Genomic DNA, 59990 nt, shown 5'->3' with positions numbered 1-59990 from the left:
CCTTCCTTCTCACTTGTATTTTTCCTATGGACACCTTTGGCATGGTTTCTGTCTGCCACAGTGTTTTTCCCCTCCAGCTGATAATAGTTCTGCATTCCATGGCTGTATAAAGGTGACTTTGGCTGCCTGGTTATGTGGTGACTCCTCTCCCCTGTGCTCCAGCAAATTCATCAGGCACTGTCTTCTCTGGCCAAATCCATCATTCCTAATGTAATCAGAGATCAAGAGTATGGAACTCCTATGAATGTGTGGTGTAGCAGATGACCTCTGTGCCTTCAGGATTTGAATGTGGGGAAACTGTTTCATCTAATAGGACCAGTCATTTCAATCCTCTGCAGTGTTTTGTTACTACTTATCTTAAATACTTTTTAAACTTCTTTTGACCCACTGCAGAAAATGTCTCAGTGCTTAACTGACTGCATCTCCACTATTCACTTCCTGGCTTTTGATCCAGAACCCTTTTTCTCTGCAGACCCCTCACCTTCCAGCTCCACCCCAGCCAGGCCTGCTGTCATCCAAATCAACCTCGCTGCAGCTCCAGGTCTCTTGAGTCTGCAGATGGTGAGGAAAACCTGTCCCTGCCAGAGCATGATCCAGACTTCTAGAGTGGCATTTTACTCATCAGGTCTCTGCTTCAAAGCCATTCTCCTTATGCTGCCTTTAGAGGTAATAGAGGTACTTCTACACCTGTAGGTCTGTATTTCACCTTTTCTTCTTAGAGCAGATGCCCAAAACAGAATGGATGAGCAGATAAGGCAAATCATTGCCTTGGCATCACCAAGAATTTTTTTTAAAGCACTGTATGAGTCAAGTAAGTCACTGTTCTATATCTTTTTCCAGGTAAGGTTGAGGAAAACAATTGTTTGGGGGAGATGTAATAATATGCATGGTAAAATTTGTCTATGATAACTTTTTGGGTTTTAAGGCCATTGGTTTGGCTCTGGTCAGGAGAGATGAACTCTGCTTCTTGAACCATGTCTTCCAAGATGCTGAAGGGCCCTTGGAATTATTAACCTGTCAAACATACCAAGGCTTTTCTGAAAGGTAATGCTGTTTGGTCTAAGACAAAATGGTGTCAAGGATTAAGATTATAAAGGCAAAGAAACCTTTTCAGTACTCAGACCTGTGTTCTGACTCTGTGTAGCCTGTCACTACAGACAGACTTGAAAAAAAGAATGGATGGAAAGATTTAAGAGGAAAATCTATTTTAAAATGCCTGAAATTAAGAATTGATTCAGGTCATGCAGTGGAGAAAGGATTTACTTGTCCTGCTGTAGAATGCCATCAGTGATGTACCAACAGTGTGTAGGTATCCTCTGGAATACACAGGGAAGGTGTTAGACTGCAATGGACACATGATTCATCTTCTCATCAGAGTGTTCCCTTTGGAGCCTGTTTGATGGTATCTCCACAGGGTCTGCAGGAATGATTAAAATGGGCTGTGTTTCCTCTGTGAGAAGCAATGCAAAATCACATCTCTCCACTTCTTCAGCTCTTAACTACTCACAGCTCCCTCATGCACATGTGCAGACTTGTGTACACACAACTCCCATTCCTGCCTGGATCTCAGGGCTGTTTTTGAGTGTGCACTGCTGTGTCGATGTGTTTCCAGGTCATGAAGAGGGACAATAGTGCACACACCATATGTATTCCATATATGTAGAATATTCAGGCATGCTGCACACACCATGTATGTTCCATATATGTGGAATATTCACGCATGCTCCACAATTGCTGTTTTATCTTTGAAACACGCCTACTGCTTCCCCAGAAATGTGTGGAGACACTCATTCATTTTGATATTCCTGAGGTTTTCATGGGCAAACTCATTTGCTTTGTTGAACCCAGCAGCTGTGTGGTCCATCTTGGCTAAGCAGAGCCTTCAGTGCTCAACCTGTACAATCTTGTTTCATTCTTGTTAAGTGGTAATGGGTGGGCTAGCTAGTTATTATGGTTTAGCCTAAATGGCCTTGTTATTTGCTGCTATTTCCTTAAACTGAGCAGAAAGGTATCCTATGCATTGTGTATCACCTCCTGGCAGGATGAGCCTCTTGCTCCCACCCACTTCCTGCAAAGCAGGTCTGATGCTGCAGTTCATGAAGTGAACAAAGACAGCAGGGGCTCAGGGGAGATGCTTTATGCAGAGGATAAGATCAGGCTCAGACACCGAGCTGCTTGGGGCGATGCATTATTAAATGCTATCTACTGATACACTCCTTCTGCAGAAGCCGATTAATGACATCCCACTTTATTATTCCTTATCTTTCATCTCCACCTTGTTTCACAGATGTAGCCAGCAGTACACAGCACTAACCAGAGACCCGTGGCACTCATTAGATGGTGGCTGCTCCTCACAAGTGCCATCAGACATGCAATTCCCATCTCCGATTTTGCTAACGATGCTGGTTAATGCTTTGCTGCGTCGCTGTTCAGGCAACCTAGACAACATGGTCTTGTCAGTCTCAAACTAGCTTATCTTTTACTTATTGTTTCCTTTGACACCCTCCTCTGATAAAATGGGAGATAAACACATGACAGAGCCTGCAATGTATTCCTCTGGCACTAAAATCTTAGCAGTAGCTCTGTAGAGGGGCTTCATCTAACGAGTGCTTTTTTGACCTGTTTTCTCTTTTGTTCGAGCATTGCAGCTGCAGACCTTAAGGCACGTTTCAACCAGAAACACAATCTTGTTTAGCTGCTACCTGTACCTCAGGAAGTGTTGTGTCTTTGTGTGAATGTGGGTGTTTAATTCCAGCAGCTACATGGTACAGGGAAGCCAAGCACATCCAGTTGCCTAAGGTCCTGCTTTTAGTTTTGATGCTGTGATTAGAGGACAGCAGTTACTCCCTCTAAGAGGAAACTAACCAGAGGAATATTTTTCTGTTGGGTTAGTGTCCTGGTTTATGTCAGCAAGAGTTAATCAGGCACAAGGACACTTTTCTTGAAGACAGATAAAACTGCCTTGGTTACTTATCCCAACCAGATATGGATTTGGTGAGGGGGGAGAAAAGGGGTGGATTAGGGAAAGGTAGCATCTTCTTAGTGTTGGTGGCAATGGTGTGAGTCTTGTGTGACCAAAGACTCAAGGTCTGTCCCTCATTCCAAGGCTGCACCTGCTTCTGGGAGCTCTATGTTCACCACCAAACCATGGCCCTAAGCACCACATCTTCACATTTTTTGTGATTTCATAATTTCCCTGGGTAGTTTGTTCCAATGCTTGATCATTCTTTCAGTTAATAAATTTTTGCCAATATCTAATCTAAACCTACCCTGGCAAAACTTGACATTTCCTCTTGTCCTGAATAGTCCTGCATTATTTCTTTCTGTGGCTGGCTGTGTCAGTACCAGCCAGGCTGTGGATCATTTTCTGCCAGGTTAAGAAGTGAGATCAGTTCAGTAAGGAGGAAATTTGGTGGCACTGGGGATGGTCTTCCTCTTCCAACCTGTGTAACCCACCTCAGGTAACTTCACTTCTGTGGTGAGCATTAACAGCAAAACTTATGGGAAAATTGAGACCAATTTTTTGATACTAAATGATAATCCCAGCAAACTATGGGCAAATGCATTATTGGCAGAGTAATAAACAGGCAGTGCTTGACACTTTAAGCTGAGAAAGTAAGAAGTTTTTTATTAACATATTACAGCAATAGCTGGTTTGTGGACAGGCTGAGACTGAGATTAAAGGATCCCTACAGACAGCTCAGGGAGAAATACAGCTGCTTAAATCCAAATGTGTGGTCCTAACTGCCTCTGATAGCACTCTGCCATGCCTAGGGAATCTTTAACCCTTGTGTATACCCCAGCATGGAGGGAGGAGAAGGATTAAAACTTTGATTCTTATTAAATTGAAATAGGTCACTTCTTGCTCAGTCATTTGTTGCAATTAGCATCTAATTTGGAGATTCTTTCCTCTTGTGTAAATCACTGTGTGGGCAGCCTGGGTGCCAAACAGAGGATTTCAGGGTGCAAACCATCAGATTCTGGAGCATTTCTTAAATCAGCTGGGGCACAGATGTTCTCAGGCCCCTCTATGATCTCAAAATGCTTCTCCTGAGAAACCTGACAATTTCTTTTCCAGCTACAAAATGATAAAATTATAAGCTACAAACATATAAAACTATCTATAGATTATTTCTGTTTTTTTTTTTTTTTTAATTTTATCTTTCTTACATGTTCAGCAATCTGATACAGCAGAGCAGATGGACAGTGACATAGAGTCAGAAAATCCATCTGAAAATGGCCCAGTTAGAATTAGTACAATGTTAATTTCTTAACTGTATAACACTTGTCTAAAAAGCTTATCTGTGGCTAAATGTTGCAGAGAAAATCAATAAGGATTATCTCCATACAAGGAGAAAAGGCAGCACCTTTCTGCTCAGATGATTAATATTTCAAGTGCAACAGTCCCATTTTTTTAAGGTCATTATAAAGGACATCAAATCTAGAGGAAGAAGAAATTCAGTTCTGCTTGCCACAAAAATTTTCCAGCTGCTATTAAGAGACATTCTCTTTGTAATGGCAGGAAACAGGACACTGCCTTGGCTGAATTGTCCACATCAACATGTTCCTCTTAAACCACTGCACAAGTGAGATGATTCTTGCACTCAGAGCAGAACTTATTCCAAATTAATCCTTGGTCAGGAAGTTGCACAAGGTAGGTCCCCTCTAACTGAATTTGTCCTATCCTATCCTATCCTATCCTATCCTATCCTATCCTATCCTATCCTATCCTATCCTATCATCTTATGTACTTTTCCACGGTGAACCAGGAAGTCCATCATGTGGGACATAATTCAGGCCCTATCCCAGAGCAGCCAGCTCTCTGCAAGGAACTCCCTCAGGAATAGGTGAGAAGGGGGAATGGGAAATAATCCCTTTCCACAGGCCTTTTAATGGAATCTCCTTGTTTGCTCTGGATCCTTGCTAAAGGTAGGCAGAGTGTCGAGGGTATCTCCTTGAAAGGTGGAAGGAAGCAGGAACAGGATGTGCGGGAGGAAAGCTGCTCTGCTGTGGGGATCTCAGTGATGACAGGAGCTGTCAGGGGCAAGGCAAACTGCCTTGCAATATGTTAGCCATATTATAGTGACTTTTAAGTCTTTTACCAGCACTGATTGCAACATGGCACTTTGGTATCATAGTCAGTCACTAAATATTTCTCATGCTCTAGAAACATCGATAGCTGGGCCTCACATAAAGTAGTGGTCTTAGAGCACACAGCACAAGACTGTGTTTCCATACATTTCTGGAATATCTCTAGTGAGGGAGACTCTACCCCTCTCTGGTCTCTGTTCAGTGCTTGGTCACTGCACAGGAAAGAAGTTCTTCCTCCTGTCCAGGTGGAACTCACTGGGATCAGTCCCTGCCCGTTCCTCTGGTGCCATTGCTGGGCCCTGGAGCAGAGCCTGGGCCCTGCTCGGAGCCCTCCCTGCACACAGGGACACCCAGGGCTGAGGGCCCCTCTCAGCTGTGTCTCCTCTCCAGGCTGAACAGCCCCAGCTCCCTCAGCCTTTCCCTGTCAGGAATAGGCTCCAGTCCCTTCATCACCCTCCACCAAACCCACTCCAGGAGCTCCATGTCTGTCTTGTCCTGAGGAGCCCAGAACTGGACACAGCACTCCAGATGTGTTTCATCAGGTCTTCTTGTTCACAGGGCTCACTCCTGAGTTATGGACATCTTGTCATCCACCAGGACCCTGAGATGCCAGAGGTCTCTGTCTCCTCCCCAGCTCAGAAGCATCCATGGTTGTGTGTGTTCAGCTGCATGGATGTGGCTTGTTTTAGTACTTTCATCTGAACCACCAAGTTTGTTACTTAAACCATCACAACATCTCATCTGAGTGACTCACTGAAGAGAGTTTGTTTTGGCAAGATCAGTACATGAAGGTTCCATGCTGATACTCTACTGGTTACAAAATAACAGGTAAAAAATTTGTTCCATTGTCTTCCTGGAGATCTGAATTAGGCTTATGGACTTTTATGCCCTGGGTCAGATGTGTGATGATTAATTTTTACCTTATTACACTACTTTTTTCCTCCTATCAGTGACTGAGAAATGAATTCTTGTGGCTTGGCTTGCAGAAATCACTACAGCAAAGACATTGAGGGGCTGGAGTGTATCCAGAGGAGGGAACAGAGCTGGGGAAGGGTCTGGAGCACAGGTCTGACGAGGAGCAGCTGAGGGAGCTGGGGAGGCTCAGCCTGGAGAAAAGGAGGCTCAGGGGTGATTTTCTGGCTCTCCACAACTTCCTATAAAGAGGTTGTAGCCATGTGGAGGTCAGTCTTTGCTTCTAGATAACAAACAGGACAAGAGGAAATGGCTTCAAGCCATGCCAAGAGAGGTTTAGATTGGACATTGGCAACAAATTTCTTCACAGAAGGGGTTGTCAAGCATTGGAACAGGCTACTCAGGGAAGTGTTGGAGTCACCACCCCTGGAAGTGCTCAAGAAATATGCAGTTCTGATTCTTAGGGACATGGTTTAGTGATGGTTTAGTGACAGGTAAACATCTGGACTCGATGCTCTTAAGAGTTCTTTTCCAGCCTTAATGATGCTATGACTTCTTGACCCATTATTCATGGTAAAGGAGGTTTTGTGAGTGAGGGTAATAGCTCTGCCCACTTTCTTATTGATAACAACACTGGATTAATTATTGCAACATAATCATTCTTATTTGGACTTGTGCTAGTTATTTCAGAGTGTATTAAGTCATGTTCGAGCACTCACACCTCTGCCCTGGCATTTCTTAATTTACTTTTAGAGCTGTCTCCAGCTGAGAGGGCAGTGTGACATGGAGGGGAAAAGTGGTGGAGATGAATGAGGAAAAATCCCAACCCAAATAATAAGCACTTTGAGTTGTGAAATTCAACTTTTAACTTAATACTTGTCTTTCACACTAGAAGAAATGCCACTGGAATGAAAGAGTCAAATATGTGATGAAATTATTCTGTGCCAAGGGCTCTGGGACTTGCAATCTTAATTATGACAGCAGCTTCCTTACTAAAAGGGGATTGGAATGTGCAATCTCTTTAAGGTGAGACTGAAATAATATTTAACCCCATTGTTAACTGCACAGAAAAACACCTGTATCCCAAAGGTCACCAAGTGGGGATTGCAGGTTATTTATGAAAATTGTTATTTCTCTCTGAAGGGGAGTCTGATGGAGGTTTGCTTGCCTGACTTCTGCTTTTGCTTAGGAAATCTTCTCACATAACCTGATTCTGCTCATGCTGCTAAATATTTAGGCTCCCTTCAACACCTAATGCTAATAAAGTCACAACTTTGGTGAAGTTTAGAAAATTTTATTTCATGGTAATAAGAATGAAAATTATGATGAACTGGTCAGTGAAGAATGAGTAATTTAATGACTGATACAGCGAAAGAACATATTAAAAAAATTGAAACACATGTCTACTTGTTATGAAAAATAAATTTTCCAAATCCAGGGACCTTTGCCTTTTGACTATATGTTATTGTGAATTAAGCCCTTTTCTCAGACAGTCTTTTTCTTTACAAGACAAGTTTGGTTACCTGTATTTAAATGCAATCTTACACTATAAACAGGATTTTTAATTTAAATTAACTATATTTGGTGTGGCTTTTTGGGGGTATTTTTTGTGTTTTTTCACAACTGAGCATTTTACAGTAGAACATATGTCAGCAACAGATTCTAAACCAGAATAGATCTACAGGAAACTGCTCTGCTCTCCTAATTTCTTTTAAGAATTACATATTTCAAGCAATCCTGTTTATCTTCTGGTCCTGTTAACAGTACAATAGTTTAAAATTTCAATCAAGTTAAAAGTAGTTACATGACCAAGCACTATCCATCTATGCCAAGAACATAATAAACATATGGAACCACAGACCTTTAAAAAAATGTTTATTTGATAACATTTTGGGAAAAGAAAGATGAGAAAAGCTAATAATTAAATATATCTGGCAAACAAACAACAAATTTAAATTAAGATTTCTACCATGCTCTAGACCATTATATAAATAGAATATGTACATCATCCTACAGATCTTTCTGGTGTGAGTCACTGTACTGAAGCCAGTCCTTCTGCATATGTTGGAGAGGCAGGATGGAATCAGTGTTGGTGGAAGAATTCATTAAGGAGATGGATGTCCAGGAAGGTAAAAATTGAGCCTGTTCTTTTATCCCAGTTTTGCATTGACAGGAGCAGAGCAGTGGACTTCACGAAGCTCTGGGCACATCCTGGACACTGTGCCAGGAATGTGGGAAAAAAGCATCTTCAAACTTTCAAGGCTTGGCTGAAAATGATTTGAAACACAAAATTAATCATGAGTGGGAAGTGAAAACCCACATCATGTCCTTTCAGAATAATTTCTGAACAATATTTTCTCTGTAATGTTTTCTTCTCTGTTGCCATTTACTCCCCAGCAGCATCCAAACCACTAATATGACCACATGTAGAAAATAAATGGCTTTCTCAAGGAGAATTCTTACATATCCAAAAAAGTGTTTTAAAGCTTTCTTTATCCTACAGCCTGTGATGAGAATTTGGTTGATTCAATAACAGAAGATATGAATTAAATCTTGCATTGTGAGACTTAGCCCATATGTTTTTATTTCCTATCAGAATTCTAAAAAGTCAGGTTTGCCACTTGCTCTTATCAAGAGTGTTGCTACTTCCATTTGATCTGCCACCGTTGTTTAAAGGATGAAGAAGAGAAAAAAAAAAGTAAAGAAGTCCCCTCCTTCCCTAGGATTTCTTAGGTTCAAGGATGAGATTTATCTCTCCTGGGCATGGAAAAGTGTTATTTCACCTAGGTAAAGCAGACAGCATGGTGAAATGTGATTCTTTGTTAGTGCTTCTGGCCTAGTATTTCAGGAAATAATTTTAAAAATCAGTATGCATAAATTAATTGTTGTTTAGGGCTTTTTTAAGTGTCAACTTTACCCATGTCACAATTAAAATGCTTGGAACTTACTGCATAATCCATCCTCACAAGCATTGGGGCAATCCCCACAGGGCTCTCCTTCCTTGTAGGGTGTCTTCATTGATCTTATTAGGTTTCCCCTGAAACATCAATGTTACCAACATCAGCTATGAAGTCACTACACCACATCTGAGAGGAAAATTAAATTATAAAGATGTTTAGATTTACACTCAGTTACCTATGTTACTCAAGGTTACATTTATGCTTGGTCCTTGGTTATATGTAAATTTTTTCATGTGTGCTGGGTTTATTTGGAAATGCTTTGGCAATGGGCAGAGAGGGGGAGGAATTTTCAAGGGTGGCTTTTGTGGGAAGACACCAGAGGCTGTCTCTGCTCCAGACAGGGCCAGAGTTGGCCAGCTCCAAGCTGGACCCATGTGATGGTGATTGTGGCTCTGTGGTAACACATTCAGTGGAGGGTAAATTCTGCATGCAACAGCAACCAGAAGAAAGGAGTGAGAATACATGAGAGCAATCACTCTGCAGACACCCAGGCCAGTCCACAAGGAGAGGCAGGAGGTGCCCCAGGCACCTGAGCTGAGGTTCCCTGGTGCAGCCCATGGAGAGGCAGCTGTGCCCCTGCAGCCCATGGATGCCCATGGGGATGCAAAGATCCACCTGCAACCTGTGGAGGATGCCTGAAGGAGGCTGTGATCCCATGGGAAGCCATCACTGGATCAGGCTCCTGACTGGACTTGTGACCCTGTGGGGGACACACATTGCAGCAGTCCAGTCCTGAGGGAATGGAAGCATGGAAGGAATCCATGCTGGAGCAGTTTAGGAGGAACTGCAGCCTGTGGGAAGGACCCACACTGAAGTTCATGGAGGTCTCTCTCCAGTGAGAAGGACCCACAATGGAGAGGGGGAAGAGCAAGGGGAGGAAGGAGTGGCAGAAATGGCATGTGATGAACTGACCAGAGCCCCCAGTCCCATCCCATTGTGCTGCTGAGGGGGAGGAGGCAGAGAAAATCAGGAGTCCAGCTGAGCTTGGGAAGAAGGTCATGGCTGGTAGAAGGCACTTAAGGTTTGGTTTTACTTATTATTATCCTAGTCTGATTTGATTAGTCACAAATGAAGTTAATTTTCCCAAGATGAGTCTCTTTTTTCCATGACAGTATTTGGTAATGAAATCCCCTGACCTCATCCTCACTCATGAACTTTTTGCCATATTTTTTAATTACTCCATCCTGTTGAGAAGAGTCAGAGAGGCTGAGTGAGCTACTGAGGATCAGTCAAGTTCAACCCACAACAAGGTATTGTGAATGTAGAAATTAATTTTAGGCACTATTTGAAATCATCATTTTACCTTAACATTCCTGTTAAAGTATTTTGGTATTAAATATAGTCTTCACTATACTGTACTGTACATATTGGTATGCCTTTCTGAACTGACATTTCAAGTAGAATGTGCAAAATATTTATTTCTAATTAACTATTGTGAAAATTAAGATTTTTAGGCAAGTGACATTTAATCTGAAAATTGGTGTCCCTTTTATATATTTTATGCCTTTCCTTGTTCGACAACTCTTTTCATGAGTGTGTTTCTGTCCTTTCATATTCCTAATACAGTCTTCCAACCTGTTTCTCAGTTATTGGTGATGTGCCCTGATACAAATTTCACCAACTCCTGACTAATTTTGATAATGTAACAAGTACCAAAATCAGAATCAATACGTACGCGGGGCAGTACTGGCAGACATAAAAGTAACTGTACGTTGTGTTGCTGCAGAAGGAGAAACCACATCCAACCTTGTAAGAATTGTGCCAAACCATCTGTAGGTATAAGAATAAATATCATGGGAGTATGAAAAATATGCATTTAAAAGTCATTTAAATACAATATGCATCACAGAAATGTGCAATGATGTTAAGTCACTTTATTTACATTTTATGGTAAAAATATGAGCCCCACGTTACTGAAAATCTGCTTTCACCCCTATTCAACCAAAGAATATTGGGAATATAACAATAATAATTCAAGACACATGTTTATAAAACTTTTAATTTTGTCTTTATGCCTGCATTCAATTGAGACTGTTAATGTAGGAATGATGATGTAAAATTCTGTATCCTGTGTTTTATGCAGGTACTGGAGAAGTTTAGGATAAGCCATTTTCCAGCTCCTCTGAGTCAAAAGAACTCTGTTGACTGCAACAAACCTATTTATATTTCCTTGCTGACACCTTAATAACCCTGTTATTCCAGCATCTAGGCAATTCTCAGGTGCTAAACATATAAGTTGTTGCTTCCTGAAGTCTTGAAATACCAGTATTTTTACTCTTTACTCCTGCATACACTTAGACCATTATTTTCATTTTAATTTTGTGACTTTACCTATTATTTTCTTTCTAATTCTGTTCCTTTGAAAGTTTTCATCTTGTTTTGTCAGAATAACTCTCATGTCTCCATTGTATTTGATTCCTTTAAAGATGAGAGGGTAAAACTTGCTTAGCTAACATTTATTTGTTCAGCCCGAAATATATATATATATTTTTTTTTTTAATGCATCTACCTGAGTGTAGTGGCCAAACATAGCACCTTTTGGTTTTGCCCCAGTTCCATATTCAAAATTTTTCTCCTCATTGTACCAGGCCTGAAGAACATCTGACCATGAGAACAGGGCAGAGGACATGAAGAGATTTTCACCACATAGTACATCTGAAAAGAGAATGGTGCTGAGAAATGCATAGATAATATACACATGAGAAAAAAAAAAAAAAAAAACAAAACCAAAAACCCAACAAAAACCAACAAAACAAACAAGCAAAAGGCAGGATGATTCCCATAGAAATTCTCATTCTAAATGGGGCAGCAGGATGTTGGGGTTTTTTTCCAGTTGAGTGACATGACCCTTGGTAAAGACTAAGGTGTCACTTGGCCAGTTTGCAGCATGGCCTGTTTGGCTGGTGGTTGGTTGTTGCAGACATTCTGCATGACTGCAGGAACACCTGCACAGGTGCATTACAGATTCATGGCTGTAATTTTGCTATTTGGAAGTTGCCAACACAATCATTACCCAGGTCACAGCCCAGTAATCTTGGGAATATCCCAATAACCCAAATTTTGCTCCTGGCACACAAGAAAATGCCTATACTGCTCTTATCTACTGCTTTTATTCAGGTCTAACCCCACTGCATTGGTCCTCAAATGGGATTCACCCTGGCAAAAAACAGAGGATTTGGATTTTAGGAAAATATATTGACAAGACTGTCCACATCTTAGATATGGTGTGGGTAGAAGTCATCAACAACACACTGGAATGTTAACATGGTACAGCTCTAAATTCAATATCCAGTGACTGACTGAAGTGTTAATCTGAACCTCAAAGACAGTTTTAGGTTGCAATTTGCCCGGGGATTTAAAAATTCTAAGTCTGGTCTGAGAAACTATGCTTAGCACCAGCAGCTAGTTTTACACCTTTGCCTTTTGCCCCTTTCTTCCCAGACATTTCAAACCAGCACATGTTAGTTGGTTTCTGCACTTAGCTGGCGCTAGATCTCTAGATTTGCTTTTTTTTCTGATGGATATTTTAGGAGAATATTCTTTATCAGTATGATTTAATTTTTTCATCTGCTGTAGAAATGGGATATACCTATGTAAAACTGGGATGGGAATGGGAACTTTTCTCACTCGCTGGTAGATTTCTACCTAGAAATTTCCCTTTGTTACACAAAAAACCAGTCAATATGGAATTAAAATTTCATCTCATTTTCCCCCAACAAGCAAAACCCCAAAGTGGCCACATCAATAATGTGTGATATTGTTCAGTTCCACTCACGCTGTACCTACTAGTTCTCCTCAGATTAGGAGGACTGTGCCTTAAAGTACATTGATTGGCCCAATTTTGGGCATTCTCTGCAGCTGCAGGACACCATTCCTTAAGAAAAGAAGAAAATGTCTGTCACATACTCGTGAATAACCCCTCACAAAGGAGCAGCATACAAAAATTACATTTAAATAAGAAAAATGTCAAACGCAAAACTCTTTTCATCCCATTTTTTGAGGGGAGAGGGAGGTAGGAGCAAAGTTACTGTGCACCAAGGGAAGAAAAGCCTGATGAAGAATGCATCAGAAAGAAATTAATTATGCTATGGATATTTCTTCTCCTTTTAATTTTACTTCACAAGAAACATTACTGTTGATACACCACCAAATTTTCAATTTTTTTTCCCCTTCCACCTGCCCAGCCTTATATTTCTCTTGGTGTTGGCTGTGCTCAATCCTTAGGAAAGGTCTGAAGAAGGAATTTGTGGCTAAGTAAAATAATGTGACCCTGCATACAGTCCTGTATCTCTCACAGAGTCCACCACTCATTAAAAATAGATTTACAGCACACAACTTACCATCTTCATCATGTTGCTGGCAGTTGGTTTTACTCCTCTCCTGAGGGCATTATGTCTGTCAACAATCAACTTTTGCTGCTCTGCTCTGCTGCTTGACAGAGCACTGAGAGCTGCAGATTCCTAAAATGAAAAAAAAAATGAAAAGAAGAAGAAAAAAAAAAAGCTGTATTTCTGTTTGATTTGAATGTTATTAAATCCTGCATCCTGTGTAGGAAATATTAAAATAGCAAAATTTTATTATCAACCAAGGAGATAATCTCAGTGAGGGAGGAAGGACTTTGGTCCTCTTTGTCTCCTAAGTGTGTCCAGGGATGCTGCCATGTGGAGCAACATTTCACTGGTTCCACAGTGTAGAGCTCAGCAGTAATAACCCAGATTCCTGGATTGTATCTCCCAATCCTCTGTGGAGGACTGAGATATCCTGGAATGCCTCTGTGCCTGTAGACTCGTACATTTAGGCAACAGAACCAGAGTTATTTGCCAATATTACAATTTCCTAATGAGGTTTTGTGGAAAGAGGATCTAAAAATCATCAGAATGTATGAATTGTGTTTATGATGTGTTTCTCTTCTGTCTAGTTTTAAACTTTCCTATCAATGTTTTTCTATTGAAGAAATCTGTTGTTTAATCTCAGGCCTCTTGTAGTACTTCATCTGGACATCCCACTGAACAGAAAATATTTATACCTTTCCTGCCATAGATTTTCTTCCAATTCTGTCACAACTGATAAAATTTCTCATGCTTTTCACATGTTCTCTCATTAAAAAATAGCCATGTGAGGAACTCAGCCTCCTCTTTACATCCATTCCCAACTAGTCTAGACTGCAGCATTGAGAGGAGAAATTGAAGAATTAGGGGGAAATGCAGTCAAGCCATAGGTCACATGATGCAGAAGTAGCAAACTACAGATTTCAGCCTAAATTTGGGTTGGGAGGAACCACTCTGTGTGTGAATTCAGGGTGTTAATTTAGCTGTTTGAGGGAAATCAGGGATATGGGCTGAGTGGATGGGACTGTGAGGAAAGAGAGAGGCAATAGGACCGGAGATTAAGAAAGGAAGTGAGGTAAGTAAATTATATGTAAACCTATGTGGAATTAATGGGAAAAGTGCTAAATCTTTAGGAGGTCCAGATTATTGCATTTGTGTATGGAAACTTCTGGAAAATACAGTTATCTCTGACCCAACTTACAAGTAATGCTGAATCTTTAGATGTTTTTTTGTGCAAATGTGGAACCAGACAACTGCTTTGAAATGAAGCAGACTTCAAGGATAAACACTTTCCAGATCCTATATCTATTACTTCAAGAATAAATGCATTCCAGATCCTAAATATCTCATCAGACTCTTTCTGCATATGTTTGGTGTGCATGGGAAAAGCCATATTCAGTTGGTATACAAGTGCCTCAGGGCCCACCCAAATTTTACAAACAAGAGATAGGTATTTTACCTGTCCAGTGGATGGAGGCAGCACAGCTGTGAGACACAGGAACACCACTGGCAGAATCATCTCTGAAAAGGTGAGAATGAGGAATTAATTTTCTTTTTACAGAGCTTTCATTTCTCTGAATACAAAATACATCTTTCTCCTGTGCGTTTGCTGGCATTTTTTCAACTCCCTTCCTTCCTTCCTTCCTTCCTTCCTTCCTTCCTTCCTTCCTTCCTTCCTTCCTTCCTTCCTTCCTTCCTTCCTTCCTTCCTTCCTTCCTTCCTTCCTTCCTTCCTTCCTTCCTTCCTTCCTTCCTTCCTTCCTTCCTTCCTTCCTTCCTTCCTTCCTTCCTTCCTTCCTTCCTTCCTTCCTTCCTTCCTTCCTTCCTTCCTTCCTTCCTTCCTTCCTTCCTTCCTTCCTTCCTTCCTTCCTTCCTTCCTTCCTTCCTTCCTTCCTTCCTTCCTTCCTTCCTTCCTTCCTTCCTTCCTTCCTTCCTTCCTTCCTTCCTTCCTTCCTTCCTTCCTTCCTTCCTTCCTTCCTTCCTTCCTTCCTTCCTTCCTTCCTTCCTTCCTTCCTTCCTTCCTTCCTTCCTTCCTTCCTTCCTATTCATTTTTAGAACTAAAATAATAAAATTAATTCTCTGTCTTCATTTTAATTTCCAAATTTCTATGAATCAGCTGCTTTTTAATCTTATACTTCCTGCTGTAGCCCTGATGGAATATCTCCACAGCTATTCACAGGTATTTTTGCTGCCCTTCCAGCAGGAAGCCTATTGCTCATTTTCAAACTGCAGAATGGGATGGGATGCTGCTCTTAGCCTGTTCCTGTGTCTAAGTGAATCTGGAAACTCCCCTGCTCCCCTTTGCCTGCTCTGACTGGAGTGCTTTGGTTGAAAGGGGAATTAGACACTGAGTCCATCTAATCTCTACAGTTGGGTGTGGGAGTCAAAATCCAAAACCTGCTCAAAGCTTGGTGACCAGCACTATGAAATCTTGCACGTGAGCTGGGGCAGAACTGGGAAAGACATGTTTCAGAAATATTTTTTTTTTCAATTTGTTTTAAGACAAGTCTTGATTATATTTCAAGTAATAAGAAATGCCAACAGAAATTAGAGCCCTCTCTAACATTGTGATTCTTGGTATTTCCTATGCAGGGTCAGGAGTAGGACTTTGATGATCCTTGTGGGTCCCATCCAACTCAGGTTATCCTACAAATATCTGATTCTAATTGAAGAAGCATCCACCAGACCCTGAACTTGCCTGGGAGGCTCAAATACCACTCCAGTGACCAAGGAGGTCACTACAAAGTTCAGGTATCTGCATTCAGTCACACGAGTTACATTTAGCTTGTTTCTGCTCACCTACCTCTGGCAGGCAAGCAGGTGACTGCAGTGGAATTTACTTGTTCTGGCAATTTTCCCAGCCTCCCACTCCGAGGGAGTTTATGGGCATGTTACCACAGAGGTACATTATTAGCTTACCTTGTTTGGTTTTGAGAGGTTGCTGATTTTAGTTTTAAATTATTCTTGGGGAGAGGCCAGTTGGGTTTGCTGCTCCTTTCATATTCAGCAAAGCCCTTTGCCTCGAGGCAACCAGTTTATATAAAACACAGGGTGCTCTGGAGAACACTGGTACTTGTGGAGAACAAGTGGTTAAGAAAAACTATTCTTTTCCAGGTGTTACAGGAAGGCCCCAGTTCTTCACCAGCCTCTCACCTTGCTCTGGGGGTGACCCACAGGGCCCAGCCTTAGGCAGGGATGCTGCTCCAGCTCTGCTAAACAACGAAGCCCATGGACTGTGACTATGGGCAGCTGGAGCTCAGAGGCCAAAAAACTGGAAAGACTGGTCACATCTGTCCAATTAAACTCTCACAGCCTTCAAAACAGGGTGGCTTATTCCAAGCTCTTGTATTTGAGGGAAGATCTAGTTGATCCAGGGGAAAACATATGGATAATTAACAGAATAAGTCATTGATATCCTGTTCTTAGTATTGCTTTATGTCCCTTACTTTAAATTTAAACATCACCTCTGTCTCTTTGAAGTGCTTTAGAATCACAGAATGTTTTTCTTATTAACTTCTCTAACTCGTGTTTCTCAGAGCTGCTACAAAACTTTGCCCTTTGTCTGACTTAGGTGTTTAGCAACAAAAGGTTATACTCCCAATATCATAGAAAATATGCTTTTCACTTATTTACCAACTAGAAACTAAATAGAATTTGGGCTATTTTTAGCTGTACTCAAGTTACAAGCAAAAATATGTCTTTTGAGTGCAAAATATGATGAGATCCAAGTATAAAGCAGCCCTTTTTGTGCATAAAGCATATATTAAAGGAAAAAAACTCTTCACTGAAATGATGAAGCTTTCTAGTTTGCAAACCAAGCTGGAGAAGCTGACTTAGAGACATGGGCAAAGTATTCATTCACGGTAATATTTTCTATGAATTAACTTATAATTAAATATAATTGGTAATTTAATACATGATACAAGTTTCAAAATGCCATTGGAATGATTTTTAAGACCCAGTGGGTTTCCCACTCCAAGATATTAACATACTTTTGGCAATCCCACTGATTTCAACCAAATGCTTACAGTTTATGAGATGTAAATTTAATTGCTCTGCATTAATTTCTAGGCACCGGTCCTAAAATCAGTCTCTCTCCCCCTCCCTGCTCCCCCTCAATCAAACATAAATCAGGACATGTGCCAAGTCTTACTGACTTTCCTGCAAATCCATCTGTATACCGGGATCTGCCACTGAAAGATGGTGCTTTAGCATCCCTAGTTTGTATGAGTTTGGCAAACTCATAAGAATATGTTTTTCCCATCTCTCCTTCTAAAATAAAAAATAAAAAAGGTGTATCCTGAATTATTAATTTAATTGGATAACCATTACAAAAAAAAAATCCTAATTATTTTTTATTATCCTTGAAAAAGACCTGAAATAGAATAAAGTTTCTGTCATTGCACTTGTACAGGATTACTGCACAAAGGTTACTTAGCAGCCACTTTGCAGAAGAGGAGTCAATTAAGCAAGGTGGTAATTTTCCCACTCTGAAAATAGGTGGTGAGAGAAACATGAACCAATAGAACTTACTAAGCTGAATGTATTCAATGTGTTTGACTGTCTCTCTGTCCCTTTCTCTATGTACAAATAATTTACTAAGATGCTGCTTTCTTGATACAGGTGGATTTTCTGGTATTTTTGATTGTTCATCTATTTTCTCTACCTTTTTGTTTTAGCTTGTGTTACACTATTCCCTATTTAATCCTTATTTTTCACTGAATAAAATCCTCTTCTGTGACTGTCCTAAATTTTTCAAGAAGTCTTCTGATGATAGGTCGTATTTAAATGCATGAAAAAAAATCACAATAATTTAAGCCAATGAATCAAGGTGAATCCTACCTTTTGTGTCCACCAAGATCAGAAGTTTCTTCTGTCCTTCATCAGGTAGTTGTGGAATTGGCTGGAATTCTTTACTGGAGGATGATTTATAGCTCTCCTCTTTCCTGATAGGACAGGTGATTCAACGTCACAGGTATTACAAAATTCACTTAGTGACCAGATAGAACAGCATATTTTTCAAGCTTAAATTCATCCACAAAAGAGGTTGTTTGCTTGTCTTCCATTTTAATTTCCTCTTACTTCTTGTACTGGAATAGATGGAATACTCCGAAATGATTTTTGGATGTATTACATCTTAAACTTGAAATTTGCAGTCAGTGGGGAGGCCAGGTACAACACTCTCTGCTAATGATTGACACATCCAGTTGTAGTAACATTTGATCTTTATCTCCAGCAGTGCAAGTAAACTCAACTAGCTACTGAGTTGTTTATTATTATTATTATTATTATTATTATTATTATTATTATTATTATTATTTAACATTGCCTCCAGACTGACATTGCTGTTACCAAGATGGAATCTTGCCCATTGATTTTTCCATGGGAGTTTAAAAATCCTTGGGCCAAGATCCTGTTCATGCTGTGGCTTCTTTGTATTGGTCCTATAGTGTAAAAGCCAAAAATGAAGACAATTCTGTAATGTATATTTTTAATCAGTATTGGATAAAGATTGCAAGATTACCATGTGCACTAACATTAAAACACGTATTTGTTCTTGCATTTCTGGGTACATGGGGTGAGATGGAATGGATGGGAGCACTGCCAGATCAGAAGGGCTTTTGTGTGTGCACTGACTGCTTCTGTCCATGTTCAGTCTCCAGTAATTGCTGACCAGAGCAGCTGTCATTGTCTGCTTTTATATCAAATGTTGCTGTTTTTCTGTTTAAATTCAGATCTCCCCTCCTCCTGGTTACTCAGCTCCTTCCTGAGAGCTCATGTTGTGCCTTCAGAACAGGCCCTTGCTTTTCCACACCTGGGAAAGCAGCACCTTGGCTCTGCCAGATGAAATGACTGTGGGGTGGTTGATGGTTTGTAATTATGTAGAGAGAAACACACTGTCAGCAAGTTTGGGGCTGACACCAAACTGCAGGGAGCAGTCCACATGCTGGATAAAAAGGCTATCATTCAGATGAATCTCAGAAAGCTGGAGCTGTGATTTCACAGAAAATATCTGACAGCAAACAATTGAGAGACACCAATTGTCAAGGGAACAGCTCTACAAAAATACATTATGGGTTGGACTTGATCATAGAGTGGTTTGGGTTGAAAGAGACATTAGAGATCATTTACTTCCAAGCCTCCCACCATGGGCAGGGATGATCTGAGAGGTCTTTCTCAACATAAATGGTTCTATGAGAAGTTGCACAAGAGTCATCACAAACGATGAACTGCACTTGATTGGCCACTGCATGGTGCATGAACTGAAAATAGTGATTAAGCCCAATTTTGAGCAATTCTGAAATGGTGTTGGGACTGCTGTGCCCAGTTTTAGAGTCCCCAGTACAAGAAAGGCTTTAGCAGGGTAATCCCAGCAAAGGAAAGGGATAAGGCAGAGATTGACTCTTTTACAACACAGACTTGAGGTTGAACATGGGGTTGGACCAGATGAGTTTCAGAGATCCTGTGCAACCAAAACTGTTCTAAGGTTGTGCGATTTTTATGTTGCTTACACTGGAGAGGAACAAAGTGAGACTTGTCTTCTTTTATTTGTTGACAGATACAACAGTTCAACACATTACAGTGGGAACCTCTAATTGCTGTATGAGAAAACAAGCATTATTAGCATAATCATTATAACCATTACTAATGAAAAGCTCTACGCATGAGATCAGTGAGCAATGGATCATAAGGTAAAGAATATATCCTGTTATGTTTGTCAGTCATCTCTCTGCCTGACATACACTGAGACCCTGTGAATCAGCTCCCCACTCAAGTGTAAGAGCTGCCTATAAACCCGAGAAAACGATTCAGAACAACAACCTATCCCCAACAACATTTCTGTGAATATTCTGTCATGACACCTCATAAGTTGTTCCCATAGTTTATTTTCATAGAATCACAGAACATCTCAGGTTGGAAGGGACCTCTAAAGATCATTCCACCAGCTTGTTGAGGTTCCTATGAAGAGCAGCTCAACCACCTGCTATAGGAGCCCCTCCTTTCAGGTTTGCATCACCTGCAAATTGGCTGATTATTAAACCTCTCTTCTCCAGCAAATCCCATTAAGTCTCAGCCATTTATAGTGACTCTTTATGCCTGGCATTGCTAATAAGAATACAATTCCTTGTCTTTAAATTTTCATGCCAGCTCCATCTCATTAATCATAAGCTACTGTTTCCATTTTTCAGATATGTAGAGCCCCTCTTTGTCTCCTGGCATTCATCTTTCACCCACTTTATATATTTTGACCATGACTCCTTCAACACCTCATGATGCATTTAACTGTTAATCTTCAACATCTTTAGTTTTTTTATGGCAAAGTGATCAATAAACACTTGCAGTTTCTTCTGTATTTTCTTTGTTTTGATGCCTACAAAATATTTCAATGCAGTAAACTAGATCTAGTCTGTGGGTATTGTCTTATATACAGATCAAACCTATTTTTTTCAAATTTTTACCATTTACTATTCCTATTTATTTGTACCCAGCCATCCAATATGTAGGAGAAAAAGCATCTGCTCCTTCTTATTTCTACAGCATCTTCTAGAGTTCCCAGACCAGGTTCCCAGAGCCTATCACAGCAAGAACAAAAAGCACTAATGAACTATATAAAGAATTTAGATTCGTCTATCTTTAGATTTCCAAATAATACATATCTAACACAATATAGGTGTCCAGATTTTCTCAATATTCAATAGACAGAGACACTTTTCTGTTTTTCTGTCTTAGACTCCCATCTTAGTAAATTAACTTCTGAAAGTATTGTTCTGTTTTTGTTGGCCACACAGGGATCCTGACTTAGACTAAATGTCACAAAAGCCTCTGAAACTCCACTCTGCTCAGTTATTTTTGTATGTGGGAGGCACTTTCCAGATATCTAGATGCTCCTGGTATTTTCTGCTTCATGTTTGAAGGGAGAGAATTAGAGGTGGAAGAAATTAGCTTTTTTCCAGTGGAGAAAAAAATAATTGTTATAATACGTTAGGATTAAGCTAAACTAAATTCATCAATCTAAAAATTATTTTTAAGTCCTTAAAGTGGTGGGTAACATCCAGGTTCATCTTAGAGACTAACCTTGGGTGACATCCCTGTTCACTGAATAAAGCAGAGACCTGAATTAAAGATGTCAAAACATCTGAGATATTTCACCTTCACGAAACATTTGAGATATTTTACCTGTGTCCTTTCTGTTCCTCAGTCCTAAATAGGTGGAGTTTTCTCATTTTCTGTCCACCACAAACTGAAAACCCAGATGCTCAGCCAGAGTTCCATTCCTGTTACACAAATGGAATGGTCAATACATTTATTGCTCTTAAAGACTTTCTTGGCAGTTTTCCCACTGGAATTTGAGATGTAATCAACCACATTCTTTTCTCATATTCCATATGATAAGAATTTTCTCAATTATTAGAGCATATCATTTTTTTATTAGCTTGAACAAAAGTGTGGTTTTTTCCTATGTATCATCTGCATTTATCTCAGGGAAGTAATTCAGTGCAGCCTCAGATTACATGGCTTGATAAATATTTTAAGTCCATTACATAAATTCCAAACTATATTAATAATCCTTAAAGAAACTTAATGCCTTGGCTTTTATTTCTACCTCAGTTTTGTGTTTCCCATGGCTTTAAGTCTTCAAGAAAACTGATGGACTCACTGTGACATAAGCACAACCTTTGTAAAACAGCAGCCAGGAGGCTCCACTCTCTATCTAGTGTATCTAGTGTATCTCTAGGAATAGACAGATTGCAAAGTCAATCACTGAGCTTTGGTACTTCCATCCTAAAAATTACACTGGTTCTTTCAAGAGTCAATGGCTCTTTCATCCCTGACTTCCACTGAGGGCACAGACCCCAGGTTCTTCTATTGCTCTTCCCAGAGCCAGTAACTCTAAGCCAGCAGGACTCTGAAGAAGATTAATTTTTTAATATTTTCAGATTTCTGCCATAGCAAATGCATTTAGCAACAGTGCATTTATTTAGAACGATCCTGTTTCAAAGATTGACTTGACCAGGCAATCACAAGAGAAATGCAGATAAAACTGTAATTAAATTTGCATAATTTATCTGAAAGAAGCGTCTCTGTGTTTAGGGTGAGATGTTGTTTGCCACTATCTTAGCAGTATAGCAAGGCTGTGTAACATACTTATACCATACCACACTTTTCTATAATGCCTCCTTTAGATCTTTGGTACAGTTAATTCCCAGCATGCCTGCTGTTACCAATTCTAGTTTTAAAATGTCAAGAAGAAAATGTTAGATGTCATGGAAGGCAAGGTTTATGATAAGCATTTTGTGCCTGGAAAAAAAAAATAGAATGGAAGCATTCTGTGGATTTTTATAAATGTCTGATATACATTTCATACCCTTTTTTGAGCATGGATCATTGAAGTGCATCCATGGAAAAGTTCCAAAATTCAGTTTCATCATTGATTGCTGCACTGGACTAGTGGAGTCCTTGTTTCTCGTCCTTCCAGTGTGATTTTTTAGGTCTTTAGCCTGATCAAATCCTGGGGTAGTCTAAAACAAGAGTCCTTACAGGAGCAGCAGTGTCTTGTGTTTAAGAGTAGTGATGTACCTTATAAAGAAAATAGGATTAGATTTTTAAAATTTACTCTGTTAATATATCTAAGTGGCAGAAAATTTTGTTGCCAAGCTGTATTTCTGTTTTTCTTTATCCCTGTGTGTGTTTATTTAACTCTCCTTGACTTGGAGAAGAAAATGCACTGAACAGGGGGAATTTTGTTCGTAGTGAAAATCCGTTTTCCCCAGTACTTGTAGTTCTCCAGGCTACTCAAGTCCTCTTCTTTAGGTCCTCCTTAATGGCAGTGCAGAATTACACGTTGTAGCCTGTCACAGGAAGGGAAACCCATAAAATCTTTTTGATCTGCCTCCCACAAAAAGGCCTTGTCTTAACACCATGCACAGGAAATGTTCAAGAACAAGTTTGCAACTGTTGGGGAGCTTACCGATGATTTCTATGAATAATGCACTTCCAGTTTTATTGAGAAACCCCAAAGTATTTGGGACTAATTCATTTTTCTTCTAAGTTTGAAATCATATCCTGCTATCAAGTACCTGGACATAATCCCAAATGGCTTTGAACTAATATTGTCACACTGAATCCTATGCATATAAAGATAATAAAAGATAAACCTTCTTGGTCAGGTGTTCTATGTTAATAGACACACAAAGTGCAATAAACATTATCAACCTACGGATCTAAAGAACTTCTGTGTCAAAATTAAGTTGTGATTACAGTGTAAGGAAGAAGTAGAGATAATTCTACCAAATTGTGCATTTTGATTTTTTTAAGAAGAATTTGCAATCTATACTTTATATCTGTGGCCATATTAGGATATGGCCACAGATATAAAGTATAGCTTTATATCTGTGGTATTTGATAGCTTATATAGTTGTTGAATCCACCTAAAATCAAATTTTACCAGGAAAGATGACAAGACATTCTGAAGAAAAGAATATTGCAAAGACCATCAAGACCACTTTGTAAAGGTCATTTATGCACCTGAAATGGATTTAATTTAAATAACCATAGGCATCTACACTTGAGGAAGACTCTTTTCACAGACTTTGAAAATTAACAGGCATTTTTGGGACATGTTTCTTTTGATCCCAAAGTTAGTGTCTAAACAAAATCTTATGTTGTCCTAGACACACCTGCAATGATAATATTATGATTATTGAATGGTTGTATTAAAGCCTCATATATTTTTCATTCTTTATATTTTAATTATTTGCATTTAACCTACTAATGAAAAGAATACAAAAAGTTCACCTTCTTGGATTAAACATGTAGCAGAAGCTGAGGAAATTTTGGTGAAGGAAGGGAATAGCTTATGAACATCCCTGGAGAATTCGTCTTTTCTGTTCTTCTCTTCACAGAGAAATTCTGCAGCTCCTCTCTGGTTTGTGTGTTTTCTCATGCTGGGGAAAGACAACACACTTTTTAAGACAGACTGAGAAAAGGTAGAATTCAGTCAGCTTCAGAGCAAGGGGAAGAGAATACTAAACGTTAAATTGTGGAAGAAAAAGCAAACTCTATAATTACATGAAGGTTGAATATGTGGAGGTGAACTGGGCCTTCTTGGAGCTCATCACAAACAAAAATAAGAAGGAACAGAGATGTAGCAAAGTGAGAAAGTTCAGTACTGTCAGGAGGAAAGTGATTATGATCTCTCTGTCAAGAACCCCCAAGTAAAAATTTCAGTGATAAAGATATTTCTGGACGTATTTGATAAGAATCAATGGATGTGCCCACTCAAGTAATCTCAGAAAAGAGGAAGTAATGTCAATTACAGGATGAGAGGAAGGAAATAAGAGGAAAAGAGTTGGTTGTCACATGCAAGAAGGTTGTGGCTCATTCACAGATGGAACTCAACTTGTGCACACAAACCCAGGATTTCCTTTCACCTTTTCTTGAAAAAAATGTCATTATGGGGAACTGCATGATGTAGATCTGTATGCTGAACATGCATCAGAAGGGTCTGATCCTCTCTGGATAGGTCCTCAGCATTAAGTGTAGAGAGCTCTGAATAAGCTTGGATTATTTGCAAGAATCATAGAATCACAGAATTGATGTGATATAAGTTGGAAAAGACTTCTCAAATCAACAACTAGCACTGCCAAGGCTACCACAGAACCACATCTGCCACATCTGCGCATCTGTTAAACTCCTCTGGACCTGGTGACCCCACAGATTCTCTAGACAGCCTGTGCCAATGCTTGACCACCCTTCCTATGAAGAAGTTTTTCTAATATCCAGTCCTAACCTCTCCTGGCACAATTTGAAGCCATGTGCTGTTGTCCTGTTGCTGGTTACTTGGGAGAAGAAACCGACCCCCTCATGGCTGGAAAAGAAGGAACAAATGTCTCCATTCATGGAGCCATGTGCTCCCAGTGCCTGGGAATGAGGGTATCTTGGATTGCACACCAGACTGCACTGCTCTGTGCCATCACTGGCTGACACTCCTCTGTGCTATTTGGGTGACAACTTGCAAGGTGGGGGTCTCCAAATGCTCAGGGAAGTTGGAAGTGCAGGCGCAAGAGAGGATTTTGTTGCTGAAACATGGACGTCTGTTGCCAATTTTGCTGTAGCATATTTGAGACATATGCACGGTACTAACAGGTATTACACAGCACTTATGGGAGACTCCCCTTCTGGAGTGTCAGATGGAGGCAAGGTAGGACATTCTGCGGTACTTAAAATAACCCTAAATGTCTACATGGAGGTAAATGAATCACATTCCCATTATTTCGTGTGTGGTAAGTCAAATTGCCTGGCCTCAGCTATGCTTCCAGCTCTGGGGATTTACCAGGCATTGTCTGCCAATTGCTTCCTTTTTCTGTTTGAGTATATTCAGGAGCTAGTTGTTCTGGTATTTTTGCCTGCCTTCCTCTTTTTTTGGGGTACATGATACTAAACAAGAAAGTTTGGGCAGCTGAGTTTAGCCCACTGTCTGATTCAGTCACTTTCCTTCAAACTTGATTTCATTTGTCTCCACTTCAGTGCCTGGCACTGTCTTGAGATGCTGTAAAATACTCTGCCTCAACATTAGCTGCTGGTACAGAAAGTTTGAGCTTCCCATTGATGTTTTGCAATATCTGACAGCCCTGGGTGGCTGTCTCAGACTTGACAGGGCATCTCAGAGAGCCAAGAATAACCCTCAGGGAGAGGAATGGACACTCAGCTGTCTAAATGGTAGCCATTTAGTTCACTTTAGGGCTCAGTGAAGATGAAATTCAGAACACTTATATCAAATTTATATTTGACATGGTTTTTTTCTCAATCTTAAAAAAGGATGAGCCACCCACTGCTGTTGCCTATATCTCTGCAGTGGCAGGGAGTGAGCCGAAGTCAGGATTCAAATTCACACACCTAATTGTAAATGTCTACACTTGAGCAGCATGTCCTGACTCCTGTAATCTCTGGAAGCAACATTCAGTTTTCTACAGGCATCCAGAGACATTAGGAATACCTTTGAATATTAGACATACTCATGTGGGCCATGGTTTTTGTTTAGATTTACAAATTACACTGAAAGAGTCCTGCAGGGGACCAAAAACATCACTCTCAGAGTGAAAAAGAAATCAAGAAGTTTGTGCCATCTGTGTAATCCAGACCAGATGCTTTATTTGGTGAGATTTTTAACAAAGAAAGCTTTTCAGGATCTGATCTCAGACTAGATCCACGTGGTATGTTTCCTTTGGTTTTCCTGAATATTGCATTGTGTTTACAGGGTGCTGTAGGAGAAGACAACATTCTTTTGTTATTGTACAGGGCCCAGAGAGGATATTTCACTTGGAGCACAAACTAAAAAGTGATCTTGAATGACCTTGCTTGATTGGGGAAGTTGGAGCAGGTGACCCATTGTGCCCCTTTCCAACCTGACCCATTGTGTCTGTGATTCTGTGAAAACCATAAAATATGCTTTCTTTGTTTGCAAGATCTCAGACTTATATAGAAGCACTCTCTCCCTTGGGTTTTTTTGGGGGGGTTTGGTGTGTTCTGTTGTTTTTTCCATGCTTGGACATGAGCAGTAGCCAGTGATGGCTGTTTCTCTCTCTATGTGTGTGCGTGTGTGTTTGTGAGCCCAATGCCATATTTGAAGTCTTTCACCTCATGCTTGTCTGACAGCTGACCAAGTACTGAAAGTGTCTGTCACAGACAGATTTTCAGTGCAGTTCACAGCTCACATAACAGAGGGAGAGGGGAGGGGAAAGACAGTTCACAAAATGTATGAGGAAACGTGTCAGGAAGATGCAGGATCTCTGTGCAGACAGAGTGTCTTTTGTCTCTCGGGCAGAATGACTCCCTGGCTCAAAGCCCACCGTGAAGCAAATAACAGAGCACATTCACTGTGCCCTAATGTTGCTACATAACTGTGTATTTGGGACTTAAATTATAGACAAAGGTGAGCTCTTTCACTATTAATTTTTTTTGTAGTCTTGCTTGCTGTTGTCTCACCATTCAATAGGTTCTTTGTATTCACCAGACCTGCACATGCAGCCCAAAATTTCCTTACTCAAAATAAGTTACAGTTGCACTGAAAAATGTTTCTTCATATTAATTTTCACTCCATTTAGAAAAGAACAAGGGTTTATTACTGATCAGAGTTATGCAAAACAGATGGTATTTTTCTTTTTTGTATCAAAGGATAGCATAACCATATTTAGGTATGAATGGTGAGATAATTTTTCAACAGAGTTTTCTTATTTTAAAGCCTGGCGTCTGGTCTAAGATAATCATATAGATGTCCTGTAGTGATTAGACTGAAAAAGACACCATTAGAGCAGGATTTAACCCACTTGGACAACTAAAGACCAGACCTACTGCTTTTGGAAATGCTTGCATTGCTACATTGATGGCAGAGCTCTTGGACACAAATGTCTGTCTTAAAAATCACTGAAGTAAAAGACCATAATTTCTTCTGAACTCTCAAAATTTTGACTTTTGAATGAAATTTTTTCCTTCTACTTAGGTTTGGAGAGGTTTTGTTTGTTTGTTTGTTTGTTTGTTTGTACTTTTGTTTGTTTTTGTTAAACTCAGATGAAAGTCCTTTTTATAAATTTTTTTCCTGAGTAATTTATTAAAACTTTGAACAAGGTTATGAAAGACTCTGTAAACAGAGAAACAAGGAAAAATCACATTCATATTAAATAGTCAACAATTTTTACAGTTATTTACAGGTAGAACGAACCACTTTTACCATTTTTCTAATCACTTTTTGTACCATTTCCATGCCAGTCATGCCAGCACTGATAAATGCCCTATTTTCTTCTGAGGTTCTTGACACTTTCTGCACTTAATTAGTTGCACAACCTTGTGTCATTCAGCTGCAATGTAACAGTGAATTATTTTAGGAATCAGTGGGTATGCTCAGAAATAGTTCATAGTTTCAGTGAGATAAATCTCCATGAGATTTGATATGTCAAGGGGAGCTCACTTGGTGTTACAATTTTTCCAGATGACTGATTTCTTAAATACCCAGCAAAAGCTCAGGAATTGCCATTGATTCTGCATTGATTACCTCAATACCTTTGACTCTTGCAGGTACACAGGAAAAAATACACAAGGGAAAGGTGTTGTAAATCGAGGTGGGACAAAGAGATGTGGAGGAAAAAAAGTCCCATCTCATGGTTTATATATCATGTGAAGCTTATGAGGAAGGAAAATGAGATCTTCATCAGCATTAATATTGTGGAAGAGAGTAATTCCATGCACTGATAAGGGAAAGCTTCAGTAGCAACAGAAGCACATGGGTCATATATTGGTCATATATTGGTTTTCCTAAGGAAACTAGAGCACCATGACAATCACAGAGATCACATTGGCTGATATGAAGGATTTGGGCTATTCTGCCTTTTTTTCCACCCCTCTCTTTCCTCCAGATATCTTGAGGAGAGATTGATTCACTTGATTCTTTTGCAGTCTAGAGATGTTCACAGAAGATGAGATCTTCTGCTTTTGTTTGTTGTTTTATTTTGTTTTAAACTTTATCTGCTTGAATAATTCCTGCATTTTTTCTCAACACTTTCTACTTTTCATTTTTCTGACTTTGTTACTGCCAGTCTGAAACAGCTTTAGTTACCCAGGATAACCTATTTGGCAGTGCCTGTTGGGGGCACACATATGGTCCATGATGGAAACCTCAGGTTTACATTCTTGAAAATTTCCATACTCTGTTAACTTTTCAAGCTGTCCCCACCTCTGTTCTATGTAAATGCATGTCCTAAATCTTGTCATTTCCAGATCAATGGAGCAACTGTCTTAGTGAAAATCCTCTTCTGCCAGTTGTTAAAGCGTGCAGCTCACTTAAAGCAGAGAAGCTGATTTTCTGGGAACTGCTCAAATCATAATGTTAAATATTCCTTGCTGAGTGGGTTCACATTGACTATGACTGTAGGCAATTAATATGAGTTTCCCAAATGACAGCCGTTTTCTCTTGGTAGTTTTATTTTTACTTTTGTTGTTGTTGTTTGTTTTTGTCCCAGAAACAATTTAACTTGGGCAGACGAAGACAGGTTGCTATTGTGAATCTGCTGCAATGCTTCCAGGTATTCATAACATTGCTTACATTGCTAAGTGCTGTGAGGGGAAAGTATCAAAGGTAAGGGATTATGCTCTGCTGAAGCTGATGAAACAGTTCCTCCAGTTTGAAGAATTGTGACAAATGAAAACCTCTTATACACAAACCCGAGTTATCCAGGTTGTCTGTTAATGAAACAGATGTCAGTTTGCTTAAATTCCAGGCTTCCTTTTTTTCCCTGCTCTTCAAGTCTTTGAATTTGTGCCTGAGCAAAAGTTTGGAGAGTGCTCTTGTGCAACATTTGTCTATATGGTACAAAAATTCCTTAATTTGACTCCACCAGAATTAAAAATAGGATATTTTATATATATTTAAAGACATTTTTGCAGAAATTGGATCACATTTCTTTGTTCTGGTTTTCATCTGATTCATAATTACTTCACTGAAATGCAAATATACAGTAGTTCAGCAGAGGGTAGAATTGATCAGACCCAAATTAATCTTCTCACATTAAATGACCAATTTAACAGGTTCTGTAGGCTCCCCATGTAGTAGATGAAGAGAGATGGACAACTGCAAGAAGGCTCCACATCACTTCTCTGCAGATGTCTGAAAAGTAGGATAAAATATTCTCTGCAATAGATTCTTTTTATCCAGGGAAAATGAAAAGGCTACACTAGATCATCTCCAGAAGTCTGCAGTTAGGCAATATACCTTGAATTTTCTTTAGGTGTTCAGAAACCTGAAAAACAAGACATTGCAGATTCTCTGAGAATTCAATGGTGATTAAAAGCTGGAAGCAGCTTTGTAATAGGAGCATCTTTCTTCAGCTCTCTCAAGTGGTGTCAAGGCAAATAACATTGAGAAAAAAAAAAGATTATGAGGGTCTAGCCATTTCAGTAAGGAATTAGATTGGCAAGGAGGTTTGAAAGGGATATATTTGTAGTTAATAGGCAGAAAAACTTAATAGCAAAGAAAGGCCAACTGGAAGATTATAATATAGCCATAGTGTAACTATAGAGGAAAGCAGACATAGTTTTTATAGATTTTTAATACAGATAATTTGCATTGTACCACAGGAACTAAGCCCCTGTATGCCAATTGCATAGCATTCTTAAAACAAGTGGTTTTCTATCAGTGATGCCCTTACAGGAACCAGTACAGGGTTTTCAGACATACATGAGATTTTACTTCACAAAGTTCTGTTCTGACAAGATAATTTGTCAGAACAAAATATCTGCACCTGCTCCACTGAAATTGGCTCATTTGACACTGCTTTTGTAGCAGTTTGACCCTACTTTTGTACCAGTGCTGTAAGCCTACAGGAGCCATCACATTTGGGCAGTGGGAAGTTATTGCACTTCCAGACATATAATTTACCACTTAACAGTTTTATTCCTTAAAGAGATATAAACTCACATATCTTCTGCATTTAAAAGGCCATAACAGTACACCCCATCTCTGTTGATATATCAGGTAGTTCTTTATGCACTGAATATGAGGATATTTGGTAATACAAACACTTTTTTTAAAGCAAACAGGAAGACAAATCCCCTGCCCTGGACCTGTAATGGATTCATCAGCTCAACACTGCTAAAGCCACATCAAACATCCACAAAAATTCCTATCAACTCCTCACTTATTGCTTAGTCCATTGTTGCAAACGTGAGGACAGTTTCTGCTGGTGGTTCTTCTGGGACAAGGTGTGTAAACATAGTTCATTAGTTACCCTTTCAAATTTTGAAGTGACGTAAAATGGAACAACATCTTTTCTTCATATCTGTTCCAAAGAAGACAAGGAATCTTCTTCTCTCGTACTGCAGCTGTGACCCAAAGAGAGAAACTAATATCTAGTACTTATCTAATTTTCAGACAGTTGAATTCTAACTTCCATAAAGTGTTAGGGCTGGAAGAGAAATGCTGGTCTCACTCATTTCCATGCCTTATCTGCTGTAGGGAGAGCTTAACTATAACATAATTCACCAAGTTCTGAAACCAAGTTCTGAAACCAAGTTTAGGTATTAATAGTACATAGTAGCATACAGCTGTTGCAAAGTCAAAAAGGTTTGGTACAGCAAAAAGTTTTTTCTCCCAATGCAGAATATTTTTTGTAATTCAAACAATACCTTGGATTGATTTCTCACTACTGTCCTGGATGTTGCTGGTCCATTAAACATGAAGGTTTGAGTTTTACCAAACCAGTCCAGGATTGAAGAAGATCATGAGGTGTGCCCACTTGCAATTAAGGATTTTTAGCCACATGAAAAATACAGATGATATATATTATGTGAGTTTTCTCGCTTTTATCAAGGAAAATTGTTAACAATTGAGACCTTATTGAGAATTAAAGAGCATAGGATACAAATGAGACAGAGCAAGTGCTTCAAAGTACCAATTTGGACACATCTCAATAATTCTTATCAGCATTAGGCTGATTGGTTTTGCATGCTTTATACACTTTGACTCTGCACCAGCACAGCAAGTAATCCAGAATTCTTGTATTTTTGGAAATAATGTCGTTATACTTCTGCTCTTCTTTTTCCCTACATGCAAAAGAAGGTCAAGAATCTGAGTCATGTTAGGGAGTACTTAAGGAAGACTAGCAAACAAACGTATTTGTACTGTAAATAATGCATATTTAAAACTACAAAACAAAGTTCACTTCTCTGCTTAAGGTAGAACATTGTTTGCAGCAGCATCATTTGATACATCAAGAAAATAAAGGGTAACAAATACTATTAATTCAAACAATAAAAGAAGCCACTGAAGGGATTTTGTCTTATTTAGTGGCTTTACCTAAAGTTGCATGTAAAAGCTGTTATTTTTGATACCTGCTGAGAAATGAGTCTAAATCCCTGGAACCTGTTGCATTTCTTTGCCCAGATATGTGGACAGTTCTTGTCTGCAGAACAAGTGCTTACAGTTTCTATATCCCTCATGGAAACTACATTTCTCTGAATCTATAAAACTGGCCACGTAATCAAGTTTCTCACTAAGGAATTAGATCCCCAAATGTAGATATATCTAATCTTTGAAAAGAAACATGTTCTCAGTCACTTAGTGTACCAAATGTCTCAGGAGATATAATGATAAGCTTTTACCTTTAGCTAGCTGATTTAATTTTTAGTTAATATGTACTGACCTAAAGCCACATTCCTCGGTTCCTTGTCAAACTGGTTGTTGTTTTCAATTCAGTACTATTTGGGGAACTGCTTATTGAATAAAGAAAACTTCCACAGAAGCACAAATTTCCAGCATTATTGGCTAATTAAGGCTTTGTCTACGCTGGCAGCTGGGGACTTTAGGCAATCTCATGCCCATATGCACTAACCATTTTACATTGTAAATCTCTTGGCTGGGTCTTAAGTGACAGTCTTGCCTGATGCTGCAAAAAATGTTGGCACGAGGCTGATCTGACCCCTTCATACCATGTGCTTTGAAATTATCTGGGCACACAATCTGTAAGCACTATAAATCGATCTGCTGCAGTCCCACAAGTCCTTGTTTCTGACTTCTTGCAGTTCCCACATATCCTTTATTTTCCTTTTGTCACCCATACGCACAGACAATCTCAGAAAAAAACCAGAAAATTCACAATCGGCTGCTAAAAAAGCACATTTTCACATTCTATAAAGGAAACTGATTCACCTAAACATTCAGTCAAGCAATATGAAGCAGCAGATCCATAGTTTATAATCCTTGGGAATGTGGGGGAAGCAGTCAGGTTCACTGTGGATAATGCAAAATTTGCTATAAATATCAGGTAAGATTTCCCTTGTGCATCATGAGGACAGTGCTTCAAGGCACCTCATGGCAGAGGCAAAACATTTAACAGGATAAAATAAAATTTACCTTAGAAACTTGTTTTATGCACGGATTTTTCCAAGGCTTTTTGCAAGGATCTTGCTTTTGTTATACAAGCACCTAAGAGCAAATTGAGCCTTGTGTGCATGTGCAATACATATTGAAGAAAAATATTTTCAGGTTAATAGTCTTCAAAACTCAAGGAATGCTGGAATTCTTCAGACCATTCAGAAAGCAGATTGGTTTTATTGAGTCCAAAGAAAGGCTTTTTCTTTCTTTCTTTCTTTCTTTCTTTCTTTCTTTCTTTCTTTCTTTCTTTCTTTCTTTCTTTCTTTCTTTCTTTCTTTCTTTCTTTCTTTCTTTCTTTCTTTCTTTCTTTCTTTCTTTCTTTCTTTCTTTCTTTCTTTCTTTCTTTCTTTCTTTCTTTCTTTCTTTCTTTCTTTCTTTCTTTCCTTCTTTCTTTCCTTCTTTCTTTCCTTCTTTCTTTCCTTCTTTCCTTCTTTCCTTCTTTCCTTCTTTCCTTCTTTCTTTCTTTCTTATTATTTTTAAAAATTATTTTTTGGTGCTACTCTTGACATTTTGTTCAGTGGCTAACAGTAGTTTCAGACCTTGTTTTCTGCAGTTCCTCTCCTTTTTTTTTTTTCCTCCAGATTTTCTGCATTTCTCATCATCATCATCACTACTTTTATTCTTCTTATGAAAAGGACCAATGATGACTTATAACCTCTGCCTTCTTGACCTCTTTCAGCTCCACAACATCATGCATGCATATGTAGTATAGCCAGCCTAAATCCTGCTTAAATTTGTGTAATAGCTTAGATTTTTTTGAGGTAGATATTGCACTAAGGCAACTCCATCCTTTCAGGAGGGACTGAATTTCCAACTGGCAAAGGAAAGCAGGTGGGATAATGAAAATGGATCTACGCTGAAGAGGCTTCAGTGTGAGTAGCCTTAAAGGTGGCCTGGTTAGAGAGGGAAAATTACGGAGCAGAAGAAAATGTCTGCTGGAAAATACTGGCAGAGATATTCCCAGCCAGCCTGGCAGCTGTGAGCCTGGGAACTTTCATACTACAAACATCCCTGACAACTGCATCTGGCCTCCTTATGTACAGCTGGGGTTCCCAGAAGCCAGAGATATCCTGAGAAGCACAAGTTACAAGAAATTGTAACAGCCGTATATCAGCTGAAAAACTGGAAACAGTTTGGGGACATGATCATGGTCTGAAAGAACCAAAATTATCATCATCTATTTGCTGGTTCAGGTGAAAAATTTAAATTAAAAACATTCATTGGCTCCTTGTAGTGGTGATGTCCTGTGCTTTCTTATGTCTCTATGTTATAAAAAGGATTTAATTTTTATCTAAATTGGAGCCTCTGTTTCTGAGAACTTTTTGTTCTCCTTCCCTTCCCTTCCCTTCCCTTCCCTTCCCTTCCCTTCCCTTCCCTTCCCTTCCCTTCCCTTCCCTTCCCTTCCCTTCCCTTCCCTTCCCTTCCCTTCCCTTCCCTTCCCTTCCCTTCCCTTCCCTTCCCTTCCCTTCCCTTCCCTTCCCTTCCCTTCCCTTCCCTTCCCTTCCCTTCCCTTCCCTTCCCTTCCCTTCCCTTCCCTTCCCTTCCCTTCCCTTCCCTTCCCTTCCCTTCCCTTCCCTTCCCTTCCCTTCCCTTCCCTTCCCTTCCCTTCCCTTCCCTTCCCTTCCCTTCCCTTCCCTTCCCTTCCCCTTCCCCTTCCCCTTCCCCTTTCCCTTTTTTTTCCCATGGATTCTCAACAGGGATATCTCATGAATTCCAGACTCCATGAGACAGTCCATTGTCATATTGATCCCTCTTTGGTTCTCCTTTTGAGATCAATTTTAGGAATTGTTTTATAATTCAACAGGCGTTATAATATTATAAATACTATATTATTATACAAGAGTACAAGGAAAATGAGCAGCCATGTAGTCTGGGGGTCTGGAAGATGCAGAGTCTTAGAACAGTTGGGGTTGGAAAGGACTTCTGGAGGTCCCTTTGTCCACCCTCCCTGATCAAGCAGAGCTATCCAAAGCCAGTTTCCCAGGTGGACAGATGGATTTTGAATATCAGCAGGTCATGGTTCCTGGTGCCAGCCTGGGAGAGATGTTTGCCAGCAATACTTGAAATTTTCCGTGTCTGGTAAAAGTGTTTCTTGTAGCCACATGTAGGGCCTCCTCAAAAATCTTCTAAGGAAGTCTTAGCTGTCTGAGGGGTACCTCAAATTTAAATTTTATACCTGTGTGAGGTAGAAGAGATCCAGGACCTCGCTAGATGAACAGAGGTGGTAGACTCATCTCTGAAAAGAAAAAAAAAATGTAATTCCATGAAGTGTTGCAAGTTGTATCACCTGGACAGCTTCCATAAGACCCTCTGACAAAGTAATATAATTAATGCATCAAAGAGTGTGATCTTTTTGAGTGACTAATAATAATAAAAAAACATATACAAATGCAGGAAGGGATTACCTAAATCTTGGCAATAATTTTTGACTGTGGATGTTCATTCTGAAATGCTCCAGTCAAATGTTACATTTGGCTTTTTGGGCAGCCAGCAGAGTGGTGGAAATCTGTTCTTCCTTCAGGATGAACAGGGATGTGAAGAGAAGATGACAATGTTTGGACCTCAACCATATCAAATAAATCATCTGATATTTCATATTTTCTTATATTTTTATATAGTCTTGTCTTTGATGTAAATTAATATCAAATTCTACTCCTAATTTGATAGGTGTGGCTTTTTTAACACAGTGTATGATAACATATAGTTTAGTCCATAACCAGTGCAAATGTGTCCTATTGCTTAATGCTCCATTCTTAGAGATGATACTAGACATAGGTATTTATAAGCCATAAAATCTCTGACAATATTCCAGAAAACTACTGACTACTTACAGTATTACTCCAGTGATATTGGCTACTGAAACCATTAATTTCTTTTAGTTGGCACTGAATGCACCAAATGATGATAATACAATATGTGACCTCTCCAATGCTTATAAATATTATAGATGCTTTTGCAGAAGTTTCAACACTGTGTCAAAATATTTACTTACTTATTGTGGAATTGGGCTTATAATGAGCTAAAGAATCCTGCCTCATTCATGCAAAATAATTGAAGAGATAATTGAGTGAAAGCAATTTCTCCCAGCCACCTGCATGAGGAGCATTTGTTGAAATTGCCTTTTCTCTGTAACCAATTATCATGTTGGTTACTGACAGTATCACATTGAACTTCATTAACCAACAGCTCCTGGATCCTGCAAAACTGAATGTGCTTAATTATAATCTCAGTCTACTATGCTGATTATTGCAAACGCATCCTAAATAGAAAAATTAGATTTATCAATTGCAGCTTTAATGCTGAATGAGGCAACAGCACAACTACATTTTTGTAGCTCCTGTTTGGCATGGAGCTTGTGTGGTTGGGCAGGAAAACACTGTATTGACAACTGAAGGGTGTTTTTGTCACCTTTGTAATATCTCTCATAACTGAGAGTGATATTTCTAGCTGACAACTTTGTCTTGCAGCACTTTCACTCCTAAACAACAATTCTGGGAGCAGTGGAGCTGAAGCAGCGGGTGGGATTTAGCTGGCACATAAAGACACCTATATGTCATTTTAGAATAGAATAATAGAATAGTTTGTGTTGGAAGAAACCTTTAAAGGTCACCTAGACCACCACTTGTGCCATGGACAGGGACACCTTCCACTGTCCCAGGCTGCTCCAAGCCCCATCCAACCTGGCCTTGAACCCTTCCAGGGAAGAGGCAGCCCCAGCTTCTCTGGGCACCCTGTGCCAACCCTACTCATTCTGCACTTCTGTGATTTATCTGTGTAAATATTGCAGACTTCATAAAAAACATTGACGTCATCACAAATAAAAGGAGTGGGATAAAATCACTTGAATTGGAGCAGAACACAGCAACAGAGCTCACAACTGAAGTTTTGTTATGACATTCCTGTTAATACAAATCCCTGCATCAGTTGCTTGATTTCTCTTAGAAGTGAATGGGGAAAAGGTGTCATGGCCTAATTCTTACTGGACATGTGTTTCCTGAAGGATGAGATGAACTAAAATCTAGAAATACCAATTTCTTCTTTTGACCACAACAGGAAGATTAGGAGGCTTCCAAAGGGATTTTCACTTTGCTTTTTTCCAGAACTGCAGGAGCTGCACCTTCAGAGTTGACTTCAATGGGCTACTGTGCAAGCAAATTACTTGAAGAGTAGCATCTAAGTACAGAGCAATTATTCTCTTCTGCTTCCCTCTGAATCACGTAGCAAAAAGACAGAAATTTAAAGAACTAGCTGTTCTTTTTTTTTCTGTAAGAGAAATTCTTTTCTGTAAGAGAAACATCAGCCTGCTAATTATAAATTAAATATAGTCACCAGTATGTCTATGTGTGTTCATATACATACACTCAAGTATATACACATGCATGGAGTTTACAGTTTCCTCTTTACTGACATTTTAAAGGGGAGTTTTTATCCTTTTAATTTCAAATCTTTTAGCTCAAACATTACTTTGTTTATAAAATGTAACCACAAAAGTTTACAACCCTCCATCCCCACTAAAAAAACAAAAACAAAAACAAGAACCAAAACCAAACCATAAACTCCTCAAACCACATTTTCAAGATCATTTTTGGTAGGGACTTTCTTTCTTTCTTTCTTTCTTTCTTTCTTTCTTTCTTTCTTTCTTTCTTTCTTTCTTTCTTTCTTTCTTTCTTTCTTTCTTTCTTTCTTTCTTTCTTTCTTTCTCTCTTTCTTTCTCTCTTTCTTTCTCTCTTTCTTTCTTTCTCTTTCTTTCTTTCTTTCTTTCTTTCTTTCTTTCTTTCTTTCTTTCTTTCTTTCTTTCTTTCTTTCTTTCTTTCTTTCTTTCTTTCTTTCTTTCTTTCTTTCTTTCTTTCTTTCTTTCTTTCTTTCTTTCTTTCTTTTTCTCTTTCCTCTTTCTTTCTTTATCTTTCTTTCTTTTTCTTTCTCTTTCCTTCTCTCTTTCTTTCTTCTTTCTTCCTTTCTTTCCTTTCTTTCCTTTCTTATATACAACATTGCTCTTCATTGCCTTAATGTGGAGAATAGTTCCTCCCCAAACCTGCTTTTTTTTTTGGAATTTTGCTGTAATCATTGCAATGAGACATGTAGCAGAAGGCTATTCACCCTCGTAGCAAGAAAGTTTTCTGATGTGGGAAATTTCTGGATGAACAAGCACCATGATTTAGACTCTTGATTTTAATTTTTTTTAATTGTGCTACTAGGATGAAAGAAAAAAAATATTAAAACCCCCACTAACTGGTGTATTCTATAACTACCAGTGCCACTCTTTATAAAAAGCCCAAGAAAACATAATTTAAAAGGAGATACTATCATCTGTGTCAGCAATGTGGTGCTCCTAGGACATAGGAACAAGTGTGAGGTAGGAGCAGTGACTAAATCACTGAGGTGGAAAAGGAACATCAGATATCCTGGCTGACGTCTTGTTTGTTTGGATGAATGTTCTCTGGAGGTATTGACACAAAGAATTCTGGAGTCATACACTCCAACCTCCCACTAATTGTGGAATTGAGCAGGAATTTTCTCAATGAGAAAAGTTAGTCTCTGACCCAACTCTTGGTGTCCTTGACTCTAATAAGGCTTTAAAAAAACTTTAAAATAACGTTAATAAATTCCTGTTTCTATATACCTTGAAATATCACCCACATATTTGATACCTGAAGATCCTAAAGATATTATAAGGTTATTTTATGTAGAAAATGAAATATGGTTGAGATCAAGGTTTGATAACAAGAACAGTAATGTTAGGAGCTAAACTAAATTACTTTTAAAAGTTCTTTTTCCACCCAAACCATCCTGTTATTCTATGTTCAAAACTAGCAGCTTTTACTACTTGGATAAGGGTGTTCAAACCTACATAGAAATTATGAAAATGCTAAAACTCTTGTTATCTTGGCCATTGAATTTAGCTCACCTCAATGTTGACCATGATTTTAACCTTGACCAGTCAATGACTTTGAGACAGGAAAATATAAATTCTGCCTATTTTTAAGTATCAACTTCGTTTCTTTAAAGTCAGTGCAAGGAAAACTGAGTCTTTTCTTGCTTAATCACACAAGAAAACTGCTTGGATAAACCTCTCCAGATATAAATCTCCAGATTTATATGATTTTTTTTTATATTAGGAACTTCTTCTCTGAAAGAGTGGTTAGGGATTGGAACAGGCTGCCCACGGAAGTGGTTGAGTCACCATTCCTGGGAGTGTTCAGAAAATGAGCAGATGTGATATGGTTCGTGGTGATACTCAGACAAAGGCTGGACTTCATGATCTTGGAGGTTTTTTCCAGCCTTAATGATTCTGTGATCCTCTTCTATAATTAGAACTAGGAGATGTTTTAAGGGATTGGTCCATTATAATGTCTTGGTCCACAGATAACAAAATCTCGTTTGTGTTTTAAACAAAGCCAGTGGGTGTTGGCACACACTTTGTTTAAATGAGAAACTATTTTACATTTATAAATTGGAACTTACAAAGAATCAGTGGTTATATTTTAAAAATTCTTTTTTTCCAACCTCTCTAGTTAACCTAAAATAATTTCAGAGCTGTCTCTGTTTTGTAACAATAAAATTCCCCAGAGGCTGGTACACCATAAAACAAACAAACAGATAAATGGCCATTTCATAGAATCACAGAAGAGTTAGTGTTGGAATTGCTGACTAGTTCAGGTTTGACTCACAAATATGCCATTCCTTTGCCCTGTCATTTAAGGAAGCAGACCTCGTCATCATCCTCTGAATGTGCTTTATGTGTAACACAGAGACTGTAGTCCACAGGGAATCCTGGGTGCTATTTTAATGAAATTAAGTGTAATTAAAGTAATAAATATCAGCAACAGAAGCCCCTGGATGCTGCTGGCAATGTTCCACTTCCCCATGGCACTTCAGTGACTAAAATATATTGAAAAAAAAATGTGTAGGGAAAGGGCTGTGTTTCTCTTCCCCCTAAATGGAAGGTTAAATGTTTGATATTTTCAACTCCAGTACAAATAATTTCTGCTTTTGACTCCTGATTTCATTTTCATCCTGGTGTCCCTGTAGAAACTTGTCCCTTTGTTGCTTGCTCAGTGCCCAACTCAAATGAAAGGGATTCAGTATCGCAGTGAGGATGAATAAATTAACATTAGTAAGGTGCTCAGCAGAGTGGGTGGATGTTAGGAAAGAGAGGGAAACATGGATCATTGACCAGGGCTTCCCATTTAATTGTAAATTTTGGTTAATCTGTAATGACCTTCTCCTTTCTGGAAAAGCTGCTTTATTTTAATGTCATTTTACTTCCGTGTAGCCATACTATACTCTGTGGCTGTATCACTCCCTATAGCAGCAAACTACTTTGCATAAATAAATAAATAAATGAATAAATAAATAAATATAAATATATATATATACACAGAGAAAGAGGGAGAGCAAGAGAGAGGGAGCATTTGGGAGTATTTGACTAGAATTAACTCAACTATTTCTTCAGCACGATGAAGTCTGGATGAATGGTTTTTCATGTTAAATCCTTCTAGAACACCCGAGCCTCTAAAAGAAAAAAAAAGTAAACAATATATTTTGTTGTAATAAAACCAGAATATTAGCAGTTCAATCGTGATCAAATTTTAGAAAAAATAGTCAGTGAAAATCCTCATATCCTATGACTTTGGTGATATTTCTTCCACCCTTCCATTTTTGTCTCATTTTAACATATCTATGCTATAGTTAAATTTCAACTCATATTCTTTTGAGCGTATTTTTAAGCATATATTGCTGGTTCAGTGGCTGTGAACTGAACATCTGGAGAGTCACTGAAGGCAGGATCCATTTCCTGTACTTTAGACATGGACTGTAAAGCTCTTTTAAGTTCTTAATCTAGACTCTTTGTGCAGTCAGGGAGAGAGAACTCTTGGTTTCAATTAATATAATCCTAATTGGATGGCTAATAAATTTTATTTACACATCATTTATTTATACATCAAATTAAATTTTCTCTCAGTTTTAGTTCAGTCAGTGTTCAGAAAAGAGCTCCTGTACACTGGCTGCAGAATCACTGTGAAAGGGATATTTCCTGGAGCACATCTGATTTTTTTTTCCTGTATTTCTCTGTCCAGCTGCAGAAAATACATCTGGAAGACTGAAAACAAAGGGAATGAAGAAACTTTGATTTTACCAACCATATTTTCTTCCAAACTGAGACCAGTCCCTTTTTCAATGAACCCACATGCACTGATCTGGGTTTTGTCATAAAGAAGAAAGTCAAACAGGTGCAGAAACCATCGCAATTTAATTCTTGTACTACTCAATACTTAATTAGAAAGGTAAGGCAAGTCTTGGAGCAGTATCAGTCTCTACCACAGAGGCTGTACGATGCACCCCACTGTGCATGCACTCATACAAATACAGATGTTCAGGAGCACTTGTACTCACTTGATATCCCATGTTTGCAACTGTTAGTGATTTCTCCAAGGCTGTTGTGGCATCTTAAATCTTTTTCCTACGCCTTGTACGCAGCTGATTTGACATGTCTTAGGCAAAAACAATCGCATTTTGTGGCTGTGACAGAAGTGTGGAGGTTTTTATGGAGATCGATGTGATGATGGGTGACAAGAAGCATCAGTGGGGTTCTGAAGGAAGATGTGGGTTTGCAGGAAGTTTCAGGGATGTGAAGGGGGGCTTAGGGGTGAGATCAATAAGTTATGATGAACACTTGAAGAGCAGTGAATGACTTCAGGAAGTTATTTCATGGTCGAAACTGCCTTTCCTTTCCTTAACTTCCCCTTGACAGCTGATCACACTGTGAAGTTGCAGTGGGACCATAGAACACTCAGGAGGCTGGCAGTCTCTTTGTCTCCAAAAAGCACTTTCTATCTCTAACATTCCTTTATAGGCATATAGACTCATAGTATGATTTAGACTGGAAGGGACCTTAAAGACCATTAAGTGACAACCCCTGTGCCATGGGCAGGGACAACTTCCGCTATCCCAGGTTGCTCCAAGCCCCAGCCAGCCTGGCCTTGAACTCTTTCAGGGATGGGGAAGCCACAGCTTCTCTGGGCAACCTGTGCCAGGGCCTCAAGCCCCTAATTTTTAAATATGTCTTTTTCATATTTCATCTAACGCTTTCCTCTTTCAGTTTAAAACAATTGCTTGTCTTTCCTGTACCTGGGAACCCAGATGTGGGTGCAGTGCTCCAGGTGTGGCCCTCACAAGAGTGGAGTAGAGGGTGAGCATCCCCTCCCTTGACTCTTAGGCCTCTCTTCTTGTGGTGTAGCCCAGAAGGTAATTGCCCAGGACTGACTCCTTGGGACTCTTGATTTTCCATCACTCTGGGGAAGACTGGGAAAGGATCTGCCTGGTTCTGCCTTAGAACAATGGAATGGGGAGAAGGGTTGTAGGCAAAGCCTGGAACAGCCCTGGAAACTGGGCTCAGGGCAGGAAAAGGCACAGCAATGACAATGGCACTGCTGAGAGGGACACAGAAATGTGTCTAGACACTTGTTTTACTGTAAGGCAGCAGAAAGGGAAAGAGACATTTGCCTCAGACTTCAAAATCTGTTTTTTTTCCTCCATAATCTCCACCTCCAAACAGTTCAGAAGGCTGAAAGCCTACTTGGACCTGATGAACTCGGAAATGTGCTGCAGTTTGTCTGTTCAGTGGGATTTGATAAATTGCATAATAAGAAAATAATACCCCCCAAAAGTTTCATTGCATTCAGGGCCACAGCCTGGAAATGACAGCAAGCATAGCTCAGGTTCCTGGTGCAATATGTGATCTCAGCCCCATCACAGTCCTTTGAGGTGAATCTTGACAAAAATAAAAACTTGGTCAAAGGGGAAAGATGGTTGTGTTAAGCTTTTTCCATTGTGACTTCAGCTGAAAGACATGGAAAACTTACATTAAATAACAGGAGAAAAGGGAGGCCTTCAACAGAAGATCAGTCCTGTAACTCAGAGAAAGATAAAGTTAAAAACAAACAAAAAAGAAACCACGCCCCCCCCCGCAACAAACAAAACAACAACAACAAAAACAACAATAAAACCAACAAAAAATCAGCATCTGGAACTATTTTATGTCTGACTCCTTTAAATGGAGGAGGCCAAGCTCCAAGACCCAGCATGTCACATACCAAGGCATTCATGTGTCCAGCTTCACATCATGGGATCAGAACATGGATATGTGGCCAAATTCCTGGACTATTTGGCAGTGGTAGTTTCATCAGCTTCCACTGGGTCATTTGCTTTCAGCAGAGCCAGACTAACCAGCAGTGCTCACCCAGCACAAATCCATGGCAGATTAGGTGATGTTTTCATCCAGCACTGCTCAGGAGCCACAGAAAGATAGATCAGACAGCTGATGGGTTTCTCTTAAAAAGGCCTCAGAAGATTTGTTGCAGTACCCATATTTCAAATTCCATCTACCTACTGATGCCTTCCAGCCTCGGTTCTTGCCTGCTTCCATAGCCACTGGAAATCAGGACACAGCCATTTAACTCTGAAAACATTGTGTAGAAATTTGTGGAAGCAGAATTGAACTGAACAGTTTAAATAAGAAACACACCCAAACAAACAAAGGGAGAAGATCCAGTGTGGAATCACAAAATCACAGAATGGGTAAGGTTGGAAGAGACCACTGGTGGGTTTATCTGATCCAACCTTCCTGCTCAAGCAGGGTCATCCCAGAGCACAATGCCCTACTCATTATTGTCCACTTCACAGTAATGAGTTCCATTTATTATTTGAATCACATTTTGATTCAAATTCTGCCAAAGGCATCAATGAAGATTTTGTATCCAAGGCCAAAGCCTCTGATACACAGACACCCTGGATGAAGGTCTTGTAATTACATGAGGCTTTTAAATACTCTTAAGTCACTTTTAGGACAACAAAATTAATGCCCAAGAAAGCTCTGACATTAACTCATTCTTAGTTATCCATTCCCCAAGGAATGCTGGGCTAAGTGCAGTGGTGTGGAATAAGAAAATCTGTATACAAAGACTACACACAGGTTGTTTTATGCCACACCATTGTGCTTAATCCTCTGTTCAGTAAATCACGCTGCAAAAATAAATTGGCATAAAATAAAATATATTCTGAAAAGAAGTAGGAAGTTCCTCCTGACTGACAGCGGCTTGCAATGCCAGGGCTTGTTCTATATTCATACTTACAAAATGCAGATTATATTTCTCTCATGCTGGCAAGCCAATTTATAAGCTTCACTGCTTTTGGCATTCACTAGATTTTTGTCATACCTCCCTAATATGCCTTAAGGGTACTTGTTGATACCAAGAATTGAAACAAAGCTTATGCTTTTGGTTGCCAAGTCACTTCAGCCAGATGGAAACATAAATCTGGAGCCAGAAAATATTATTACTGTTATTTGAATTTGGAATGTAAATGGTGGCTTTGTCTTTACCATGTAAATGTTTCTTCTGTTGTAGAAAAGTCTAACATGAGAAAATATCTATCTCCTTCAGGCTTCCTTTGTTGCTGTCCTAGCAAGTTGGCTTGAATATGTTGTGAGGTCTATAACCCAGTTATAAAATAAATAAATAATAAATGAATGTTCCATGTTCCTTTATGGAATTTATTTTCTCTTCAGCTGAGCAAGGGATAACAATGAATAAAGGGTCCATGACAAAGCCAGACTAATCACAGCAGAGCACTGCACATTAACACAGAACATCCCTAATATTTCATCTTGGTGCCTTTAAATCAGGCTGTCCTTATTGGATACCTATTCTCATGCAACTTCAGGGGGGTTTAGGATAATACAGTGGCATATTAATATTGAGATATTATTGCTGTACTGCACAAAAGACGTCAGAAATTGTAACCATCCCTTTATAAATCTATAAAATTCCAAAGTCAACAGTAAAAGTCTTAATTTGTTGGGATTGTGCTCAGGACATCTGTAAAATAGCAATACTTTCTGATTATTTGTGACCTCATTATATAAATGTTATTTTTCTCCATATTTTATCTTGGAAGGTTTTATGAAAGGAGAAAAGTGATATGAAATGGAGAGCAACATATCACTACAACAACAGAAATGCTTCCATAAAAGGAGTTGTTTCCCTTTATTTGAAATAAAAAAGACACTGGTGTACTGTTCTGAACATCAAGAGGATTTTTTTGTATTACTCTTGAGAAAGGAAATTAAAATTATCTTCAAAATACAGTAATTTAATTACCCACTGTATACCATTGTGATTCATTTGAATCTCAAAATCACAGAAACTGAGAATGGTTTGGGTTGGAAGGGACATTAAGGATCATCTATTTCCAAACCCTCTGCCATGGGCAGGGATACCTTTCATTAGGCCAGGATGCTCCAAGCACCATCCAGCCTGGCCTTAAACACTTCCAGGCATGGGCAGCCTGGCCTTGAACACTTCCAGTGCAATGCTGTGTATCATTTAATAGAATTTACCTGGGTGTGACAGAGCTAACCTGATACTAGACAGAGTCAGCTGAGAAGGGTGCAGCCTTCAAGCAGCTGTTCTTACATCAGGGCAGCCCCATCCTGTTACAGCATAAACTCCTTATTCTCTCCAGAGAAATCTTAATCAGATTAAGTTGACAGTTCCAGCCATTCTCACTACAGTATCTGCTTCCCCTCTTTTACAACCAGCAGCAGTGAAATAAACAGTTTTATTGAACTTTCCCCAGGGTGGGACAAGTCCAGACTTCTCTGCAGAGGGATGGCTCTCAAGAAAGGTGTCATATTTTCTTCTGATATTGAACTGCCCATGGAAATAAAAACTGATGGATGCACACTGTAGGAAACACCAGCCTCCTGATCTAAACTTTGCAATTTTGTCTTCTGTCCAGCCCAGTGAGACTGGAGAGAAGCAGCATCAGCCAGGCCGGGACACAACCTGAGAGAAGTGAGAGTTGAGAAACCAGTGATGCTTTTACATATTCCTTGCCAACTATCGAGTAAACAGGATCACTGGAGACTTTTCCTAATGCACATGCATCCCCAGGGATGGCTGTGCTGCTCAGGGTACTTGGTGGTTCCGTGGTGGTTCTGGGACATTCTGGGCCCCAGAGCTGCAGGACACCAGGCTGCCCAGCCCCTGCATCCCGCTGGATGCTGTCTGAGCTGGGAGCCAGATGGGCTGGGAGGCTGCAAATACACGAGGTCAGGCTCTTCCAGGGCAATCTGTGCTGATGCAGCTTTTCCAGGGCTGACCCAAGCCTCTCCAGCCTGAGCAGCCCCAGTGGAGCCCGGCCAGTGCCACCACCCAAGGGCGCTGCTGTGACAGACCAGATTATCCCCCGCTGGCAGCAGCTGTCAGGGTACCTGGAGAACTCCATTTATTTTATTTTATTTTATTTTATTTTATTTTATTTTATTTTATTTTATTTTATTTTATTTTATTTTATTTTATTTTATTTTATTTTATTTTATTTTATTTTATTTTATTTTATTTATTTTATTTTATTTTATTTTATTTTATTTTATTTTATTTTATTTTATTTTATTTCATTTCATTTCATTTCGTTTCGTTTCATTTCATTTCATTTTTTTACTTTATTTTATTCATATATCCGCGTTTCTGGCTGTCTGTCTTCATGCGGGATAAGTTTTCTGTCCTGTAAAAATCCCTGTTCCCCAAAGCTGTGGAGTTCCTGTGTGATGATGTTCCATGTGGGTTTTAGCAGCTAAAAGCACCATCTAGTGGCGCCGGGGGAGCTTACGGGAAACGGAACAATTCTGGTTTGTTTGGAAACATAAAATCGTCAAAGTTTGAAAAGTCTAAGATCATCGAGTTCCACATCTACATGTTTTTTTAAACACTTCCAGAAACGGTGACTCCAACGCCTCCCCTGGCAGGCAGTTCCAATGCTTAACCACCCTGTTAATGAAGAAATTGTTTCCAATATCCAATCTAAATATCCCTGGCACTATTTGAGGCCATTTGCTCTTGTCCTCTCTCCTGTTCTTTGGGAAGAGAACCCGACCCCCACCTGGCTGCACCTTCCTGTCAGGGAGTTGTACAGAACAAGAAGATCCTGAAGTCTTTGTTTCTCACAGCCCCAGCTCCCTCAGCTGCTCCTCGTCAGACCTGTGCTCCAGACCCTTCCCCAGCTCAGTTCCCTTCCCTGGACACGCTCCAGCCCCTCAATGTCTGTCTTGTCATGAGGGGTCCAGAACTGAACCCAGGATTTGAGGTGTGACCTCAGCAGTGCCCAGCACAGGGGACAGTCCCTGCCCTGGCCCTGCTGCCACACCATGGCTGGTACAGCCCAGGTGCCTTTGGCCTTCTTGGCCACCTGGGCACAGCTGGCTCATGTTCAGCTGCTGTCACGAGCACCCCCAGGTCCTTTTCCAGCTTTCCAACCACTCTGGCCCAGCCTGTAGCGCTTCAGGGGTTGTTGCGACCCAAAAATAGAACCTGGCACTTCTCCCAGTTGGACCTCATGCAATTTGGAGTTGAACTGAAGTCAGAGCCAGCAGAAGTTTCATCAGCTACCTCTGACATTTCTCTCCATGGCTGCTGTTGAAAGATGCTTCCTTCATGAAGGACAAGCTTGCAAGATGCAGAGAAGAGCAAACCCTGCTTCATTGCAGATTCTATACCTTGCTGTCCCCCACAGTACTCTTTTGCCTCCTCACAAACAGGACAGTGACAATTTCATGCTTTTGTCCCAGCACCTGCCAGTAAAAGCTTCAGCCAGAACTGAGGTACTGCAGAAAAGTTTCAAGCTACAGGAAATGTCCTGCTCTTTTTTGCCCACTCACCACTGCCTGACCCTTCCTCCTCCCATGCCCCAAGATTCAGTCAGTTGTGGGATCATAAAACCTCAAATCAAAATAATTCAGGACAAAAAAGCTTCCAAGATCATAAAGTCCAACCTTCATATTAGGGTTCACAACTGGATATGTTAATATTGGTGGCAATACACGTCTTCAGACACAGCACTCAGCTTTGGTCTGCACCTTTCCCCAGCTGGCAGCCTGACTGACCAAACCCCTTTACTTCTACCCCAACAGACTTATGGATTCACCTGTCTTACAGGAGATTCACTCTCTAGAAACACGTATGGAATGGCTTGGGTTGGAAAGGACCTTAAATAAAGTTGCTCATCCAGTTCCAAGCCCCTGCCATGGCCGGGGATATTTTCCACTAGACCACCTTGCTCCAAGCCTCATCCAAGCTGCTCTTGAGCTCTTCCAGAGACAGGGCAGCCACAGCTCCTCTTGGCAACCTGTGACAGGCCCTCACCACCCTCACAGGGAAGAATTTCTTCCTAATATCTAATCCAAATCTCTCCTTCTTCAGCTTAAAGCCATCCCCCCTTGTCCTATTGCTATATCACTGTATCTGTCCTGTCATGGTGTCAGTTCTATTGTCTAGCATTTCCCTTCCATTTCCCATCCCTGCCTCTAAAATGGTGCAGGCCTAAGGCACCTAGAGATTAATACTGGAATGATGAAACCATGCAATTGGGTAGTAGATTAATGATGGAAAAGAAGATCAGGAACCAGAGGCCAGGCCTTCACCACCTCAGTTTATGCACACTGCTTTGTCAGACTTGAAGGCACATGCATTAAAATTTCTATCAAGCAGGCATCCCTATCTACACATCTGATCCATCTCTCTGCCTTTATTCAGTTCCTTAGATATTGTATCATGCATTGCCCCTATCACCTGTTACTACCAGCCTTGCTTCCTGCTGATTGCAAACATCAAGGGGCAGCTTCAAATGTTGGATCATTAACAAACCTGCAATTGGGATAATTATTAAACTTGTGAGGTCTCAGAAATTCCCTCCCCGCCCCCATGTTCTCTGATGCATTTTCAAGTACTGTATTATTGTGTTCTGTGCAGGAGAAATGCAAAAGGATTTCTGCTTGGTACTGGAATGCTGATAGTGAAGTCCTTCTTCTAACAAAAGTATTGGCTATGGGGTAATTCTAGTTTTTCTCCCAGTTATTTTGTGTCTCAGTAAGAGATCCAGCACATTCCTCTCCTGATCACACAAAGCAGTTTGGATTCAGCTTCATTTCAATGGCTTGGGCTTCGTTTCTTCAGCAAAAGATGTCAAAATCTCATGGAAATCATTGGTCTTGCCAGTCTAGGGAACGTCTACATGCATTCTGTAATACATGTCCAGCTAATGGACTAAGAAAAATTAAGAAGGGTAGTGATGCCCTTCAGACCTGACAACCCATGAATTTTGATCCTTGCCTGTTGGCTGCCCCAGGGATAGGTCAGTTTCTTTATGGAGATGTGATTTGAAATTGTTATAAAGAAATAAGTTGTAAGAAAGTTAAGAAAGTTAAGTTAAGAACATAAACAGTCCTTATTTTTCATATAAAATGCAGGAGGAATATACCTTGCTTACCTGCTAATTACAGAAAAATATTTAAGGTTGTCTTAAATCTAAAAATATTTAAATAAAATATTTCTGTCCATATGACTGTTATATAATTACAACAGCACATAGTTAACACTTGGACAGATTAACTTAATTAAGCAACTCCTGGTTATATATTTTTTTAAAGTTGCATTTACCATAACCTAGAGAAAATTATTTCCTTCTTTCTCCGTAATACTTCATATCTGGTATGTGGGTTAGGTTTCTGGCCAATTAAATCTAATCAGCAGTGCAAAAATCAGTCAAAAAAACAGTCAAGGTACCTTTAATATACTGAGACACACACACTCCTTGGCAATACAAGCTTGGCCAAGTGACATCTCTTAAGCTTCTTGTAACTCTTTTTGGGGTGAAAAAGCAGGTCTTGGAGCATAAACAACAACATGAGTAACAGTAATTAATGACTGTGGTCTCTAAGCCCAGCTGGAAGTGTGAACTGAGGCGACATTTGTGTGAAACAGCAGCTCCTGCCTTCTGCTGAGTTACAGAATCAGCTTGAGCCAGGGAATAAAAGGAGCTTGAAGGGGTAAGGATGGGGTGGTGAGAAAGGAGTAAGGGGAGCAAGGGACTCAGGAAAGCATTTTGGTGGAAGGACATTCCAGAGTCAGTAAGGACAGTAATGGTCCTGATACAATACATTTCCCTTGCTTTTCACTGGGAAAGATTGGATATGTCCCCGCTGAACTGCTTTCACTTGTGCAGGGGAGCAGTACCCTGGTCCCAAACCTGCTAATATAATTCAGGAAGGAGCAAACATGTTATCCAGTAAAACAACCTGTTCTGAATCTATGTTTGTCTTTAAGCTGCTGAAGGTGCCATCAGTTAAGCACATTCTTGACTGGGGAGGTGCACACATCCTTAGAAGCAAACACAGATCTTAGATTTTGCTTGAATTTTTCCTGAATCCAAGTTTTTGGTTTTATTGGTACTGTTACAATATCGTATGTGTGTGCTTTACAAAGCAAAGATGAACCCAGCACAGAGAGAATGGAGAGGCAGAAAAATCAGAGCAAAACATGAAGATCATCAGTTCATGCTGACTTCATCTGCTGAATTTTACTTAACATTTAAATGAAATTAATTCTCATTCTGGGGTAGCTTAATTCTTGTGATCTTCGCCTTAGCAACCCTTTCTTTCCTTTTTCATTCTGCTTTCCCATTGTAGTGAAACATGCAAATTCTGATACAGAGCAATCTGATTTCTTTGAAACCCTAAATTCTGCTGACAAGAGAGGTTAATACTGATTTGTAAATAGCTCATATCTGATGCACGGAGAAAACACAGATAGAAGATAAAATGTGATGGCTTAAGAGAAAGATTGAACTTAATCTGCTCAGTCTGGGTGTACAGACATATGAAGTTTCAAAGTGCTCTTTCAAAAACATTTCTTCAGACAACACATAATCTTTAGAGGTGTTAAAATAATCAAGAAAAATATTGGGAAACTAAAAGGAGAATGGACTTAATATAGCTCAACCATAAGCCACAGAATAGTATGAAGTGAGGTGGGATCCTTCTACAAGAATCATCACTTCAGGTGAGTATGGATCCTCTCTGGAATGTGCTAAAATCAGGAATATTTAAAGTATGGATAAAAAAAAATTATGACATACAGACTGGCTAACTGTGCAGGTTGGAGTAGAAAAGATCCTTTTAATCCTAAAAAAAGCAAAATGCAGAATTAGCAGAGAAAAAAATCACTTCAGCTGCTCCTCCCATCATCACTGCCCAGCATCACGTGTATTCCTACATCACATCACACACTGGTCATGAAAACACAGAAGCTTTCCCTATGCCAGCCCTCTCCTGTGTTGTCTATCCCTGGGCTCTGTGGAGAAAGAGTTGACTCACCAAAATTAATTTAACATTATAGTTAAATCTACAAAATAATTTTTTTCTTTAGAAAGTGAAGGACATAACTGCATCAGGTTTCACAACTAAAGACCATGGACAAGGGAGTCTCTCTCAAAAAGATGTCTTGAAAATCTGAGAACTGATTGATAAATTGACTGATTAGTCAATTATTCATTTTATGTGCAGCTTTGTTAGGAAAAGAACAGCAAATGCTTTGTCCTGTCAGCTCTCATTCTAGGATTGTGACTCTTAGAGGGTTTAGGCACTTGACTCCTCTACAGCTGTTGGAAAACAGGAGCTGGAAACAAACCTGAGTGCTAAACACCTGCTGAGTATTAGGTACGTGCATAGTTCAGGGGAGGAATCTGGGCAGAAAAGCCCAGTTTCAAAAAGGAGCCACCACAGAAGTAGAATACTATTTTATGGGGAAGGAGCTATCTGACTTGGCTTCATTACAGATTCACACATTCAATCACACCAACATCACTTTTCAAATACCATCTCTTACAAATGGATGTTGTTAACTTTCCCCGACAGTAAAGGCACAGCATGTGATTTTCATCCATCAGAGGAAGCTTAATAAATCAACCAGTACATTACAGCTTCACGCCAAGTTAGCACCTTCATCATGGAATGAAATTAGCAAAGCAAATACACTGGCTAATTGTGAAATATGCTAATTACCAGCTCAACCCGTGAAATAAGGCATGAGTGATGTGTGACGAGCTTTGTACAGAGTCGTGAACGCTTGGAAATGCGACACTTAAATAAAGTCTAAAACTGCTTATGCAGAGAGAAAGGAGAACAGACAGGGCTAGGGAACAGGCATGGTGGAAAAATATTTTCATAAGAAGTTTGAAACCTTTTTGCTTCTGCTACTCTCCTGGGATTAAAGGCTGGAAGTAGGGAAATGCACTGATAACAGGCTACAGACCATTTTCCATCTATTTCACACCAATCTGAATCTATTCAAGGTCATTACCAAAGAGAACTGAGCTACCAGTTTGGGATGAATTCACAAGTTGGCACAGTTTGACTTGAAGTCAACAGCATGGTGGTTTTCCATTGGTAGAAAATTTGTCCTTACATTTGATGAATTCAGACTCCTTTGCTCACCAACCAGGCACTGACAGTTGGGTTTTGCAAATGTCTTCAATTTAAGAACAGGAAGATGATTCACCAGCCTAGGGCTTTCTTTGCCATTCACCTTGGCTCTTATGGAGACTCTTATTTCTGTGTCTACACGAATCTCCTACTTGTGTTTTTGTACTTGTCTTCTAAATTATGTAGAGTTTTCTCTATTTAAACTCCTCCTCCCCAGATTTTCATCCTGCTAGAGGAGGGGCAAAGAGGCTCTGAGAGAAGGATAAAGTCTTACTGTGGTTCATCAACAAGGGAAGACTTCACAGAGAATGAGCCCGGTTTGATGAGGTTTTCCATTTAATGCCCAACAGTTCTTCTCTTTTGCTCTGCTTTTGTGAAACCCCACCTGGAATACTGCATCCAGTTCTGGGGCCATGCACAAGAAAGATGCTCACTTGCAGGAACGAGGCCAGAGGAGGCCACTCCTATGATCACAAAGCTGTTTCTGCTGTGGGGACAGGTTGAGAGAGTTGGGGTTGTTCAGCCTAGAGAAGAGAAGGCTGTGGAGAGAACTTAAAGTCCTTTCCTGTGCCTGAAAGGGCTCCATGAGAACTGGATAGGGACTTTTTGCAAGGGCCTGGAGTGACAGGACAAGAGCAAATAGCTTTAAGGTGAGAGAAGGCAGGTTTGGATTAGATAGCAGGATGAAATTCTTCCCTGTGAGGGTGGTGAGGGCCTGGCACAGACTGCCAACAGCAGCTGTGGCTGTCCCATCCCTGGAAAAGTCCAAGGCCAGGCTGGATAGGCTTGGAGCAACCTGGGGTTGTGGAAGATGTCCCTGCCCATGGCAGGGGGGTGGAACAAAATGATCCTTAAGGTCCCTTCCAACCTAAGCCATTCTGTGATTCTATGATTCCATGGTAACTGTTATGAACTCCTTCCATGGAGGTCAAACCACACAGTTTACTCACTTGTAGGGTTGAGGTTCAGAGCCAGGCCTTCAGAGGCTTTGAAAATGTCTGAAAATGTCCTTATATTTTGACTTCTGAGTATGGGATTAAACCTTATTCTGTAACAAACAAGAAAAGTCTATATCTTTGAATTCAGAAAATAACTACCTGGAGCATTCCCAGCTATCCATAAGATTCTCATAAGTTCTCATGCAAGATTTTTTTAGAAAGGTCCCCTGAAAAAAGTGATCACTTTCATTTACACAGCACAGTGCTGCTGCCAGAACATCCTTACCCCAGCCTTTTACACTCCCACCCTCCCTCATGCCAACATATGTGTGATGGGCAATAAATTGTAAACTGGAGTCAAACTGCAGCAGCTCTTTTCCTCCAGAAACCACAGAACAAAATAATGAGGATAATAACCAGGATGAGTGGAGAGTAGCTTGAAAATTTTGTGAGGGGAGATTTAAGTTCAATATTAGGAAGAAGTTCTTCACCCAGGGGATGGCTGGGCACTGGAATAGGCTCTTCAGGGCAGTGGTCACAGCCCAAGGCTGCCAGAGCTCAAGAAGTGTTTTTACAATGTTCTCAGGCACAGGGTGGGATTTGGAGTGCTCTGTACTAGGCCAGGAGTGGGAATCAATGATCCTTGTGGGTCCCTTCCAACTCAGCACATTTTATAAATCTATGATTTTATGAAATAATAATGACCCTGTAGTGTTTCTAGCTAGGCAGTCTGAGAGGCAGAACTCTGGCAGGAGTCATTGCTGGCTTATCCCAACACAGGATGGGTCAGGCTGGAAGGGACCACAGTGGCTCATCTGGTCCAAGCCCCTGCTTGGAAGCAGAATTACCCAGGCACAGGATTGTGTCCAGACAGTTCTGGAATATCTCCAGTGAGGGAGACTCCACAGCCTCTCTGGACAATCTGTTCAGTGCCCTGTCACTGCACAGGAAAGAAGTTCTTCCTCGTGTCCAGGTGGAACTCACTGGGATCAGTCCCTGCCCGTTCCCCTGGTGCCATTGCTGGGCCCTGGAGCAGAGCCTGGGCCCTGCTCGGAGCCCTCCCTGCACACAGGGACACCCAGGGCTGAGGGCCCCTCTCAGCTGTGTCTCCTCTCCAGGCTGAACAGCCCCAGCTCCCTCAGCCTTTCCTCCTCAGGGAGATGCTCCAGGCCCTCCAGCATCTTTGCCACCCAGCACTGGACCCACTCCAGGAGCTCCATGTCTGTCTTGTCCTGAGGAGCCCAGAACTGCACACAGCACCCCAGATGTGCCTCCCAGGGCTGAGCAGAGGGGCAGGATCACCTTCCTCAGCCTGATGGGACACAGCTAACAGGTTTTTCTTAAGTGTATTTCATAGAGTCTCATGCAATGTTGGCAGCAAATAAAACCCATTTTTAAATTATTTTTTGGCAAGATTACTGATTCACATTTTGCTTCCTGGGAGGTTGTATTGTGGCTGCAAGGAGCAGCAAGGAGCAAGAAGCACTTAAAACAAATATACATGAGTTTAAAGAATGGAAGAACCAGTTCCAAATGTATTTATTTATTTTTTTTTATTGTTGCATCTTGAAGGATTAAATAACTGAGCCAATTTATCAAAAGTTTGCTGCTGGATACCAGCAAGAAGAAGCCCCACCCCTGGAAGTGTTCAAGGCCAGGCTGGATGTGGCTCTGAGCAATCTGGCTTTGAGCAAGGTGTCCCAGCTCATGGCAGGATGTTGGAATGAGATGATCTTTAGGGGCCCTTTCAGCCCAAACCATTCTATGATTCTGTGTCTCTCCCCGTTATGAAAGTCTGGGTGTTGCTTCTATCGTAGAATCATTCTAATTAAGCTTGGAAAAGAACTTTAAGATCACGCAGTCCAACCGCCCAACTGGACCACCACCATGTTCACCATGAAACCATGTCCTTAAGTGCTATATCCACCTATTGTTTGAACACTTTCAGGAATGGCAGCTCCCCAGCTTCTCTGAGCACTCTGCTTCAGTGCTTTACTACACATTCTATAAATGTTTGTCTCCAGGCTGAGCCCCTTTCCCAGCTCCCTCAGCTGCTCCTCATCAGACCTGTGCTCCAGACCCTTTGCTAGTTCCATTCCCTTCCCTGGACATGCTCCATCCCCTCAATGTCCTTCAGAGGAAGAGAAATGAGATTTCAAACTTTACTAAATTGTGGAATTAGACTTTGTTAACCTCATTTCTTCTGATTTGCTGGTGGCCTGAATCAGTCACTAAAGTCGTGCCTGCATGAAGCTGATCAGTCTGACAGGAGACAGGCATGAGATTTTAGCATTTGGAGTTTTAGGTGTATAAGAGACTGGGGGGTGAGCAGGATGATGTAAAGGCACCCAGTGTATTTAGAGGAACTTACATGCTCCTCAGTGCATTTCCCTTGACAGTTTGCAGAAATACAGTGAGTCAGCTGTCATCATATAATATATTAGTATAAAACAGTGCAAAAAGGGACAATATGCTTAGGCACTGATTAAAGAGAAAAGGGGAAAGGAAAAAAAACCTCCAAACAACCAAGCTCTTTGTTCGTGAAAGGGAATTGTGTGAAAGTTTGGAAATGTGCCTCTGCTCAACTTTAGGAATTAGTTTTCAATTAGTTGGAAGTGTTTTCATTCTGGCTGCAAACCAGCCCAAAGACCACCTGCTGTGAAATAAAGGAGCACAGACCAGTGGTTATTATAGCAATAGCCATAAGTTTATTGCTTATTGGTACTAAACTTAAATTTTAGTAATTTTGAATTACTGAGTTAGCTTAGATTTATGGAGATGCAGGATCATTTAGAACTGCAGTCATTCCAGAAGAGTATATTATCTAAACCAATTTTCTTATAGTGATGCAGTTGCAATACCATAGTTATGGTTGTATCAGGCTTTCCATTATAAACTCCTATTTTCAGGGGCTTGTAATTTGACCGTAAAAATTCACTCCTTGTTGAAACATGGCATACAAGGTCTGAGATGAACATGTCTTTTTTTTTTTTTTTTCAAAATTTAAAGAAAAAAATCAGATCTGTTCAGCCACTTCTAATGCTCCGAATCTACCAACAAGAAAAGCAATGAAGCAGAAGTTGGCTGTTTGACATCCTTCAGTGTCCTTTACCATAATTCAGTGGAGAACCTTCTTGGCAGGTAGAACATGACAAATTCTAGTGGAAGGTGTCCCTGCCCATGGCAAGGGGGTTGAATTGGATGAATTTTAAAGTGTCTTCCAAACCAAATCATTCTAAGATCCTGTAATTCTATGAAATTGCTCCAGTGGTGTGATGGGCAGGAAAACCAGTCATGCACATTTTTGGACCCACCTGGGGGAAGATCTCCTCTCCTATGTAGCTTCTCTAACATGTGTGGATGAGACTTCAAGATTCATAAAACAGTTGCAAGCAACTTTTTAAAACTTTTTAGATGCAAAAAGATGGCTTAAAGTTTAGAAATCTTTAGAAAGTGAAATTGTTCAGGGAAATCATGGGCCTTAAGAAAAGATCTCCTCTGGTTTATTTTTGCTCTATTAGAAATTTTGACCAGAAGCATTATCAACCACTTTCTGCTGAAAAAATTCCCATGACTGTAATCGAGCTAAAATATTCATATTTACCCAAATTATTTCAACATTGATTCAATTTATTAATTTTAATTCTGATTTATTTATTAACTCTCCCTCATAAATCAGTAATGCCGACATATTAGCTCAACCTGCTCATTTCAGCTGTCCCTCTCTATCCACTAGAAGGCACACCTTACATTCTGATTAATGTATTTACAAACTGGAGGCTTATTCTGAGCGATGTTTAAAAGCACTCCTATTTTTCCATCTGATCTTACAATAATGCAGATAAGGTCTGACATTTCAACCAACACAAAATATTTTAGTTTTGGATTTAGCATTAAATGAATCTAGCAATGATTATTTTGCCTCTGGCTGCTAATTATTGTCGCGCAGTATTTGAGAAATACTTAAAACCATGGACTGTGTAAACCAACAGCAAAGTTTGCCACGTCACAGTTGGATGAAGTACCTGCACAGCAACTGCTTGGGAAAAGCCTTTTCTTAATCTCATGGTGCATTTAGCTACAACTGAGACAGGAAAGTCACCCCTGCGTAAGCAGGTCCTTGAATTATAAGAAGGATTTGTATTTTTGTTTATGTCTCCTGTGGTTAATAGGCCATAGAAATGGAAGGTTTGGGTTAACTTCAGTAAAGACTTCACACACTCCCATTCCTTGAGGGGTTTGTCCAGTGCTCAAGGAATTCAATGGCAAAATGCCCATTGATAGCAAAGAATTGAGATTAAATCAACAACAATAATAAAAAAAACCCCACAGTATATTGTATTCCTAAGGATCTGGATCTTGATGTGATTTAGAAAGTAGAAATGACATGATTCAGGATTAGGCACACATTCCACACCCATCTAAAATAAATGTCTCTGATGAGGAATAGGAATAGGTGTCAGCCCTACATCTAAGGTACAAACCTGTGTCTGATTTATGCAAATTGGTATTTATTAATGTATAAAATAAAGTTATTTTTCTACTATTGAGAATTTAATCTTTTCTAAAGCCTCTAAAACTGACATTTTTTTAATCCTGTAATTACGAACAAAGTTGGCAAAAAGTTGAGGTAGCATAAAAAGCTAGGGGTAACACCAGGATTTATTTCTGCTGGCATCTGGATCTTTGAGCTCAAGCATTTAAACTTTTATACTAGCCAAACAATTTACAATGCTTACATTTTACTTTATTCAGCCAGAATAGCTCAAAAACAAAATAGAAGTGTTGTACAGAAAACTATTCACCATCCCTGGAATCTTGAAAAGTGCTGCTAAACTGTGGGATCATAGAATTGTAGAATCACTGAATGGTAAGGGTTGGAAAAGACCTTAAAGTCCTCCAGTTTCACCTCCCTGCCCTGGGCTGGGACACCTTCCACTATCCCAGGTTGCTCCAAGCCCTGTCCAACATGGTCCTGAACATTTCCAGGGATGGAAGGGATGTTTTGAAAGAAATTTTTCTGTAGTCTTAAATACATAACTTTAATCAAGCAAACTTGATAATCTTGGTTTAATGCTGAGCTGGTAAAATATTTTACTGTTATCATTTTAAGTTTGCATTATGGGCTTTATAATAGATATAATTAAACACTTCTGTATTTGTATTGTTGTCCTTGAGACTGGGAAATTATTGAAGGTCAGCTCTGATGACAGCATTTTTCTTAGAATAGAAAATATCAGCTCCAGGTAAGGTCAAGGAACTGTCATCTTTTCTATCTAAAAAATCAGGGCTAGGAAGTATCACAAATTGGACTCATTGTTCAGATTTAGAGATGAATTTTACATCCAATACAGTTCGTAGGAGAAAAAAAATGAATTAGATATTCAAAGAAATTGAATATGTAGATAGCCCAGCATCTTGAAGAAGCAATTCAGGATTATTTATCTCCCCTACTCAGGGGTTATTTTGCTGATGGCATGAGCAGAGCTTCAACTTCAGTGGACTTTGCTCCCAGTTTATGAAGTGACTCTTCCATGGAGAACCCAGGAGAAATTGTCCCCAGCAGGTGGAATTGGCCTGAACTTTCCTAATTCCATATAAAATTTATTTAATCCATATAAAATAAATTAAATATTTAAGACTGCAATGGGGATTTGTTATGTTCTCTCTGATGGCAGTGAGACAGAGGTGAATAGCTCAAAATCAGAATTGGCAGAAAAGTGCCTCTAAACCATGATAATTTTAAATTATCACACTTTTTTCCCAATTCTGGTACAAAATGAGACAGTGAAGCAGCAAAGATTTTTTACTAGACAAAATAAAACAAAATAGATGCTATTTTTGATCAGGTCAAAAACAATGTTTGTTTTCATCTTTTTAAAGCATTTTGTTTCCAAAGCAGGTTTTTTTTACACATTCTTAAGTGGCAAGTTAACTCACAGTTTGGAATGCTCTTGAGATAGAAAAATCCTTGAAAATTATACTTTCTCATGCACTGAAAAATTTGCTTCTGTGAAATTGGCATATTCTAATATTCTGCTGAGGGGAAAAAAAATTAAAAGCTTCAATTGGAAAATTTCTGAACATAATCACTAAAAATATATGGCTGTTAGGAAAGGTGGCAGGAAAGGTTTGGATGGCAGCTTATGTTTCCTCTTGTTTTTTTAACCCAGTTTTAGTTTGGTCACTCTTGATGAAAGGACACTTTGTCAGTTTAGCTCTTGTTTTCAGGCATTCCACCTTCTTTTCTCGAACTACCTGCTGCCTTCTTCCCACATGGAAGATTTATTCACACATGCTTCTTGCTTTCTCAGCAAAACAGGGACCTGAATTCTCATGGGATCTCACCTTTTCAGGTCTGATGTCTTTTATTTTTGCTTTCCAAGTTGGGCATGAACATTAGTTTTATTTTATTTGATTTTGGTATTTTTATCCTGAAATTCATTGTTCTGGATTAAAATCTGAGTTAAAAAAAAAAAAAAAAGGTGTGACAACATTGGCAAAGACAACCATGTTTATGAAAGAC

At 39.7% G+C, this 59990-nt stretch overlaps 1 protein-coding gene and 2 long non-coding RNA genes across 5 annotated transcripts; 1 reads left to right on the top strand and 2 right to left on the bottom strand.

The window, feature by feature from the left end:
* Positions 1-7340: 7340 nt before the first annotated feature.
* LOC135295861 (cysteine-rich venom protein kaouthin-2-like) lies at positions 7341-18235 on the bottom strand. The gene is made up of 8 exons (XM_064411648.1): positions 18133-18235; positions 14751-14812; positions 13304-13423; positions 12750-12837; positions 11473-11618; positions 10639-10733; positions 8952-9040; positions 7341-8270 (listed from the first exon to the last, which is right to left on the bottom strand). The coding sequence occupies exons 2-8, from the start codon at positions 14808-14810 to the stop codon at positions 8260-8262; spliced, it is 609 nt and encodes a 202-aa protein (XP_064267718.1). The 5' UTR covers positions 14811-14812; positions 18133-18235; the 3' UTR covers positions 7341-8259.
* On the top strand, positions 18114-34506 carry LOC135295862 (uncharacterized). Of its 3 annotated transcripts, none has more exons than XR_010357927.1 (6): positions 18114-18265; positions 19850-19982; positions 24195-25492; positions 29304-29954; positions 30873-31041; positions 34008-34506. It is a non-coding gene; the product is annotated as an uncharacterized LOC135295862 (long non-coding RNA). The 3 variants fall into 3 exon arrangements; XR_010357926.1 differs by having other exon boundaries at positions 29304-31041; positions 34008-34083; positions 34255-34506; XR_010357925.1 differs by having other exon boundaries at positions 29304-31041.
* LOC135295863 (uncharacterized) lies at positions 21465-43105 on the bottom strand. The gene is made up of 5 exons (XR_010357928.1): positions 43075-43105; positions 40654-40723; positions 35388-35447; positions 24088-24236; positions 21465-21566 (listed from the first exon to the last, which is right to left on the bottom strand). It is a non-coding gene; the product is annotated as an uncharacterized LOC135295863 (long non-coding RNA).
* Positions 43106-59990: the final 16885 nt, after the last annotated feature.

This window comes from Passer domesticus, chromosome 3 (genome assembly GCF_036417665.1).
Source record: "Passer domesticus isolate bPasDom1 chromosome 3, bPasDom1.hap1, whole genome shotgun sequence".
NCBI classification, from domain to species: Eukaryota; Metazoa; Chordata; class Aves; order Passeriformes; family Passeridae; genus Passer; species Passer domesticus.
The sequence above is the reverse complement of the archived record's forward strand: the minus strand, read 5'-3'. Positions and strand labels throughout refer to the sequence as shown.

Coding starts and splice junctions, on each gene's coding strand:
- LOC135295861 (XM_064411648.1), bottom strand. CDS start 14,810: ATGATTCTGCCAGTGGTGTTCCTGTGTCTCACAGCTGTGCTGCCTCCA. Junction 13,424..14,750: donor TGCCTCCATCCACTGGACAG/GTAAAATACCTA, acceptor TTTTCATTTTAG/GAATCTGCAGCTCTCAGTGC. Junction 9,041..10,638: donor GTCTGCCAGTACTGCCCCGC/GTACGTATTGAT, acceptor TTGATGTTTCAG/GGGAAACCTAATAAGATCAA.